The sequence below is a fragment of the Parasteatoda tepidariorum genome, chromosome 2 (assembly GCF_043381705.1).
Source record: "Parasteatoda tepidariorum isolate YZ-2023 chromosome 2, CAS_Ptep_4.0, whole genome shotgun sequence".
Lineage (NCBI taxonomy): Eukaryota > Metazoa > Arthropoda > Arachnida > Araneae > Theridiidae > Parasteatoda > Parasteatoda tepidariorum.
Window position 1 is genome coordinate 62,639,636 of NC_092205.1, and position 72,089 is coordinate 62,711,724.

A 72,089-nucleotide genomic window follows, 5' to 3' on the forward strand; every position below is an offset into this window, starting at 1 on the left:
CTAGGTAAGTTAGATAAAAAGTGTGACGATTTTAAAACTCATCCTCCCACTCTTAGCTCATAATTTATAAATGAAAACATACATATTTTTATAATGTCTTTATTTAATATTAATTAATTAAAATTAATTAAGAGACATTTTATTATATTTTTCCTTTGAAATATGCAAAATGGAGAAAATAAATTATTGCCGTTTTTGAAAGTGTGATTTTTTTATATAGTGTTTAAAACTATCAATAATCGATTGTGTATTAATCGACTATTTAAATATCTAGGGTCAACTATACTATACCTAAACTTATTAATAGTTACTGCGAAGCTAGTAAGAAAATTATTTTCACTCTGTAGTTATAGCTGTTTTTAGTGAATCAAATGTTGAAAAATAACGCAGACAACATGATATTTTTGATATCATTTTGTACATATTTCTGTAATAATGTTGCATTTATTATTTATTTATAATCTGTAATACGGTTTGTGAATGAATTCCTTTCACAATCGTTATTCTGAATGTTTTATTGTATTTGTTTGCATGCTTTTAAATTAGTTAATTCAATTAGTTTTTCTTGCAAACAAAAGAGTTAATGTTTTTCACAAAATAAAAAAAAATCTTCCTTTTTGTGGAAAATTTTAAAAAACTATGCTTGAACTAGTGATTAAAGAACACCATGCAAGATTAAAATCAGGTTGTTAAAATTGATCCGGTAACATTCTTTAAAGAAGTGATATTTGTGAGATATGGAGTTGAACAGTTGGTCCTCAGAAACGGTTTGTTATCTTCTACCGAAAATAAGGTTCTGAAATTGTGCTTGGCGATAATTTATTTGTGGCATTTATACAAATACTTGATATTGCTTTATTCGGATTAAGTAGAGATTTCAAATTTGAGATTGGTTTTGCTCCTAAAGCTACAGACTTGTTTTTAAAATGGAAGTTTTAGTCTATTTTTTGTTGAACTATACAAGTTTAAAAATGTTATATTTAGCAATAATGTCGTGTAAATGTTGCAACAAACATTGAGGGAAGTTAGGCGTCTAGAGGTGCTTCTCTATTATGACCTGTTCAGAAGCGCACGAAGAAACAGCTCATAATAGAGAAGCGGACCTAGTTTATAACGACATTTCCGGGTATAGGTTTTTTTGCAATTTTTATTATAATGATGTGCCCTAACTCCCCTTGAAATTTTTTGCAATATTTATGTCACCCCCTGTCATATATAACGTTTGTAAACTTGCACATTTCGGCAAAAAAAAGACTAAAATGTCATTTAAAACGAAAAAGAAAACAGAAGCTCGAAAAGAGAAACTGATTGCAGATTTGAAATTAGTGTTTCGAAAGTATCTAAGATTTGTTAAAAAAAATCTCATGCAACAAAATAATTAAGCAAAAAGTAAAATATAATAAAAAATAAAATAAATTGTTTTCCAATGTAATTAATTACATTATAAATGAACAATTTTCGCTTCTTCTGTCTTTATTAATCAATAATTTAAATCCTGAATTGACATATTTTAAAGCATGCGAGGATAATAAAAATATTGTATTTTTGTTGTAGTTTTTTAAAGAAGTGTGTTTGGTATATGTCTTTTAAATTAAAGCATTTTTCATCAGTCACTGGTATGTTTTTAATTTGTATATTTACTGAACTCTTTTCCGTATATTTGCTAAACTTGCAAGCAGACAGCTTAATAAAGCTTTTTACAATTTACAAGCTTTCGTATATTTACAGTTAAAATACATTTTACAAAAATTTCATAATTATTACATTAAGTACGGGTTACCAATATGTCTATATACGCGCTCTTAACTTTCAAAACTATAAGTATGATAGGGGTGTCTAGGTGTAGCAAAGAGGCTATGTGCTACAAGATGAGACTGCTTACAACGCCTTGGAAAAAAAAATGCACAGTTACCGGTTTTGTTTTAAAAATTATACAATATGGGAGAAGATAAAAAAAGATTTACAAAGTTGTAATACACCATCGATTTGATACAAGCAGCTATTTTGAGATATTAATAAAAATAAAGTTTAAAATGCACATTTCCTTTATTTAAGATTATGACATGGCGAAATTATTCTCTATGCTTTTGATAAACTTCTAGGGAGCCTTGTACAGTGCGAAAAATGAAAAAGATATCATCCTGAATAACTTTCGTTCTATAGATCGAATTTTCGCGCATTAAGAGTCAATCTTAATGATTCCTGGGGTTAAATTCAAATATGCTATTTAATTAGAGATAACTGATTAACTAAATTACAAAATCAGACTCAAAAACGCCCTTTCTCTGAATAAACATATATATTTCTTCCGCTTATTTGGATTCTCGACCCTCAAATTAAGAGAGGTAGGAAAAGTTCGAAAAGATTGGATCGTAAATTGGGGGGCTAGGAAGCTATATCTCTGATTCAAAACCAAAACGACACTTCTGCACTCACTTCTCATGTTATTTGAATGAGAAGTGAGTGCAGAAGTGTTGTTTTAGTTTTGAACTAATGATATATATTTGGTGATAGTCCCCAAAACAACCAAGCAATGTTGCCACTACAAACGAGTAATTTAACACATCCATAGAGAATAAACTTAATCACGAGAGCAAAACATAATTTTACTCCGTTGCTAGGCAACAAGGTTCAAACAACAAAAAATAATGAAATAACGTATTGTGATTGCACGGAGAGGTTTAGTTATTAATAGTTAATAGAAGAATATCTTGAAGTTTCTAGGTAATAGACTTTTTAGAGCTGATTTCCGATCAAAAAGCAAAGATTACTTTCTTTTTAAAAAATACTTTTTTCTTTGAAAAAATAAATTGTATCAATTTATAAATTAGTTATAGTTTTCCAAGGTTTTAGAATTTGAGCACATGAACTTATAATCTGATTTTGTGTTTTTTTACGTTGTTTTTACTTCATTTATCTGTGGATCTCATACTAAAATCAAATTTACTTAACTTATTATAATAATATACAAAACTTTGAGAATAATAATTTTTACAGCTTTGGTCGAGTCTTCTAGGCAAAAAAAGTTTGTTTAAAAAAGTGTCTAAAAAATGTAAAGGGTATGGTAATTCTAATACGCATTCACAATTTTATATAATTCACAATATTTTTTTTATAACTGAAGAAATAGGCGAAAAATAGGCTGCTTTTAAACAAAGTTCGTAAGGTCCTTAAAATACTGAAATGGTGGCAACAAAACTAAGGATATAAAAAGTTTTTTTTTTTTTTTTTCCCGTTTACATTCATTGTAATGAATGTTTCTAGTAATGAAATTTAGCGATTCACGGATTACCCCCACCCCCAAAAAGAAATACATAAATTTTTTACAATAAATATGTTTTGAAACAATCTTTTTAAATTTTTATTTATTTATTTATTTCAGAAAACTTGTTAAAAGATTCGAAATAAATACTGTGGAATTTTTTAAAAGGAAAATGCTTTAATTACGATATTTACAATAATTTTGGAAGCCTAATGAAAATTCGAACTACAACATATCTAATCAAAATATACAAGTATTGTAGAGTTGAGTTGTAGGCTGCTGATACTTCAACATTAGTAATGAAATTTAGCAATTCACGGATTATATTAACCACACCCCCAGAAAGAAATATATAAAAATTTTACAATAAATATGTTTTGAAACAATCTTTTTAAATTTTTATTTATTTATTTATTTCAAAAAACTCATACCCACACATTGAGATATCTTATCTTTCTTACTCAAAAATGAAAGAAAGCGTTTTAAAATCGAGTAGCTAATTTCTGCCATAATTGTACCAGCCATAGTTTTAGGAAAGAATTAACAGATTGAAGAAGTTGAATCTCCTTAAAGCAACAGCTTCCATGCTGATTTCTGCTTCAATACTTTTCGTTAGGAATATTTTGAACATTGAAACTTTACATAACTTACAATCCATTGATGTAAATAAATTTTTTTGACCAAAAATTTTTTTATAAATTTAATTTTATAAAACAAATGTTTATCTTTTCTCAAAAATAAACAAATAAAAATAAAATGTAGAAAATTAGTAAGTTTTGCTAAGAAGTTCATAAATAAAAATTGATCTTTCAGAACGTCGAATTTTTACTAGGTAGTTGCATTTCAGCGGGCTACAGATTAACCAAACGGCCTGTAGTGCGGAATGTAAGATATTTCTTACGTCAAGTTTAACAGTTAATAATCCTCGAACTAATTGTCGAATGTTAGTTTTTTTTATTACATTGTACTCCTTGTACATTTTCTGCACACCTGCAATAATAATTCTGAAATAATATTTAGTTTCTAACTCTTATTGTTTTTACGCAGCTAGATGTTAAGTTAAGCAGCCAAAACAGTTACAGCGAGAAAAAAAAATAGAATCCTAGAAACCAAGTTAAATTTGTGATACTTTATCTAAGAAAATTGGTAATTGATTTTATTATGACTTCATCGTTTAATATTGATGGCTGAAACTAAGACTCCTATACTATCTATATCCTATACTATACTCTAGCTAAAACCATGTACTGTTTGGTTTTGTTCAATTAAAATATATTTTCTTTCATTTAGGTAACAAAAAAATAAAACTGTTTAAAAAATCCTTTAACACAAAATCAAATTTTTTAACGAAATCAGTCATTTCAGATTATAATCAATTTAAAATAATTAAGCAGAATATCACGAGGTTTTATTTAATTTTATCTAATAAAAAATTCTGAACGAAGTGGGTTTGCAACTTTCTGTGATATTTAATTCATTTGATTGATTTGAGATTAATATACACATTTTTTCTGGGAGGTAGTATTATGATTATCATAGAAAAATCAACTAATTTAAAGAGCAATGACCTTACTATATATCATATTACGATGCCTTTTTTTTCGCGTGAAGCAGTTATATTAATTCTTTATTAGTTCTTAAGTTATATTACAGCCTTAAATGGCAAGTAAATAAGAATATTTACTTGTAATTCAGGTGAAATTTTTGCCAAAATTGATTTGAATGAACACTTGTATATAGGGTTTACTTTCTTTTCTTCCAACTTACATATTAATGTTTTCAAGTTTACAATGAAAAATATCATAATAAAATTTTGAAATCAGTATATCAAAGATATTATCTTCATCAAGTTGAGAAAATTTTTGAGGTTTTTAATTTTTTCCTTTATAAATTTTAGTTAAATAAGCGTTTCTTGAGCGTAATTTAATCTAAGCACCAAAAAACTAAAATGTGTGTTCAATAACTTCTTCTAAATCTATTGCTTTCTAACTTTTTCAATGCACAGTTCCCAGTTTGACACTTCCTCAAAAGGATCACTTAAATCTGTTAAAATCTGAATCTCGCTTTTCAGACTCTGGATACTTATTCCCTGTCTTACTGCATCAGACTCAAATTCATTTTTCTTATTCTCTATCTCCTTGCCATATATGCCATTTAAACTTTTCACAGAATTCTCTTCCATTGAGTTTATGTCCTTGCAAGCACGTCTTTGGCACCCTCTAGTACTGATGACAGGCGATCGATACACTGGTGACTGGAAGATGCTTTTATTAGACTCTTTACTTGTCTGCTCAGAGTCTGAGGAACATGAATTGAATTGGGAGAAACAAGTATAATCAGAAGCTGTGAGATGGTGGCCAAACGCTGATGACCAAAGTCGATCTTCCTTAGAACTTCTGAGAGCCATTTCTTTCTTGCTGAAAGTATGGCTATTATAGAGAACGGACGGCTCAGAAAATTTCTCACTTTCTCTTTTGGCAGTATTTTCTTCAATTACTGGAGACAATCCACGGAAAATAGATGGCATGGTTCTGCTTTCAATTTCCGGACTAGCAAATGGCGTCGAAGAATAAGGATATGTAAAAGAGTCTTCACGTGTATTTGAATCATTAGCCTTACTAATCTTTTGTAAACACTTGTCTTGTGTTTTATTCCCTTTATTTTCTTTACCTTTGGCAACTGTTTTTCGTTTTTTCCCCACTCTTGGTATTTTGAAACTATCCTCTTTTGATTTATTGATGCGTGTCTTGTTAATTGTTTCTCCAGTTTTTGAAAAGTTTTCGGATATGGCACCCAGTGAATCAATTAAGTAGGAACCACTTTTTGACTTTTTGACATTTTCAGTACTTTCATGTTCTTTAGGTAATTCCTTAGAGGCGAAATCTGTAATGATATCTGAGCTTTCCCATGCATTTCTAAAATCATTAATTATATCCAACTTTTCTTCTTTACTTATTGAAGCAGATGCATTTTTCGAATAGCTGTTTTTGGAAAACCGATCACTTTTTTTTACCTTGTCGAATGCTTTATTTTTCACTGCTTTATTTCCATTGTTCCTGTTTCTCTTTTCTTTATCATCAACAGTGACATTGAAATTTTTGGCTATTTTATGATCAGCAACTTTTGTATTGGTCTTTACTTTTTTCGTTTCTAGTCTTTGTAAGCTTTGTCTGCCGTCAATGTATTTGATGCATAAGTCGTCCAAGGCAATTTTAAGAGACTGCATTGCTTCACTGCAAGAATGGCTTTTTGGAATCGAAATGCACACTGGAAAAGCTTGAGAGACATGCGATCGGTTCCGTTCCAAACTTTTATATTTTGAAGAACTATCTAAATTCAAATTACCTCCATACATTCCCGATGATATATCGTCAATTTCACACTCATTCAATTTGTTTCCTATTTTAATAATTTCTTCTTGAAAGGCTTTTTTGCAGCTTTGTCTTCCAACATTTGATTCAAAACCATTTTCTGTGGAACTCTTCCTGATCTCAGATGCCCCGGGACTAACTGCTTCATCTTTATTTGATGGTTCTAATATTGGATCATCAATTTCAAATTCATTCCATTTATTTTCAGTTTCTTCTGCAAAAGCCTTCCTGCCACTCTCTCTTTTGCTGTTTAATTTAAAATCATTTTGTTTATTTCTCTTTCCCATCTCAACGGTATCATACGATGTACCAGAACCATTTTTTTCATCTTCTGTTGATACTCTTGACTCTGTATCATCAATTTTTAATTCATTCAATTTTTTTCCACTTTTATTAGTTAGTTTTTTTGAACCGTTTTCTGTGCAACTCTTTCCTATTTCAGAGGTAGCAAATGATGTCCCAGCACAAATAATACCATCTTCCTTTGACATTTCTGATATTGAATCATCGATTTCAAATTCATTTTCAGTTTCTTTTTCAAATGTGTTCTTGCAGCTTTCTCTGTTTAATTCAAAATCATTTTCTTTGATATTCTTTTTCCTCCCAAAGGTACCATACGATGTACGATCACTATTTTTTCCATCTTCCGCTGATACTCTTGATTCTGTATCATCAATTTTCAATTCATTCAATTTTTTTCCTGTTTTAGATACTTTTCTGAAACAATTTCCTGTGCTACTTTTTTTAATCTCAGAAGTACCACACGATACACCTGCACTGATTATTCGGCCTCCCTTTGATTGTTCTAAAGCTATTTTGTTATATGGTAGTTTTTTGTTCCTTTTCCCAAGCAGTGAAACTCTTTTACTATGCAACTCTTTTACCATACCATGCTCCACGCTACTTGTTAATTCTTCATTTCCGAACGAATTCAATTTAGAAATTACTTTAACTTCATTCAAATCCTTAAAATATGCACTTTTCACTCGAGAATCTTGTTCAGGATTCAAAAAACTTATGCAATTCTTTTGCAAAAAGCTTGAATCATACTTAGAATCAAAGTTGCATCTGTTGAATATCTTTTGGCGCTCATATACCTTCTTTGGCTTAAACAGACGTGGCCTCACAGGAGTTGAGTACGTAACTTTAGGATTCGCATCAATACTAAGACTTGAAAAAGAGATTTCAATATCCTCACAAAATTTATCTTTGACAATAGTGGTTGATTTCTTTTCCATTCGTTTATTTTTCTTTTTAATTCGTTTCAAATGATTCAAAGAATTTTTTGAGGCGAAGTCACTGGTCGGTTGCCTGAGAGAGCTAATACGTTCCAATACTGGGAAAGTCTGGGTAATTGAAGTTTTTGAATTAGGAGTGCTTGTGCGCCAAATCTTAAAATTTTCTTTAGATTTCTTTTCAGGTATATTCATATTGGTAGAAAAACGTTTTCAGATTATTTAAACAAACTCTTTCATGTACAACTATTCTATCAGTATTCAGTAACCAACTTTATTTTTTGAGCTAATAATTTAATCAAAACTCTACAGTCACATAGACGTATTTAAATTATTAACATATACACGTTAATAATATTTATATTAGATGATATTGAGAGGAAATATATCAGGCAAGATGTTATTTTAGTACAAAAACAACAGACCAATTCAAATCACTCATTTTTTAAAATTTGTGAAGCATAAAAAGTTGTTGTCATACAATCAGATATAAAATATTGTCACACAAATAGATATAAAATAAGCAGATATTTATCCTCTAGTTTTAATATCTTTATAAAAAAAAGTCCCTGGCGTGATATTTTTCAGTTAAATTCACATTTCAAAATATGTAAATATGTTTCAATGTATCATCATCATAGCTCACTAACTTTGTTGAACCTGCTTGTAAATGACTTATAATTTTATGGCACGACTTGTTAGAAATTTCGGCATGTAACTGAGGCTAAAATTTATTGAATTGCATATTATTTTTTTATGTCCTACCATATTTTAAACACAAAATAGAAATAAATTAAGTATGAAACATTTTAAACATATGCCTAAGTTTTTGGCTTCAGTTTTCTTAAAAGCCGACAAATGAAATGCTTATCTTTTTTGAGATTTCACTTTCCTGAATGTATCTTTAATTCAATAAATGTAAATGAAAATAATTCTAATAAAATTAGAAGCTGAAATAAAGTCTTTTGTCATAAATATGAGCGAAAATACTTCAGGACGATGATCCACTCTGACGTCATCACGATGCTTTTCTTGAAGTTTCATTTCACCCTCTAATTTCACCTAAAAGCAAAAAGGCTCCTGTACTGTGATTCCTTTCGAATTCAGCGGCTCTAGTTTCACCTGACGGGTCCCCTGCGCCCTCTAACAACAATAAAAGGAAACTTTTCGTTGATACAGTAAATTTGAATAATTAGCACTTAAAGATATATTATGTAGTGTTTCTGTCATATTTCTATTTTCTTCAGTACGATTATATTTGAATGAAGAATTGTGAAATTAAAATACTTAAAATAAATCGTGCGTCATGACAATTTAAGTAAATGTCGTTCCCAAACATCGTATGTCAATTTATTTCTTATAATGTATTTTGGTCTGCTTAAACACAAGTCATACTTAAAGAATTGACACATAAACATTTCTTAAAACTAAATTAAAAAACATAATGGAACTAAAAATTAAAATAGTTATTCATTAGAATAACCCTTAATTTATAATTTTAGAATCTTTGTCGAAAATAAAGCCAAAAAGTAGACACACACATATGGTATCGGAAAATGAGGTTTAAACTTGAAAAAAAGAATGTTAATCATTCTGACAAATTATTATTGAAAAGATCAGCTTAATACATCGAAACCAGTTTAATTGCTGGATGAAGCTTCCAGGCAATTTTCACTAATTGGCTTCAAATTGCCCCCTGTTTCGTCAGTCAAACAAGCTGGTTTTGAAGTGTTTTTTATCCCGTTTCATTCAAAACTGATTGCAATCGCGTTTTAGTGATTTTTACGTCTGCAATATTACTTCACCCACTAATGTGAATATTTTTTGTACTTCAATTTTGGCAAGCACTCTAAAAATACATATTTGGGGTGATCAGTACACATCACTCTGTATATTCGATTACAATTGGAGAAAAATGACACAAATAAAAATTTTTTTTGAATAGAAATAGCAAAAACTAGTGCTAGTACTAAAACACGCTTTTCATTTTAAAGAGTTATTTAAAATGTTTACATTTTTCCTACGCTAACATCTAGTTGTAAAATAGTGCAGAAATTTAATAAAAAGCGACGCCAGATAAATTAGTCTCAGGGAGAAATTAATTTAATTTAATCAGCATTTTCTAAAATAATATCTAGTTTTTATAATTGGTCAGAAGCCAAGAACTACGTGGAATATTTCCAAGATAGGTCATTGGTTGTTATGCGAACGACTGTCCTACTTGAATTGGCTATTCTAAGGACATTAGTGTATGGAAGTTTGCCAAATTTAACAGACGGCAGCGTTGTGTTAGACATAAAAATTCAATCACAAATTCTCAGGTTTTTCCCCCCTCTACTTTAAAAAAAAATCAAATAGAAAATGACCAATGGATTTAAGTTTGTATTAAAGTACTAACAAATATTAGTAGGCTAAATTAATTGTAATTTGACGAAGTAAATTTTTTAAAAAACTTGGAATTTTGACGCAATTTTTTATTTTTTATTTTTGCACATGCTTTAGTCCTACGGTGGACTAATAGTAGGACACTGTTCTTAGTAGATCCCCAAAATCAAAGCTTAACCTCGTCCCTCCCCCGTTAGGGGGTATCCCGGGAATACTGTAGACTCAAAGTTTGCGCACGTGAATACTCAGCAAGAAAAAAGATTATTCACAAAGGTAGGCTTGGTGACGATCCATGGCAACACGTCGGAATAATGGGCAAGAGAGGTAAAATCAACTCCAGGGAAAGCCCTGGTTGATGTAGGCTGGGTAGTAGATCCCCGAAGTCAAGCATCACTGGTTTCAGCTAGTGAGTGACCACTTGCGAAGGGATCGAGGATGTGCGGCATCGGTTCTCATTAAAATGTTCGATTGTGCGCTCAGGCCGTCGAACTGCCAAACCGGAGAAGCCATCCCCTCTGTAGACAATTAAAATTGATGTGACATGTCTTCGAATAATCCTTTGGAATGTTTCTCAGACCGTCGCCAATAGCCCAATATGCACGGCTATAGTTTTACGCAAATATTGTATAACTACTCCTGGAACTCTTATTTTGAGAAGGTTACTTGTTCAATTAAAAAATGTGATATATCAGCCTATATGTTTGAAAATTGAAGGCAAATGCGTCCAAAATTCAACGTTTGACTAATTGGGACAAAATTTAAAAAAATGTATTCTAAACTGCTCAGGCATAAATCTTAGAAATTTAAGGATTTAACTGAATATGTTTTTAATTATTTTTAAATGCCAGATATTTCTGCTATCTTATTTGAAAGCTTCTGCCTCAAGCATTTCAACGATTAACGACCTGCTTTCAAGCATTTCATTTTGAAAGCAAAATAATTTTTAGAATTACAAGTGTGTAGTTTTATTCGATTACAAATTAAAAAGACCAAAACGTTTTTACGATTTTTTTCTAGCTGGAATCCTTTTCATTCTGAAGTTCTGTTCTATCCTAAAAACCACTAGATAGTTTCTTTCCTTCTTTTTTGAAAAAAAAAATTATTATTATTTCTACTTGAAACAGTTAAATCTCAAGTTGAAGTTCTTCATAACGAGAAAAAAAAATTAAATCGAAATTTTTTATTTTTATTTTAGCTTGCCAGCTGTGAGCTTTTCAAGTACCATCGATTGGGAAATTGAGTTTTAATGCATTTCTTTTGTGATTTCAAAATTATATAAGTTTTTTTTTTTGCATCAGCATTGAGAAGAGTGAATTCTAATGAATTTTTACATTAAATATATTGTGTATTTTTATAAATATTAAAAATATTTAAAAAGTAATAAAACTACTTCATGAATTCTTATATTTGTGTAAAGTAATTTTATTGAAATAATCTAAACTTTTTTGTTATAGTCAAATTATAAAAGCCATTTTTTTCATAAAAAAATAAACACGAAAGACCATACGAAATGCAATGATACTAGGCTAATTCTTGAAAATTCAAAACAAGTAAAATATTAAAATGTACAAACATTAATTCCACAGCGAGTATAATTTTTTACCCAATCATTGTTTTCTTTATGAATTACATTTTAGTTTCACAGTTGTAAATGTTTTGTTGTGAAAGAAATTATTGATTTTGCTAAATGGGGAAAAACAGTATTCCCAAAGCAGACCACACCCTTTTTAATTAAAGGAACACTCAACCAAAAGTACTAAAAACAGCTACTTTCAGTAATTTTTTTTTCATTTACTGACTTTTTTTTCCATTACTTTCATTACTTGTGAATATAAGTAATAGCGCCATTTATATGAAATTAGTTATAAATGTTAGATCATTTTTAAAAGTTATCAAAATGTTACCTTATTATTATTATTATTCGTTCATCTCTCATTAATGTGCTATTTGAGCTGTATATTTTCACGATACTGACACTCTTCCTTTTTTAATATTAGAAATAGAATAAAAATTCAAGAACTCGTGTAAATCATGATTTGACGGTTGAATAATCAGTATAGGTTACTCTGCGCCAAACTCAAATAATATTACGCAAATAAAATTAAAAAAAGACAAGAAAGAAAAACAAGAAGATCGTATAGTGTACTTAACTAAGTCTGACACTGTAACAAAATAAATAAGCAAATAAAGTAAAGATGTAAAGATAGAAAAAAAATCACAACGGTTTCTCAGAATAGGGAAACCCACATTTACTTGAAAAAATAAAGGATATATACGGAAAGTAAATAATTCGTTATAGGCAGAATCGAGATTTTTTCCATAACGGACTGAGTTCACTAACATCATAAACCTGCTATATAACGTTTTTAATTATTCTAGTGTTTTCTTTAAAACTAATTTAGGAATTAGAAAATAGTAATTTTCGAATTCCGTATCCGTAATATTTCTAATTCAGTAGTAATCAGTCGTCAAAATAGTAATTTTCAGTAGTCAAAATATTAATTTTCTAATTCAGTAGTTTTTCCCCCACCATGACAGATATTCAGATTTCGAAATAGATTTTAGATTCCACAAATAGATATTCAGTCAAGACATTGCCTTTGTCTCGTTTACTACAGATCGAAAGTTTATTCATTTCTAAACACTAAATAATTCATTTTGGGATATGTTTTTGGTTGGTTGTATAGAGGCTGTATACCAAATCAATTTACAGAATGTTTTCGTCCTGCATGTGGTTTTAGCTTATATTTCCAGGAAAATTTTATTTCAAGCATGAAGAACACCACGAAAACTTCCCACGGTTAGCCCAAATGCAATGGGACTCTCAAATACGATGTATTGTACAATATATACCCAAAAAAATATTCTGCGACGCGTGACACGTGGGGTAGAAACAAGAGTTGAAGTGGATTCCTACAACGAAATGTCTGTAAAACCGTACAAGGGGTAAACGTAAATAATTTAAAAATTCTTTAGAGAGCTTTTGCGTTTGCCCTTACCACCAGTCAAAATTTTCAGTTAAATAATACTTAAATTATTATTGTTATCATCATAATTTAACTATCGAGTACAGATGTTTTTTAAACATATTTTATTTTTCTCCGTCATTATATTTCTATGTGCTATTAAATTTAGCTTTCACATTTAAATTATCCAGCCAGCTATTAAATTTAGCCAGTAATTATTAGAAATAAAAAACTAAGCACTTTACATCGTGATAATTCACATCGAGATAAACATAGCAAACTGAGAAATAAGACAGTTGAGAGATTACCGAGATTTTTTGGTGACGTCACAAACTGTAGTTTCTTAACTAAGTAGCCGCCAATTTTAAATATTTGTCATTGAATAGAGAACAACAGCTTCGTTTGTCGTCTGTTACGCTATTCTTTATATCTGTTATTATATAAATTTTAAACATGCCGTATACATGTACAATACCGAAATGTAAAGATTATAAAAATGGGCCAAAGGTTTTAGTTTACAAATTCACCGAAAATGAATTTATACAAAAATGAATACATTAATTAAACTCGACATTTATCAAGCAGTAGCTGAAACCGAGTGTGTTATTTATCTTTTATTTTTTTAAATATCAGTTTTTCACACTTCATAATAAGCTTCTGAATTAAAAATAAAATAAGACATATGTAAAAATTATCATGTTTTGGGTACGATTTATTTTTTGTTAACTGATATTATAATATAAGATCAACAAAACATTTATGCATTTGTAAAATATTTATTCGTGGAATAAAACAAATTTAAACATCATTTATTTGTACAAATATTTGTGAATTAAGACCTAAGATAAAACTATCGTCGAAAATAAATTTCCGATGTCATTAAAGAGCTGAAATTTTTATTATATAAAAAACTAGCTCTTGTTGTTCATTTACGTCGCACTAGAGCTGCACAATGGGCTGTTGGCGACGGTCTGGGAAACATCCCTGAGGATGATCCGAAGACATGCCATCACAATTTTGATCNCATAATTTTTTTTTATTTTTTTACTCCTTATTTCTTAACAAAGGTGAAGCTTAAAGAATTTATAGATTATGCGCTGTAAATTTATGCTTTATGAAATTAAAACAAACAATAATGAAACTTGTCAAATGGCAGTTGAAGGAAACAGTTGAATGAAACATTAAAGCCTGTCTGATTGCGGAAAAACACTGAATTTGAAAGACGTTTATTAGAAGGACCTTCATATTTCAAACAGAAATCAAACAGGTTTTGATGTAAATGTACGTACACACGCTTTTTTCAAAAATATAATTTGACAGATTTCGATAACGCTTTTAACGATACGCGGTTTTAACACGTTAACGAAAATAATATGTAGAATAATTTTTACGTTTCAAATTATATAATTTTCAACAACAAAAATCGGTAGAATAGCTTTTGAATAATAAGATTTTGAAAAGATATCTTGTTTAATTTTTCCCTTCTGACTAACTATTTGTTCGATGTTACTTAAATTTTGTATGTTATAGATGTTTTATTAGCCTTAAAATTCAAAATTTTAGACTACAAAATAAAAAAATTTGTTTGAAATTATTTTCGGTTAAAGGAGTTCCATAAGTGGTTGAGTCATTTTTGAATTGATCGACCGATCATTAGTTAATTAAAAAAAAAAAAATCAGACCATAAACAAAAATGTATATTTCGTTAGTTCTAACACTAAAAACAAATCATTATTTCACTATAATAAAATACTTTTTAACAGTTAATATTTGTTACTGTAAATTCATAGCATCATTGAAGGCAACTAACATGCAATATATATTAGTTAATATAAGTGTATACACGTTAGTGTTTTCGAAAGCGAAAGTACATATTTAACGTAAAGTTTGAATAAAGGCGAGATTGTTGTAAGCTCTTACCATTATAAAAAATTCAGTTTTATAGACATTGAGATTATTAGATCCTATAAATTTCTTATGAAAGCTCTATTTGGTATTAACGTGAAAAAAAAATTGTTCCTTCACACGATTGTTTGGGCGATAGTATAGTTTTGATAGATAATTTTGAGCGATAGTATAGTTTTTACTGTGTACGCGGATTTCTTTTATAATATTTTGTGTTCTCTACCGAAACAAGTAGGGCGATTCGCGAGGAAATCCTACTTGAAATAACTCAGGATACAGAGGATAAAAGCGAGAAGCATATAATTCCTCTTCATCAACTGAACTGTGTGACCCAACGGACCTTGTAGCCTAGAGATAGCGGGTTCAAGTCTCACCTTCAACTTGGTGTCTCTGTGGTGTCCTAATGTGTGCTATTGTTCTTAAAATTTGACAAATGACTTGTAAGCCATTTCTGTTATGAGCGATATCTTAATAATATTTTATTTGTCATTTTTGAACGTATCAAATACTCAAAATACTTACCAAACAAATGTAGTCGGATTTAAAAACGCCATGTACTCACTATCGAGTATAGTGATACGTTCAAAATTCATACATTATACACTCATCAAAATTAATACATTGTATCATCATTGTATAGTATAAAAGTTTTTATATCATTTCAAACTAAGTAATTTCAGAATGCAAAATTCACAATTTGGAACAAAATTATGCGAACATTTTTCAGAAAATTAAAATTGAAAATTAAGGATCTTTTTAAATTTTCTCTATCTCAATTCGACTATTTGAACATTATTCGAACCCACTATCTTTTGAATACTTTTTTTAAAAACTCCCTTTTTTTTCAATATTTGAATCCATTATCGTAACTCTAACCGGATATCATTTAAAAAGTTTCCAAGCCTATCCTTTTATTGGTACTTGAATTTGCTATCTTTTAATCAGTACTCAAACTCACTTTTTTTTTAATCGGTTCTCGAATCCACAAATTTTTTTTATCGGTTCTGGAACTTGCCATTATTTGTTCAATAATGGATTCTACTATCTTCATATTTGTCCAATACTGGATTATTACTTGTATCCTCTCTCTTTTATCCGTACCTCGGAGGAAGTGACCTTACCTTGGAGGCCAAGGGACGCAACATCAAGAGGATGCTGTTGTTGTTGTAGTTCATTTACGTCGCACTAGAGCTGCACAATGGGCTATTGGTGACGGTCTGGGAAACATCCCTGAGGATGATCCGAAGAGATGCCATCACAATTTTGATCCTCTGCACAGGGGATAGCACCCACGCTTCGGTAGCCCGACGACCTACACGCGAAGTCGAGCACTTTACGGTAGAACAGTTTAACGAGGATCAATACCTCACACCCTCGGTCCCTACGCAGACTGATCCAAGTGGTCACCTACCCGCACACTGGCAGCAACCAGTGATGCTTGACTTCGGTGATCTGCTGGGAACCGTGTCTTAATGATCAGTCAACCGATGGACGGCATCGGTTAGTGAGAGGGTGGGTGACAACTTTGATCAGCCTGTGGAGGGACCGAGGGTGTGCCGTATCGGTCCTCGTTGAACAGCTGTACCGTTCAGTGCTCGACTGCAACAAGTTAAAAAATATTTTTCCAAGCTTGGGGATTATTTAATTATTTTGTTAACAATCCCAGTAGCGTTCTTTCATCAAAATAGAAGCTATAAAAACCTATTTAAGATGTACACAAAAGGGTTCCTTAGTAATAATTTCTATCGAAAATGAAACAGCAGAAACAATTGGCTTTGAAGGATCTATTAGCGTCTGCTAAAGCACAAAAAAAAAATTTTTTTTTAATGCTCATGCTTATATATTTCTATGCCATAAAAGACTACATTCATTAAAAATATTACTTTTAATAGATATTTATATTAGAATACTAGAACTTATGACTTTCTTCTTTTAACCTTGAAATCGTTAATTGTTATTTGTTTTCACCATGTGGTTTCTTAAATCACCGTTCTGGGTTGATTTAGAATTTTATAACTTTTTGGTAGTAATATTGTTTTTTAAAGCATAAAAAGCAATTTTATACATCATTATGACTACACCAGAGAGGTAATTTAAAGGATCTTTTTTAAAGATTACTTTTCCAAAATTATGTTAAGGGAGCCGTTTTTAGTATCGTCCGGGTCTTGGAAAGGTCTTCCACCGGCACTGCTAGTAAGCATAATGCGTTAAAACACTGATACAAAGTGAAGAAATAAATTAATAATAACATAGTTGTGCAACCATTTTTTTAAATTTTATTAATTAGTTTTTTTATTTTTGTTTAGCTTGAAAAATACATGGTATTGAATAAATAATAAAGTTTATTTGTCATGCACGGCAAACAAAAGGAAAAGAAAACTGGTAAAGCTTCTAAAAGAACAATCGAAAAAGCTCATTGCTTTACCTTTTGCTTATAATTTTTTTGAAAAAATAAATTACTTCGGTTAGAGAATCTGCACAAAAGATTTCAGTTCTAAGAAGATTAAATTGGAAAAGGAAAACAGTGAATTTTCGAATATACTTTTGGAAACTTTAGAATCAGTTTTTTGTAAAACTTTTGTGGGTCATTTTAGCTGGATGTCAGTTTAGCTGGATATTAGTTTAGAGATTTTTTCTTCTTTTTTATTTGCAAAATTGTTTGGTATTAAATATAAAAAAAAAAACTAATAATTTGAACAAATGTTGTTCCAAGAGCTGGTAATTTAAAATGATTTGCCAGTCTTGCAATGCTAAAAAATTAAAGAAATATACATTTGATTAATAGTTTATAGATTGGGGAATTTTAATCAAAGAAATATAAAATAGTTGTTTAAAATTTTGAAATTTGTTTTATTCTTCAATAATTTAGCAACATAATATGATATTCATCAATAATTAATTTCGTTTCAATGCACTCTTTTTGTAAAATTATAGTTTATTTTAAAATTAATGGTAAATCATTAATTATCGCTTTCATTATAAACAGATGGTTTATGAGATCATTGATATTTCTCTGTCAGTTACTCATCCGTTTACGTGGGCCTTGAATGCGACGAGTTTATTTTTCTTCCAGTAATAATTTGGTGAGTAGATACCATACATGGTTAAAGGACTTGTGTTCCAATTTCACCATTTTTCTTCAGTTTTTTTTTCACCTACACTGCGTCTCATTTCATGTCATAAAATAGCCAGTGGGCGAGCCAATCATGTTGCCAGGTGAAACCGGTGCTGAATGGTCATTGAATTCTTCCGCAGATTTTCTTCTTGGTTCTCGTTGCGCATGCGCAATTTTGGAAGCCAACTGAAGGAATAACTCGTGAATCGAAAATGATTTAAATTTGCGTGAAAACTGCACAGAAAATATTATTTTTTTAGATACAAAATGTTATTAAAATAATAATAGAACGAGAATTCATGCATTTATAATTGTAAAAAGCCAAAGTTATTAAGAAAATACAGGAACCTAAACCACTCCCTTACTTGAAAATACACTTTTTCTCATTGCAATAAATTATTTTCAAAATATTGGGACTTAAAAACAAAACATATTAATTTTTTGCATTTAAATAACCAAAATATTATTTATAATCTAACTTCTCTCATTATTTAAATATCGCTCAGTATTAAACACTGAGTTGGCTGGCAGATTGATCCAACTCCACCCTTATCTGACGTAATCAAGGCTCTTAAAGGCGCGTCCTGAAAACCCGCGTCAGTTCTCCATTCTGATAATTTCAGTCTGACAAGACGTTTAATTTGAAATTTAAAGAAAACTCTATTTCAAATCAACTATGCGTGAAATAGTACATATTCAAGCTGGCCAATGTGGTAACCAAATCGGTGCCAAGGTATAAATATTATATTTTATTCTGTTGACTTGTCTAAATTTTTTGAAATATAAATGGCAGACATTCTTATTAAATCGATAGCCGCTGGCGTTCTAAGAATTGAAGATTCCCTTTTAGTCTTAGCTAATTTTATTCGATATTTCTATAAAAATACTTATGCTAAGCTTTAAACTTTTAACAATACGCGTTTTTGTTAATGATATTTTATAAATATTACTGTTTTCTACGACCGTTTCGTTCCATGTGGTGAATTAATTGACCGGCACTTAAATTATACGTTTTCGATTTGATGATAATCTCAGTGATTCGCAGTGGCCAAAGGAAAATGTATTCTGAAACTCAAACATAAATTAAAATATCTATTTTATATTTATGTCTTGCAGCATATTTTTAGTCTTGAAAATTAGTCCTCGTAAAATCTTAACTAATAAGCATTGTTTAAAAAATGGCATATCTTAATATGCCATTTTTTAAAGTTTAGAAACAAATTAAGTCTTCATTTCGAAAATCGCGGATTCTTACCCCTTTCCGAATGAAATAAATTCTTTAATCTAGTTTTGAATCAAGTGAATAATTTGAAAATTATTCATTAAATTTAGTTTATTAGTGATTTTTTTTTCTCTTCTGGCAGGTTAATTTTTTTAAAACTTCCAAGTATTGTAAATCAAATCCTTTAGTTACAGAAGTATATGGAATAGAAACTTGCAAATAGCATATCTGAAGGAAATTTATATTTTATAGCAAGCATTATTTCTGAATCGATAGTTTAGTTTATTACTAAAAATTGTGTTCTGGTGAACAAATTTCTTTTTAAAGCAGTGTGTTTAGTTTTAATTCAAAAATGGATTTTAAATTCCATATAAGTTTTAATTGTAGTTGAAAATTAAGTTTTATTTATTTTTTCAGATTTTACTTTTATGCATAATTTAATAACAGTTCAGCTATGTTTCTAATAGGTAAAGTTAACAAGTTCTGCTATGCTCTAATAGGTAATTTTAATAATTAAAAAATTTAAATAAGAATATTTTTTCAAAATTTTTAATTTCTGAATAGAAAAGAGCAATTTATATTACGATTTTGAACTCTTTCATTGTATTATTAATGCCATATTGTGTATTTTATTAATATTTCTAGTTTTGGGAAGTTATTTCTGATGAGCATGGCATTGACCCTACTGGTACATATCATGGAGATTCTGATCTTCAATTAGAAAGGATCAATGTATACTACAATGAAGCATCAGGTATGTCTTTAACTTTATATGTGCAGAAATAATGTGAGCACTTTTTCTCTTATTAGAGAATATCTGAACTGAAGCTCATTTATTTGCTTTGTTTATGGTGTAATAAGAGATAGAACATCAGATAAGCAATTAAAAAAATTCCAAGTTAAATTCCAGATTTTTTTAAATTGCTGTCATAATTTTACTATTTGAATAATTTTAAACTGTTAAAAATATGGTACATCTAAAACTGATAAGAGATCATCTTTCTTTTCAATTGATATAACTTAACTGTCTCACAACATGGTTTAAAATTCTGTTTTTCTTGATTAAGGGTTTAAAGTTCTACTGATTTTTCTTGATTAAGGGTTTAAAGTTCTACTGATTTTTCTTGATTAAAAATATTCTATCTTTATTTGCCTTTATTTTTAGCATACTGTCTTTATATATATATACATTTTTTGTTTGTACATAACCAGGGTTTGCCAAAGGGGCCCCGCCCTAAAACCAGAAAGTTTATTGATAATTCAAGTTTTGTTCCAAACAATTTAAGATTAATTAACTTAATGAATTAGGTTTAATTATTATATAATATAGCTAAATTAACTTGATATATAAATCAAAATGCATTTAACTGGTTTGGAATGTGCCTCTAATTTGAATGGAAAAGTTAAGTATCTGTTCTTATGATTGATGTAGGTATGTGTGTCCAATCATTCTTGAGGTTCAAAAAACCTTAATATTTTTTTAGATTATGAAATCATTACTAAAAAGATTTCATTAAATTTTAATTTTAGAAAAGATAAATTTTGCATGTTTTGAACATATATTCTGTTAGTATTGATTTTTTAAGAATAATTTATATCAAGAACAAATCATCAGATTTTAAGAAAATATTGATTTTTGTTTAGAAAACTGAGTTATATAATATCTAACTTAAGTTTATATATTAAACCATAGCTTGTGCTCCGGAAAAATCCGGAATTTTCACTGTGATCTGGAAGTTTCCGGAAATCCTAGGTCCAGAAGTTTCAAGAAATAGAACTAGAATTTATACTTGGCATTTCTTTCATTTGTAAATATTTTTTCTGGTAGAATAATAAATGTGATTAGAGATAAATATAACTTATACATATTAATTAATTTAAATTATGCTGCATGTAATTTATTTAGAATTTCATGTTTTGAAAATATCAATGACTTAAATTTATAAAGACATAAATTTTTTTTAATGCATCATAAATGATTTTACTCAGGGAATTTTCAGTATTTTTGAGTTAGGCTCACGATCGCCCCTGTTAAATTAAAAAATTCATATTTTAATCAAATCCATAAAATTAATTTGCAAATTCTTGAGTGCATTGATATTGAGCTAGGTTTCAGAAATTTTTTCTAGTTCTACAGTTACTCAAAAAATTAGATTCATATTTTTTTTTTGTATTAAGTTTAAAAGAAATTCTGATAGAAAAATACATTATGAAGTTTATTTCAATATAATAAGTAATTTTTAAAATATTTACATGTAGTAATTTATGTTTTCTTAATATTCTCTACTATTATGGCTTGATTTCTATTCTAAATTAGAAGCATAAAAGTTTTAAACTATTAAATTACATTAAGGTTGAGAAAGTTTTTGACAATTGGCTGATTTTCAATACTCATGTAACATAGATTAACGTTAATTAAAATAATGTGAATAAAATCAACTGGAATATATATATTTTTTTCTTTTAATGCAAAATGTAAGTTTTTTTTTTTTTNTTAGTTAAAATAATGTGAATAAAATCAACTGGAAAATATATATATATATATATATTTCTTTTAATGTAAAATGTAAGTTTTTTTTTGTAAGAATGAATGAAGTTATGTTGTGATCACAAGCTTTTCTGAAAGATTACTGCTATGCTGAAGATAATTCCCTGCATTAAATTTAGGTTAGAATAAATACATAAAATAATGAATAACTTAAGCTTTTATACATTTTTGAAATTTAAAGCTTTTCTTTATAAAAATCAAATGGATTTAAGATTTTTTTCACCTAACATAGAAATAAATTAAAAAAATATAAGATTAACATGGTTAAGAAAAATTAATTAAAATTATTTTCTACTTATGCATAATTTTTAATAAGTTTATATCAGGCATCCATAATTCATGCTACAGTGATTTCATCGCAGAAAAAAAATGGGTGAGAATTTCTCACCCTTTCTCAAAAACAGGGTGAGATTTCAAAAAATTAAAAAAAAGAAGAAAAAAACACAGAGACTTGAAAAAAAATCACTATGAAAAAAAAATCTTTTATTATGATACTTTTTTAACATCTTCTAATTTTTAAAGCATTTAATATTTTTGTTGCATCATCATATGGAAAATGTTCTACATCTACTTTTTCAACAGCTGTTCTCATTAGGTTGATCAAATGCGTGTTTGTTTCGTTCTGATCGTTTCTACCCACATTTGTTTCATTTTCATTTGTCCGTTTCGGAGAAGATCTTGCCTTTTCAAGGTATTTGTCCATCTTACATTAATGCGCAAAAAATTTGAATTTCTTACATGGAGAAACCTTACCTACGGTAAACATGTGGTTGCAGAGAAATGCGTTCTGAAAGAGGTTCCGTGGTTCGGAGGGATGATATTCTGTTGTTCTTAAAGGTTCTGAACAATACTGGTAAATAGGGAAGCTAGATAATGGGGCAGATGTTGAAAATAATGAAAGATCCAGGAAGAAAAGTGAAACGCATTTTATTCTAAATGGCGCAATGAGAAATTTTTTTCAAAATGCGAGAAATTCGCGAATTTTGAAATTGGTTTATAGAATGCACGAATTTCTTGCGATAATAATTTTTTTAATGCGAGAAAAGAAAAAAATATGCGAGATTCTCGCGCTGTAGTGAAAACACTGATGCTAGCACCTTTTTACTGAACTGAAAACTTATACTATTCAGAACTAAAAAAATTTGTCAACTATTTAATGTTTCAATATTAAGCCCACGTTTTCATTAAGATACACTGGGGCACGATTTGTTATACATATCTTTGTTCTTGCATAGTTATTTACCATCTAAAATAATTGAATTCAATTATGCAAATTCAAACGTAATGGCTGTCACAGCAATTGTATACAAAATGGCAGATGTGTGCAGCAGTAACGTCAATTCAATAATGACAATAATGAGATTCGGTGTTTCAGACTACCACAAACGTTTTTTTAAGTTTAAAATAAGTTTTTTTTTGCTTAAAAATAAATAAATTAGAGCTTTTAGAAAAGTAATGAAATATTTTCTGGGAGTTTTGTTTGAGGTATTCTGGATGCATTAAGATTTTAAAATAACCGACTGTAATTGTCCATTATAAATAAAAATGTATAAAATCAAAAATTATCAAATATGTTAATTTGTTATTCTAAATAGGAATACAAAAACAATTACCATTAAAAAAAAAAGCACTCAACAATCATCTTATTAAATATTATATAAAATCAATTTTTATTTGCTTCCATTTGGATGCCCTATGTACTTGAAGTTTATTTTTCAATTTTCTATGAATAAGAATGTAATTGGAAAATATTCTTTAGATTGATGCTGAGCTGGATTTGGATTTCTGACCCTCAAAATAGGAGGTACAGTAGGGAACCGATTATCCGGAACGATCGGGACCATCGATATTCCGGATAACTGATTTTTCCGGTTTTCTGAATCGCTACAAAAAGCAGTTTTTTTTATAGTTAAACCCAACTTTAAAAAAAAAAAAAAGGAAATAATCTTAAAAAGAAAAAAAATGAAGTAATACACTAATGATTATTTCCAAAATGATGGTAAGGTAAACATCTTTCAAAAAAGAGCGAAAAATCCTGAAATCTTTAGAGGAAAAATTTTTTTAAAAAAATGACAGGAAAACTAATCGAATTTCGTTCCGGTTTTTTGGTTTTCCGGTTTTCTGATTTCCGGATAACGGTTTCTGTACTGTATATAAATATGAGTCCTAAAATAAAATTTTGAAATCTCATCATTTTGAATTTTTGTAAACAATGTGCTTTTATGAATCTTGAATACTTTAGCAATTAGTTTTATTATTCTATCCCTGCTTTAAATTATTTCCACTATGAGCATATAACATTCACTGGCTAGGAGCAGCAGCCATTCTTTCTAAATAACAGCTAGAGAGAGAGCTAAAAACTAAATGCAAATAGAGCCATGTTATTTAACCTAAAACTTCTTCTTCCTTATCCCCAAAGTTAGCAGGGCTAAACAATATCCATGAAACTCATGACCCGGAGGAAGTCTACCACTAAACCGCCTTAAAACTACCAAAAAAAAATTTGAATGCTATTTTCAAAATCAAATGGGATTGAATATTTTTAACCTTATGAAAAGGAATTTTGAAGTTACAATTTTAAAAGAACTCGGATTTCTAAATGACTTAAAATTTTCACAATTCAGGTTTTGAATTGGTGGCCCTGTCACTTTCATTATTCATAGAGAATTAAGTTTATTGGTGAAATAGTGCTTTGAATAGTCCTTGACTTTAGTTGTGGATTGACTTGTTGTCAATGGGTAAATGTTAATTTTGAAAGCTCCTAAATATCTGACACGTTTTAGGAGTGATTTTTCGCTCAATTAAAAAATGAAACAAAATTTTGACTTCTATGTCTGTAAGAACTGTTAAGTTAGAACTGGGGTTTCCAACTTACATGAGGCCTGGGGCAGCAATTAAAAACACAAATCAAATGGCGGGCCGCAACTTTATCAAAATTTTATGTAGGAATCTATGTTTGAAGGAACATTAAATATTACGATCATATTTTACCAAGTTGTACAAAACAAAACCAAAAGTTTTAAATTACAAATTAAAATAAGAAATAGATTTTTTAAAAATATATAATTATTTATTAAAAAATTTGGGCTACAATAACTTTAATGTACACCCGTGTATTAAACAATTAATGTGCAACAGATAATTAATTTTTAAGATATAAAACTTTAAAAAGGTTGGTAATAAAACATACATAGTAGCACACAAAATGTTCAATGTCAAAATTGAGGTTAGTCTGCTGCAACCACCAGAGAATAGATATTTACATTTTAAATTTAAAATTTTCAGTGTAAATATTTTCGCAAAATGAGTAGCTTTAAAAAGTTAAATCAGAGAATTTCTTCGAGAAAATTTCTGATACACACATGCTAAATTATATTCACAAAATACAAAAAAAAACAAAATAATTTTCTTGGATGTAAAACCTGAGAATTTTTTTTGCGCCGTTGGTATGATCAATTTCCCAGAAACGAAGAAATTGAGTTTTTATTAATGAGAAAAGTATTTTAAACCCATCTAGATTTTTTACGGAAATTGTCCGCAAAAAAATGACAACTAATATATTTTGGTTCGCGGACCACAAAAAAAGACTTCGTAGGCCAGATGCGGCCCCCGGGCCGCTAGTTGGAAACCACTGAGTTAAAACTTCAGAACTTTATATGGGCCTTAAAATAACATTGTCTATGGAACAATGGGAACAAAAGGGTAATGGTTATATTAGAAATGTAAGTGCTATAAAAGGGTCAGACTAAAAAGCATAGTCTAATCTAGCAATCTAAAACTTCAACAAAAAATGGTTACATTACATTGACCCACTGACGGTTCTGCACCTAAAAAGTCGTAATTTAACCTGCAGTCTTCTCCACATAGCGAAACCGGTTTTCCCATCTTATTAGATAGGGAAATAGTGTATAGGGGAGAAACATTCTCCTAATTTTGCCCATTTGCTAAACCATCAGTGGGTTAAACCAAATCAGTAAATAGTTACCGAACATTTAATTTTAATGTTAAGTGTCAAAAGCAAATTCAGGAATCTTAATCATTTAAAATTTTTTTTAATTACTTTTAAGCCCAGGTTTTTCATTGAAACTTAATAAATCTCCTGGTTTTGTTGTAAAGCAATGATGGGCTAGGCTTACTTAAAAAAATAAATAAAATAATTTTTTTTAGATCCTGTTCAGATAGACCTTGTTCATTTTTATAAGCTTGCAATTTTTAAAATAGATTTTTTTCCTTTCAATGTAAAAGAAATTAGAACCTGACCTATTGATGCCAAAACCAGTTACAGTAGAACCCCGATTATCCGAGTTAATGTGGACCAAGACTAACTCGGATAACCGAAAAACTCGGTAAAAGCGAAAAATGTAAATTAAGATAAGTCGTGTAGGTTTAAATGTATATGCTAACAAATACAAAGGTTAAACAGATACACCACATGCAGTTTATATTTTAACGATAATTAAAGAGTTCTCACTTAAAAAAGTCCTTAATTGTTTTTTGTATAACTTTACTTTGGCGTTTTTCTGCAGCAATGTTTCGCCATTTTTTTAAAGATAACAGGATTGCTGTTGTTGCTTCTTGTTGTTCTATGTATTCAATAGCACTTGTGATAGCTTTTAATCCATCTGTGTGTGAAATTTTCATACATTGATTTTCATCCTCATTCCTGAGTGTTTGTGAGATCAAGTTCAGAATTTTTTTCGGTANGGGGACATACCAGATATTAGAGTGCCAGTGCAAAAAAAAAAAAAAAAAAAATCATAGATATTTGACAGCTCGGTTAAAGCGGAGACTCAGATAACCGGGGTTTTACTGTATTTTTAATTTTATTCAAAAAAGGAAATTGAGAACTTTTTATTTATTAAGTGTAAAAAGCTAAACCTCTTCGTCTTCCCCCTTTTTTTTCTAATGCTAGATCTATTTTGGAACAAGAATTTTCTTATAAAATCCACCAATCATACCTTATTTTTTTCATTTTACCTCTTTTCATCACTAGCCAATTAGACAACTGATTTCCAGATTGTTTTGTAAAAGAGTGGCTTAAATGCTTACTTCAGAAGTCTTAAAAAATTTAGTTTAATATTTTTCTCTAAATGGCAAGAAAACTACCAATTTTTGGGAATTTAAGTTCTGTGATCATTATTAAGAATAGTCTAAATGAAATCTTTTTCTTTTAAATGTTTTTAATTCATTAAAAACAATTGAAATTCTGTATTTTATTTTTATTATTTTGAGATTATATTTCTCATGCATTTCAACAATACTGAAATGGTATATGAGTAAAACAGCAGGCAAAGATAAGCAAAACTGATTCTGAATTTAATGTAGTAGATGGTAATAAATTAAAGATAAATGAATGTTCCAATATAGTAAAATATAATTGTGTAGTAATATTTTTTCAACTTGCAGTTTTTAAGAGGTGTATAAAATAACACAAATTTTGATATTAACTTACCACAAAGTTTACTGATAATTGATATATTATGGTAAAATTATCGTAATGTTAAAAAATTCTAAGTTTTCTGTAAAAAACATCAAAATAGTCCTTGTTATATTTAATAAAAATTACTTTTACTGCCTCAAGCAGAACATATTAGTGAGAATTAAATTGTATGATTTTTAGATGTAAATTTAATGAAGTTTTAGACAATTACAGTAGGCAACCGATTATCCGGAACAATCGGGACCATCGCTATTCCGGATAACTGATTTTTCCGGTTTTCTGAATCTACAAAATGCCATTTTTTTTTTAATATTGTTAAACCCAACTAAAAAGAAATATTTGTAAATCTTAAAAAGAAGAAAAAACGATGGAAGTAATACACTAATGATTATTTCCAAAATGATGGTAAGGTAAAAATCTTTCAAAAAAGAAAATCCTAAAATCTTATTAGGAAAAAAAAAATTTTTTTTTTTTAAATGGTGCGAAAATTTATCGCATTTTGTTCTGCTTTTCTGATTTCCGGAAACTGGTTCTGTACTGTACAATTTAAATATCTTTGTATTAAAAAGAGAAAAGGACCTTCAGGGTTCCCACGGTCCTTGAGAGTCCTTGAAAGTCCTTGAATTTTTTGTTGCTAAATTTAGGTCCTTGAAAGTGCTTGAAAAACGTCTTAGGTCCTTGAAAAACTTGATAGGTCCTTGAATTTGTCCAATACTGCCGGCGACCCTTTTTATAAAACACCCACGGATCATTCTCGTTCTTTCTGTTTTGTTCCCGAGCTCTCTCACGTGGTTTTTAATACCACCGTTTCTAACCGGGCTTAGCGTCTTGGTGTCTGCCAAGCGCGCAGAGCACAGCAGACAATCAATGCGTTCGGGGTGAGACTCCACTTCATCTTTCGCATATGCTTAGATCTTTTTTCTTATCGAAACTGGAATACTCTCGAATTTCGTAACAATATGTACCTTTTAGTTTTCAATAAATTTGCCGTTTTACCATCAGCACTTGTCCTTATGTTTGCGTCATTTCAAAACTTTATTGTAAAGCGTATTCGCAAAGGCACGGCTTCGTATTTGTGTTATGTAGTTTAGACTAGTTATGCCTGGGAAGTGCTATTTTAATCCCCAATGGATGGATAATCATGCTTATAAAGAATAGATTTTATCGATGCCGGAAAAGAAGTTCTGAGCCAAGTGCCGATTATGCATGAAGGAGATCGATATCGCGAAAATGGAAGAATCTGCTCTGAAATCACACATGAAAGAAAGGTAAAACAAAAGAGCAGTCTCATGCCCTGAGTTCTCTTTTTCCAAAGACATCAACATCTAATTCAAATGGTGTAAATACTCCTTCAACATTGTGTGCCCCATGTGAAACAGAAACTTTAGTGGCCGAGGTAACATTGTCTTCTTATCTGGTCAAAGGAATGTGCTTGATGCTGAAATTCTCTGGAATCTGAAGTGCATCACTAGTAATTATTCATGTAACTCCTGTGATAGGATTAGTAAATTGTTCTCCAAAATGTTTGCTGATAGCTGTATAGCGAGAAAATTTTTTTGTAGTGCCACAAAGTGAGCCTATTTGGGCTCCTTTGGATAGGCACTATACTTCAAAGGGATTCTTATAAATGAGCTGAAGAATGTTGATTGCTACACTGTACTCTTTGATGAGACGTTAAATCAGTCTCTACAATCTAAGCAGATGGACATTATGGTAAGGAATTGATAATAAAGTTTGCACTAAGTATCTTACCTCCCAATTTATGGGTCATGGAACTGCAGAAAATATTTTGTCCTCTTTTTACAAATGCATGGATGATGGTTAAAAGCTCTCTAAAATACTTCAATTATCCATGGATGGACCCTATGTCAATTGGAAATTCTATTAGAAGCTTCAGTGTGAATTAAAAGAGAAATATTCCCACCAGGTCATATTCATTGGCAGTTGTGGATTACACATAACGAATAATGCTTTTAAACATGGTGAAAATGGGATATGTTCCTTCTAATTTTTATTTTCAGAAAGAATTGTTGCTGCATAACATTTAGAGAAGGTTGTGTAAATTATGGATGAATAATTTCAGAAACGATGTTTAATAGAGGAGAGGAGGGGGTTATGGAATAGTCATGGAATATGGAATACCTAAGATTTAGCTCTGTCTTTCATGCAGCCTTCACATGGAAATACACAGGATTAAAGGATTTCACCATTAACACCTCATTACCATTAGTTATAGATTGTGCTGAAAATGATTTTGTGAATTAATATGTAAAACCAGTAGGGTTGTTTTTAAAAAAATATAAATTTTAGTCCATAATACATATACTCTCTTCTCTCTATATAGGCAAAGCATTTAGGTATTATATTTGAAATTAATTATTGCCACAACAAGCATTGTTGCTTCTAGTAAAATAGAAGAGAATAATTTTTAAAATTGGTCTTAGATTAAGGTCCTTGAAAATTTTGTTGAGGTCCTTGAAAAGTCCTGGAAAGTCCTTGAATTTCAATCTCATTATAGAGTGGGAACCCTGACCTTTATTTTGGAAGTTATAAAAATGTATCTAATGAATTTGTGCATTTGTTAATTCTTCTGTTTTTTGTTTTATGCAAAACTCAACTGAAATTTTATAAATAAGTAACTTGGTATATGCTATTTCAGGGGGAAAATATGTTCCACGAGCCATCCTTTTGGATCTTGAACCTGGAACCATGGATTCTGTTCGTTCAGGACCTTTTGGACAGCTTTTCAGACCAGATAACTTCATCTTTGGTAAGAAATTCTTATTAAATTTTTTATAATAAAATTTTTAACTTTTACTTGGTCATAAAGCAAGCACACTCTGTTATTACAGTAAGTTAATGTTTTATATTAAGAATTTTTGCTTGAAAAAATCTTATGTACCAGGGTTGGCATGATTTATGTAAACAATGATTTTTTATTTAAGAAAATCATTGATTCGAAACCATTTTTTTTTTTTAGTTGAATCATTCAGTCATTTTTTTTAGGAATACATTTAAAGTGTGATTCTTTTTTTTAAAAGTGATTTCATTGGTAGTGGAAGTTTTATCTAAGGAAATAAATTGAGATTAAAAGTGAATAGAGTAACATTAGGCTGTTAAATTACGGATTTTCCATTATAATAATTTGCTGTTAGTAAACATTTCAAATTTACTCATTTAGTTTTGTTGATTTGAATGCTTTATATGCTTTTAAAACATACTAAAATGCATAGCTAGTGTTAACCAATATTGAAGAAAATCTTGTTTTGCACTGAATTTTATTACAATAATTTTTTTTCTTTAATGTTTTCTGATTTAAACTAACTCTTCATTAGATTTCCAACTGATAAATTGGTGATTTCATATTTATTCAATGATAAGTTTTTCATACTTAAATAATTTTGAAACAATCTCACTCAAATCAAAAATCTTTATTTCTTAAAAAAATAAAAATTTTCCAGTTGTAGAATCTACAAATCTCACTAAAATTTTATTTCAATAACTTAAAAATGAGTAATAAAAAAAAAGTTATAAAATGTTGTGATATTTGTATCAAAATTTCCTTTTTATACATTCAATTTTTATAAAAAAAACTTTTATATCATCAAGAATATATAGGGTAATGGGTAATTTCATGCAACAATGTTCTAAAAAAATGATATTGAAGAAATTACCATTTCTAAGATTGTGAATTTTAACATTAGATTTGAACAAAAAATTTTTTATCGCATTCCACATGTTTGTTTTTAAATTTTTGTATTGTGTTAATTAAAACTAATTTATGTAATTTTATTAAGGTCAAAGTGGAGCAGGTAACAATTGGGCAAAAGGTCATTATACTGAAGGCGCTGAATTAGTAGATACAGTTTTGGATGTTGTCCGAAAGGAATCTGAAAGCTGCGATTGCTTGCAAGGATTCCAGTTGGCTCATTCACTTGGTGGTGGAACTGGATCTGGCATGGGTACACTCCTTATATCCAAAATCAGAGAAGAATNGGTTGATTAACAACCTGTTTCGAATATTAGTTTTAATCAAATTAAGGCAGCTAAAGCCCCTTTCACAGTCAACAGTGTGCATTGGTATTGTTGCACAATACTCTATAACAGAAGTTATTAATGGGTACTGTTCAGACACATCATTGGTATATAAAAATAAAAGTAATTCATTAAATGACATGTTTTTACATCGTTGCATTAAGATGTGTTTAGGTAGTCTTGTGGTTAGTTTATTTTTCTTTTCTTCTCAGTGAAACTCATATATTCTAGCCATTTTTGTTGATTGCTATGCTTCATCTCGTTTGATCAAATTTTTTTCGTGAACGCTAGCGTCATGGTTCTCGCGAAAGATAATTAGATTTTTTTCTCCTTCTTGTTTGATCAAGTTTTTTTCATGGATTTAGCGTCATGGTTTTTCGCGGAAGCTTTTTTTTTTTTAATGGAATTTAGCAAAAATGCGAAAATGCTTTTTTGAATTTTAGCATTCTTGAGGGGTCTTTTCGCATTTTGCGAAAAAAGCTACCGTAGCGGAAACCCTGAAGTAGAAGTATTATGTTTGTAGTTCTAACATTCATACCATAATAAGTCTAATTAGATTTTCAAATGACAGAAAGTTACCATGTCTCTATAAAATAGGTTTAAGCTTTTTAATGTGTACTATTATGGCATCCAAGGAAACTGTTAAATATGTTTTTCGATGTATAAGCTACTAAACTTAATAGTTTGCTAATTTATTATAACAACTATAAAACAATTACTATTTTCCACTGTATAACCTGAATAGTAAAACTTTTAAATTTAGCATTTTTATTGTCTGTCCTCTTCTCTGGGATAAAGTTTAAATTGTTCTATGTTGTACATTTGTTTAAACATCTTAATATATTTTCTGCAGTGATCTTTCTGTATTCTGACAAATAATAGTTCCATATCATTTAAGTTGGAACAGTTATTCTAGATAGCAAATTCCTGCTTGCTTGACCTATCTAGTCATAATGCAAAAACCTTCGTTTTATTGAGCTTGATGTGCTACATCATGTAAATAAAAGTAATTTATTTTTATTCAACTGTAAATGGCCAATGAGATTTTAGTTATTAACAAAAGGATGTAAATACATCACAAGAATAGAAATTCTAAAAATTCATTGTTCCTTTAGGACCAATTATAAGATCTTACTAGTCTATGCATATAAAATGGTCAGTTTACTATAATTTTTTTTGTTTTTTTTAAATAGTTATAAAATTATAATTCGGAGAATTTGTTTACAAATAGAATGAAATATCCTATTTTGTAATGGAATACTAACCAACACAAAATCAAATTAACAAAGCATCAACGTTTGCAGCTGTCCTTTCAAAAAAATACTTTCTATGAAAAAGAAACTATTAAACTTTGTTTTAGTGTAGAATTTCAGGATCATATACTTATTTTAAGCAAATGCAGTAACAAATCTTGTAGGATGGACTTATATATATATATATATATTGCAAGTTCACAATTGATTTATCTCTTTCAAATGATTTTAAAAATAAGATTTCATTTAATACTTTTAAATGATGAATTGGGAACATCAACTGAAATTACTCTAGTACAAAAATATTGAGTGGCATTCATTGTGTTACCGTTTCAAGATTATTGGAACCCTATCTTAAAATACTTAGATTTAAAAATTAAAATTTCTTTAATCAATGTTCCTTCATACCAACATATAATTAAATGATATATTTTTATGTAACTATACTATCAAAATTTTTGATGCATTGATTTGATACTGTTGTGAGTTGCCCAATATTTAATAAATTCTACTGGTAACTGTTAAATTTTCTTTTCTAAATAGAATCTGAAATTATAAATAGTATATTTAATTGCTCTTTTGTGTTGAAATTTGCTTTTATTATAAGTGGAGCAAATGATACCTATTTTAAGTTAGTTTAAGTTCAGTTTTGCCTTTTATGTTTGCTTATTTAACTCATTACTGGTTTAGTATAAATCTCTTTTCTTAAAAATACAACTATATCTGAATTCATAATCACATCAACTTTTAAGGATAATTTATTTTTTAAAATTGATTTTGGCTATGCATTTGGCATTTGGATATGATTTTGGCTATTTTTTCTTTCTGGAGAAAAATAAGGCTCACATTTTTTCTTTATCTTTGTTCTGAAAGTACTTTCACTCTCCCAAACTGCAAATATCGAAAGATGCAAGATGCATGTAAATTTAAACTGAAATTTATAATTTATTAGATATTAAGTGATATGCTCAAGAGCAAGAAACAAAGTGAAATTTTGACTTTTTCATAGTTCTGTGTATGTTTTTTTTTTTTTTTTTAATTNTTTTTTTTTTTTTTTTTTTTTTTTTTTTTTTTTTTTTTTTTTTTTTTAAATTGGTGAGTTAAGTTCTATATTGTAATATTTTGGTAAGCCATTAAGATGTAAGTCATTTTGATTTATTTCAAAGTTTTAATTTTGAGTTAAGCGTTAGTGTATAATTAAATTTTTACTGCAGTGATATAGTTTCAGTATAATTTACTTAATAAAATTTAAAATATGATTATTTTTTAAAATTCAGCCAATTCTAAAGTAGAATTCCTTGAATGATTTTTTTAAAAAAATCCAGAGCCCTGTTTGAAACTAAATTACTTAAATATAATTTAACAAATTATTTAATAAAGTAAAAAAAAAAAAAAATTCATTTCAGTTTACTTCAGATTTGTATGAATAAAATAATGAAAGGTATTTAATTTTAAAATTAAGTCTTGTTCTCAATCCTTATTTGTTTGAGTAGTGCTTTTCCATAATTTTAAGAAAATAGATAAAAAAAAAAAAAAAAAGTTGCNAAAAAAAAAAAAAAAAAAAAAAAAAAAAAAAAAAAGTTAGTGTAGCATAAACCCTAGTTAGAATTAAAGCAATCATAATCAGAGATGCCAACTTCGGACAGCAAATATGTATTTTAAAGTGGTAGTTTATCAATTGTGATTCTTGGTTTAAAAAATTCAATTTAGTAGATTTTTATCCACCACTATTTCTAAATAATTCCTAGGCTTATATTAATCACCACTTTATAGTACTTATGTCATAAAAGCAAGCAAAAATTGTCAAATATTTGCAAAATTTACTTTAGTTATTTACAGTTTTTTTAAAAAAAATTATTCTGGCATGTCCGGAGCAGTTGGCATCTCTGCATAATAATGATAACTTGAAAAATAACTTTAAAAAAAATTTCAGAACAATCAACAGGTCAGGGAATTTTATTTTTAACTTAAAGCTAATAATAGATTCTAAAAAAAATTTCAGAACAATCAACAGGTCAGGGAATTTTATTTTTAACTTAAAGCTAATAATAGATTCTGTATTACCTTAAGCAGATTTTATATTAAGTAATTTAGTTTCAAATATTCAAATTTACTTTTTTCAATTCATCAGCAGTTACATAAGTTTGTAAACTTATGGATTTTAGAACTTAATGTGTAAATCAATTCTAATGTATAGTTTAAAATATTTTAAATTATATTGTTGAATTTTCTCAGATCTTAGTCTAAAATATTTTGCTGAACACTAACTAGAGATTTTATTAATTTGTCCTCACTATCTTCATAATTTTTCTTTAAAATTATTGGAAACTCAGACTTGTTTAAAAGTAAAAATTTTGTTTTGCAGGTGTCAGATACCGTTGTAGAACCATATAATGCTACTTTATCAGTTCACCAGCTTGTTGAAAATACAGATGAAACCTTCTGTATTGACAATGAAGCTTTGTATGACATCTGCTTTAGAACCTTGAAACTCACAACCCCCACTTACGGTGATCTCAATCATCTTGTATCTGTAACCATGTCCGGTGTCACAACTTGCCTCAGGTTCCCTGGCCAGCTAAATGCTGATCTGCGGAAACTTGCTGTCAACATGGTCCCATTCCCACGTCTTCATTTCTTCATGCCTGGTTTTGCTCCTCTTACATCAAGAGGCAGTCAACAATACAGAGCCCTGACTGTTCCAGAATTGACTCAACAGATGTTTGATGCCAAGAATATGATGGCTGCCTGCGATCCAAGACACGGACGTTACTTAACTGTTGCCACCATCTTCAGAGGACGAATGAGCATGAAGGAAGTTGATGAGCAGATGTTGAATGTACAGAACAAAAATAGCAGCTACTTCGTTGAATGGATTCCTAACAATGTTAAGACCGCAGTTTGTGACATTCCACCAAGAGGATTGAAAATGTCTGCTACCTTCATTGGAAACAGCACCGCCATCCAAGAAATTTTCAAGAGAATCTCAGAACAATTCACTGGTAATTATTAGCATAATTATTACTGTTATTTAAGTATAGTTTGTCTTTTCATTTGCTTAGAGCTGGTAAACTCGGTTTATAGTATATTAAGTATTAAGTATACAGATATTAAGTATTAGTAATTCAGGACTATCATGGTGTCCTTAGAAACCATACAAGTGTTCTTATCAGATTCTTTAAACAACTGTGATTAATAAAAAATGCTGTTGTAACTGTAAAATTTTCGTTTTTTGCAAATATCAGTTTTTCCACTTTTTGGCAGAATTCAGCTTTTTCAACAGGGTTGCCACTTCACAGGGAGAATAGGAAAGACCTGGAAAATAACAGGAAATTTAGAATTTTTCTTTACAAACTGGGAAAAAACTTGCAATTTTATTTCTTATTTTTGTCTTCAAATGCAGACCTCTCAAGGCATAATTTGTCATATTTAAAGATGATGCTTTATCTACATTATACAGGACTCTTATTGCCCAGTGAAATCCTGAAAAATTCCTATATAATACCTGGGAGATAACAAGAGACTTTTCAGTTACTATGATCAGTTAAATTCAATATAAATAATTCTAACATCTATTAAATTTGTTTTAAAAACTCTCATTGTAATAAAGCTTTTCCACATTTCCATCCTTATTCAATATTTTTGCTCACGAATTCTAATTTACCATTAAAAGTAAGAATCAGTTTTCCAATGAAAAATTGCATGGTGTAGATTAAATATAGTCTAGATTTACTTTGAAATTTTCCTAAAATACCTAGAAATTTTTTTTTTCTTCTGAAGTCAAGTGGGAACCCTGTTATATTTCCTTTATAGCATTTGTTTTATGTTGAACTGTACCTTATTTTTCTAAGCATTTCCAGAAATTAAAACTAGCATTGTTATCCTAATATAGTTCGCAAGAGCCCTGTGATTGTGTTTCCTCTTAATATATTGTATATAATATGTGCAGGGAAAACGGAGAATTTTTCTTTCCAGATATGAGTGACAACCCTGTTCAAATTCCCCAAAAGGATTATTTTTATGCTTTTCCTACCTGTGCAACAAAGATATAAAATTGCATGCTCACAGTTTTTAAGATCTCATGTCACTACTTGTGGTCACAAGATTAAAAATTTGAAATGATTGAAAGATTAATTGTTTTTAACTTATTAATATATTGTTTTGTTCCTGTATTAAGTTTTATTCTCATATTTTAAGACTATATAAATTAACTTGAACTTAAGAGCTTACAATCAGCCTATATAAATTAGCTGCAGAGATTAATAACTTACGTACTATGTCATTTTTGCCTCAGATATTTCTTGAAACTGGATTATCTTGATTATTCTTTATTGATATTGCGATCTTTTAGTTTCATAGTTTTATTAAATTTTAAATTTTATTTCTTTAGCTATGTTCCGTCGTAAGGCTTTCTTGCATTGGTATACTGGTGAGGGAATGGACGAGATGGAATTCACTGAAGCAGAGTCCAACATGAATGATTTGGTATCTGAATATCAACAATACCAAGAAGCTACTGCTGATGATGAGGGGGACTTTGAAGAGGAAGATGTTGCTAATGAAACTGCTTAATTTTCAAAAAGATGTCTTGTTCATACTGTACACTTTTTTTTCTTAAAGTTCATATCTAAATTTCTGCTTGACAACAAACCACCGATTTTTGTTGCATTTGTGTATAATTAATCCAGCTGTAATAAATTTTTTTTCAATCCTTAAACTTTTGTTAATTTATAGTTTTTTATATTCTATTTTTCACTACCTTATGTTGGAGTTAGACACCAGTTTTTAAAAGTTAAAGCTCTCTAATATTTTTCTCCAGAACTTAACTGTATATTATGGAAATCTGATGTATAAGAATAAAACCATATGGGTGTGAACATGACTAAAATTTATTTTCTAGTCTGTCTTCAATCTTTATGATACAGCAGTCTGCTCTGCTGAATTTACTTCACTGAATTGTGCAGTGTGCGCATTGCATGTCTGATTCTTTTGCATGTTGCCTAAAAATTTAAAAGATTTTGCAAGTATTTTAAAAATGCAATTAAGAGTAATTCGAAATAAGCTTAGTAATTTAAATCAATGTGATAAATTAAAACAACTCTTCAATTTTTGCACTCTTACTTAAAATTTAGTCTTCTGTTTGCTCTACAAACGATGCACTTTCTATTTCAATTCTTTCCCTGTCTATTTATAAATCGATGAAAATGTCTTTATGACGTACAAAACATTAACTTCAATCGAGTGTAATGATCAATTATTTGTAAATGGAATGATAGCCAGTGGCAGATAGGGCGGGCATTTGTTAATAAAATTATAAATTTCCTCCAACATCAAATAAAATATAAATCATCAATATAAAGAAATGTCTAATTGTATTTAGCTTTCCATCACAGTTTCTTTCAGTTACCTTTCGTGGTGCATGAATAGCCCAAAATTCTTAACTCATTTCGGGAAACTTGTGTTTTAATTATTTTTGTCTGTCCTTGTTACCTACCGAACGCTATTTGGATTCTAGTTCTGGAACCGTTGCACGATTCCAGCAATTTTAGTCCCCGAGATCAGGTAAAAATTAAAACAAGTTTTCATTTTTTTAAAAATTTGAATTCGTCTACTCAGGAGAGATGCTTAAATTATGATTTTTTTGCATTAGTTTAACATTAGCCATTGTTATAAATTAAACAAAATTTTAAGAATAAGTGTTCTTTAATGTTAAATTGTTTTTACATGCTCTTCTGTTATCAACGTGAATTGCATGTGTTTCGGTGCTAAATCACTGAATTGATGTTACTAAGTTATCTGAAATTACAATTTTATTTTGAAGTTTTTTTTTAAAAAAAACTTTTTATAAAATAAACTATAATTGAAATGAAGAAAAATAAGTTATGTATTAAAAAGCAAAATCAACAGAGAAAAAGTACTGAGTCACCGAATGTAACCTTAAACAAATCGCCATACATTATTGGAGATACGAGTGATTAATTTTGGTACCCGGCCCTGGAAAAATCTTTGATTTCCAAGATACCCAAGAAATACTTCGAAAATCGTGCTAAGTTCTTAAAAATTTCAAAATGTCCTTTAAAAAAATATTTAAGAAATTCCCCTTGTAAAAGAGGGAACACTGTTTAAAGAGTTGCTTGTTTCGTCGAAAATGCATATTTTGTATTCTGGCAGTTGGTGTGGTTTTAATAGGTACAAAATATATTAATATAGATACAACTGAATTGAGGTAAGGTTTTTCAAGGGATAAATACCAAAGAGTTGATATAGTCAACTCTATGGTAAATACCAACGAAAATTTCTCGAACACCATCGTGCCGAATGATACCGTTTACAGTTAATCTTTATTTTCTTGAAATTAACTTCAAAAAAAAAAAAATTTGCTTAATTTAATGACGTAAGCCATCGGCAAAGACAATAAATATAAAAAATTGAAACATTTTATCTTTATTGTGTCGGTATTAGTCTTTCAAGTTTAGTGCGTGATATCGTAGTTTTGATTAAAGCTGTGGAGTCGGTTGAATTGTTCGATTCAATCTCTTGCTTGGAATTTTCTCGAGAGCTTTACCCAGATTACGATAGATACTCAATTAAAATTTTCCAGATAAGTGTAAATTGTTTCGATATCTTTCTTTTTTGCAACTTAATTAATATTGATAATTAAGCTGATAATTTGATAGCTATTCTAATGCTATAAAATCTCTTTATCTCTTATTTCTATTAACTCTGTTGATAATACAGTAGAAAAGTAGATTTATATAAGCCATTATAAGGGAAATATTTGGACGTGGGAAGTGGCGGCGCATATTTTTTTAGTTGAATAATTTTAACTGTTTAATGCCAAGAAACAGTCATTGCGAAGCAAGCATCGAGGTTTGTTAGAGTTAGTGAACAGGGAGCTTAGCTCCCCAAGTTAGAAAATATTTTTACATCTTAGGATTCGTCAAGTATTTAAAAAATGCGCTTTATTTTTTCTAGTATTTTCTCACCTTTTGTAACACTCGATATGAGGTCAGGCGCGATTGTATCAGTGCCGGATTACCCATTAGGCCCGACTAGGCCATGGTCCCCCTTAAAATGGATATTTTGAAAATAAATTTAAAAAAATTAAGAAAAACAATGATTTTTTTTAAATTGATTTCAAATATACATTAAAATTTTTTCAAAACGTTATTATTTTTTAGTTCTAATTTAACAAAATCAAGAAAAATTTAATTTATTATTTATTTTAAATATGCTTTCTTAAATGAAAAGATATATAAATGCTTTTATATTTGAATAAATAAAAAATATACGAGAATAACAACTTAATCGAAGCGCCCCAAAAATTTTAATGGCCCTGGTTTGTATTACATCTAACCAAAGAGAGCCGCTTATAGTTATAATACTTTTAAGATCTTGCACCAAGAAATAATAATTGTAAAACGGTTAGTAAGACCAGACACCGATTTAAAAAAAAAACTTTATCTTAATAACGTAGGATTCCGTTATTCTAATAATAAAAACAATCCTCTTAATGTAGAAAACAAGCAAAATTTAAAACTAAATAATAACAACACAAGCAAACAGAGCCCCTACATTAGAGGGGCTCTATTTGCTTGACCGGTTATCTGCATATAAATTAGCAAAATAATTGATCATTATTAAATAAAAACTTCGTTACAACAATTTTTCCCTTGAAATATATGAACACAGTATTAGAGTTTCGAGTGTTTGATTTTTGAGTTCTAAGATATGTTGATATTTAAAAAAATCATTAAAGGTTTAAAAAACGAATACATAACTGAAAATGAGATTGGTGATACATAAAAACATCAATACATGGGTGCACGGTGATACACAGATACATGATAAATAACAATGAAAAACAATCTTGCATATTTTGATAAAAAATGTAGTTTCAAAGCAGTTTTTTTTAAATATTAAATTGTTTCATATGTCTTTAAATTCTGGATACAAAAATATTTATAGGAAAACAATACCTTTATGACTTATATCAATTTTATACTGATGACAACCAAATCAATGTGGGAAAACTGGATCCTATCATGTGATTTTCCGGTCAATAAAAATGCACCGACAACAATGGAAAACTGTGTTAGATCATTATGTTTTTGTGTTATATAGAGATATNCCAAACAATTGTTCATTTATATATTTTATCTCAAAATGTTTTGCAACAATTTCTTATAAAGGTTTTAAAAAAAGCAGATGAAAAGACAATGGTTTCAAACATCATGGATTACGAACATCGTGCACAGTTTTGTTTGCTTGTGTCACGATTTTTTGTTTTTAGTTGCAAGGAGGGGGAAAAAACAGCCCTCATGAGATGATAAGGGGACAGTGTGCTGATTATGTGTGACTCAGGAGACTTATTTACAAATAATACGAGCTATTTAAAAGTAATTATTTGAGAGGTTTTCAAAATTTGCCTGAGAAGATGTACGGGAGAAGAAAACTGGAAAAAATAGGCTAATTGTTTCTCTTTTATCATTACAACGTGTTTTGTATCACCTTGCCTCTAATCCTCAACGTTTTAACAAAAGAAAAAAAAATGCACGTTGCTATGCGACTTCTCTTCCTAATCATAAAGATTATTCTAAAATAACCTTAAATGAAAATTCTGAAGGTTTTGGTTTTGACTCCATTCTCAACATTGAGCTGCTCCCGCCCAAACGAATCGTGGACTACTAGCCAAGAAGGGAAATTTAGTTTTGATGTAACTTTATTACTTTATAATAAAATTATCTACTGTGTATTTTTTATCATACCTCGTACACAACGATAACTTTTCTGTAAGTGGAAAATTTCGTAAATAGCTCACAATTTAATTAGTTTTCAAATAAATAAATAAGAGAATTAAATAATAATCAAAGTTTAAAAAATTAATTATAATTTTTTTTAACCACGTTTAATGAAACTAAATTAAAGGAAAAATTTTGATCGCAGAAAGGCGATCGCCGGTTACCCATTGGCAAAATGAACAAAATAAAAATATCGTTCAAATTATGAAATTCTCTTTCATTTACAACTCAAGAAGTATTTATGGGATCTCTGGTCCCATATCTCAAAAATAAACTCACCAACTTAATGCATAACATAATTAAAAGTGAAAAAAAATTTTCAAAAAATTATCAAGGAGCAGCAGTCACCATAGCAGGATGCAAAGAAGACGCATGCGCACTGTTTACTGTTACTCTTGAACACAGTTGAAAAGTGTGATGACGTCCAAATGAGGTGCGCACGCCATCAAACCCAAAACAACACCCATTTTGCCAATGGGTAAAAAAACCCAGGCACAACACACTTTTGGAGACATCAATTGCAACACAATAATTGTGTTGCAGTAGTTGATAAGTTGTGTCAAATTATGGAGCCATTTTTAGATTTATCAGCCATAAATATGAATAGAACTGAATGGAAATGAAATAAAGTAAATAAAAAAATTAATTAATTAATGAAAATTATATAAATTACTAAAAATGAAAAGAAAAAAGACACAACAATACACTTTTTGGAAAAAACTATTGCAACGCAATTGTGTTACAATAGTTTTTAAGATATGTATAATTATAGAGCCATTTTAAACGACTTCCTTATTGAGAAAATGAAGAAAAAATTTTCTTTAAATATTAAAGTAGAAAAATAAGATAATTGTTTCCACACGCAAAAGATTTTTATAGAAAAAGGCTCGGTTGCTCTGTTAGAAAAATGCCACGATACCTGGTATAATTTGGAAAAATAAAATATTTGTTCGATGGCAGATACTTTGAGTGAGAAGAGAAGAAGATAAATTGACGAAGCTAGTGGAGCGTTGCGATGAAATGTCAAACTGGGATCCGCGGTGTGGAAAAAGTGTTAGAAAGACATATATTTTTATTTTGAAGCGTCATGAATATTTATTTCACGTGTATTTGTTTTAAATGCTTGAAACATTATCTTTCAAAGGTTTGCCTCACTAATTTCCGACACCCTGTTTGTTCTTTGCTTACAAGTGAAAAGTCTCATTTGAAATGTTGTTAAGTTTGTAGTTTTTAATGTAATGAATAATTTTCAATCCAGCTCATCAGAAATGAGTAATGCATTTTAAACGGATGAGGTGACATTATATGTACCAGTTTTGCTCATTATTACCGATTTTTAATCGTAATTACTGATACTGATAATTGTTCATAATTACGGAAGTCAGGACTATTCTTACTGATATGTCAGAAATAAGAATAGCTTTAAAGCAAAAAGTAGCCTAAATAAAGTATAGAAATGGACATGGTTTTGTTTCTATAAACCTTCCCAAACAAGAACCTTCTTAAATGTTTTTTCACTGTTTCATTTTAACACTTTTCTAAGCCTTGTGCCGGAAAAAAAATCTGTCTAAATTAAAGATTTTGAACCTTTTTCGTTGAGTGCGCCAGTTTAATTACGGTTTAGTATTATAAGGCATTCATTGTGTCAGATGCACTTTTTTTTTTAAATCAGTAAGCCACTGCTTAGGTTTCAAATTGTAAAATTACATAGTGTTACTATATTTGCAGTTCAGTTATGACTTGCTGTAAATCTGAGACAAGACGTTTTTTTAAAAAAAAATTTCTCTTCACAATCGAATATGTAGAATTCATTGATGAAATTTCACCGGCTCATAAATTTGAGCAATTCAATATATCTTAAATTTTTTCATAATTTGTAATTTCGCTTGGCTTCTCTATCAACTAATTATCACACTCACCTCCCAAAATAAAGTTATTCTTCCCTAAGATATGAACTTCTAGGTGTAGCATTAATCCTTTGCGTCCTGGAAAATCCCTTAGTGGAGCCCAAAATCGTACTTGTTTCTGAATCCCCTATTGATAATCGCTAGTGTTGGAGATTCGAATGTCTCTAGTAAATGTAATCGCTTAAAGGTAATTTAAAGTGAAATTTTGCGTGTACTCGAAATACACGTCCTGTGCCTTAGGTTCGCCATCTGAGGCCTAAACGTTTAGGCACCGAGGAAGATTCTTATTTGTAGAACTGATATTATAGTATGCCCATTCTGTACTATAATCACGTCTTTTTTTTTTTTCTTTTCTAGTTTGCGTATTAAGCATACGCATAAAAGTGGCATAAGGTTATATTTACTTTGGTATACCTTATCCTTCTTTTGGAGAAGAATAGATTATTTACGACTTATTGTTGTTTTTATTTATGTTATTGTCATGTTAGAGGAAGATTAAATATTATTATAAGTTTATTGTTAAATTTATGCCATTCATACGCTTACTCTCTCTTTGTATACATGACATTTATTACGCAATCAGCCTGATTTGACTTTGACCGTTTGCAAGAGTCGAAAGCAATGGAAGCTTATTTTAATAGCCATATTAAAGTCTTAAGCAATAAGTATTATGAAACAGTTTTTAATAACTTTATTCTTCGACAAAGCATTAGTACATGTTTTTTAACCATACCGTGAGGCTTAAAACTGAATTATTTTATTTCCGAATGAAATGAAACTAATAATAAATCTTGGGATCATTGATTTATACTACTCTATTCGAAGCAATGATACAACACAAACCTCATTGCAATTAGCTTAAGCAAATTCTGTCTGATAGTGTAAATATTCGCATATTTTTAATTAGCCTAACAGGTTTTGGGTTGCTTATTCGCCAAAAATATCAAACTGATAAGAAAGTACCATAGATTTTCCCAGAATTAATTAGTTTTGCGCATTATAATCTTATAATCTTTTTTAATTCTATAGTGTTAACTAGTCTTGTGTATTGCAGAATGTAGGTGTCACTTGCAAAAAGCTGGCTTTCTGAATTAGCCTACGGAATATATGCAAAGGAAGAAATTAGTTGTATTACGAAAATCATTAAGTTGATCTTGAGAAGTACTCCCGATACACTGTAAGAAATTTCACAGAAATATGGTTAAATAACAATTTACTTAATGGTTATTTCACCGAATATAACCAAAAGAGTTAAGTAACCATAAAAAAAAATGATTGTATTCAAAGTATTAACTGTAAGAGAAATCGTTTTTTGTCTGTTTTCACCAGATACGGTAAAGCAGCCAGAATTTTATCCGCTCCAACTCGGCCCACAGCCAATGAGAATCTAACTCACGTTCCTCGAATACTGGTAGATAAGTCAAGTTATAAGGATTACAAAATCATGTTTTTGTTTTCCATCATCGGATGCCTAACACAATAGAGTATACCTAATAATCTTATTGTAATAAGTGTATAATGAACTCATTAAGAAACCACTTAGTTCATTGCGATTGGATCCATACTTTAGTCGAGAGGGGTAATTAGTCAATCTCATGGCCAGTATAATGGGGATTCGAATCCCAGCTTTGAGATCGCAATATTTCCTCCATTCCTTCAACACATGAGGAGTTGCCAGTATTCTGAACTCCTCACTTAAAGATCCTGGGTGATTGGAGTATGAAAGTCCCATTCACGAATAGATGGTGGCCATGGCCACACAGAGCTACTAAAAACATATTTCCAATTTCTCTCGAAAGATGGCAGCACTAGATAATCTAATTAAACCACATTCTACGATTCACTTGAGAAAACACAGCTGAACCACAACTTAACTCTAAGGCCTTTACCTAGCAAAATGCCTTACTTAACTTCAATGTCTTGTTAAATTTTTTTAACGTATTTAAAACCGCGTTAATTGCAAATGGGTACAAAACTTTATAGTTTCGTATTCACGGTACAAGTTGTAAACTATTTCAAATCCATGACGGTGAATAAATGATTCTAAACGTAAACGTTACGGTTACTTGGATAGACAGACTGCAGCCGATCATTTCACCATAATTTTAGAATGCGAATTCGAACAGTGTAGAGCTTACATTTGAGTTTATTGTCCTAGAACAATAGAACCCAGAACAGAAACTCATTTAAAAAATGAACGTTTGGCAGTGAGGTAGGTACTTATAATGAAAGTAAGGCTCCGAAAAATTAAAGTTTTTTTTTTATAAAGACAATGTCTTTTGCACAATAGAAAACTCGGTAAATTCGAAAATATTCCATCTGATTAAAAATTTCACTACTTTCTTTTTTTATGCATAGGCATATGAATCAAAAAACATCACATCTTCTTCATTTATGTGAGTTATATTTTGAAAGTGTAAGTAAGCTCTCAAATTGTGTATCATAATAATAATGCAGTGACGTATTCCTTTTTATCTTAAATGTGGAAAAGAGAAAGAATACACAGCTCACTTTTTATTTACTTTCTATACATTCTATCAATTAAGTGGCTATTAAACATGAGAGTAAAAAATTTTCAAAATTAAGAATAGAGATGTTCAAATCAGAGGCTGAACTAGATCAGTGTTTCGCTATCATTCAATCAATTTCCGTTTGCACGATTCTTATCTGATGATTCGTATTCCTATCTCAATCGAAACGTATTTCTGATGATTGCATCAGTAACTGATTCATCATTAATATATTTCTAGTGGACTGGTAAGAGAAATGACGTTAGCTTAGACAACTCTAAAGCAACTTCGTCGACAAACGATTTTTTTTCCAACTTCGTTAAAATTAAAGTAAAATTTAATGATTTTGCAAATCCATACTGAATTCAAATAGATTAGTGCGATATTTAGAATTAATTTGTTTTGAAATTGTCTTAAGAACTGAAGCGAGATCTAAAGCGGGAACGAAAATATCGTCTGCGCAAAATATTTCGTATGGAATATGATAAAGCTGAACTCGCAGGTGAATGAAACGTTAATAAATACGCTAGCTTTTATTCGATAAAAATGCTTTGCTAAGCATGCCCATTTTTCATAAAAATGATTTGGATTTATTCAACAATCTAGCAGCGACAACTATTAGGTCGTATTGAGAAATTTCCTGGCTTCGGTAAGTGATTTTAATTTTACATTAAAAATGTATGAAAATAAAATTAGTCATCAAATAAATATTTTTAAAGTAAAAACAAAATAAGAGAGATTTCTTTAATGCTTTATTTTTTCCCCCTACAAATATAGCACCCAATATTAACCGTTTGAACATGTTTGCGTATAATAAATATTCAGTTATAACTTGTTTGAAACAGGAATAAAGAAAAAATATCTAATATAAACTTTAATGTCTTTTAAGAAGTTATGTGCGGAATTGGAAAAAATTAAATGTACAATGCTTTTTCGGATATAAAATATTTAAATATTTATACATACCTCTGGTTCGTTCAAATAACAATATTTAATGGATTAAACCACATAAATCACTACCGTTTGCAAAATGAATGCTTTGAATTCAGAATTATTAGCATGAAATAAATTTATCTTAAACGCTGTTTTCATAAATTTTTTTTTTGGGGGNTTTTTTGGGGGGGGGGGGGTGCAATGACAACGTAAAATGAAGAAATTTGCATCAATTAAATACAAATATTAATATTAATAACAATTATGTGTCTGAAATATACCTCTGGAAAAGAATGTATTCTTTTGCGCACTGATGTTGTTATTATCCTTCGCGCATAAACTAATAGAACAAGTAGGATAACAATATTAAGCTGTCGTAATAATGAAATTATTACGACAGCTATTAAAAATATCTCTAAATCGATTGAACATTATATATCATTCGAAAACTATAGCCTAAACTTTGCTAAAAATTTCAGCTTTTAAAACATCAGAGAGATGAAAAATAATCTGGTGTGAAAAATCTGGGAGATAAAAGTTTTGCATTTTCTTTAATGCAAAAAAGGAAAAAAAAAAAGGTGCAAAAAAGGAAAATATTTTTGCTTCTTCATTAATGCAAAAAAGGAAAAAAAGTACGAAGCATATGTTTAATAAAAATTCTGCGTCAAAGGGTTAAAATAACTAAAAAAACATATTTATTGTAAAGCAGTTTAGAAACATTGAATAGTGAGAAACCTAAACTATTATATTATTATCATTGCACTAGGGAAATTTTTTAAAAACCACAATTTTTCATTACTATTATAGTTACCATTAAATACCTTTTGAAATGGATGCTTATCAATATAAAATAGGTTAAGTATAATATCATCCTTAAACCCGAGTTTAAAAGAATAAGCAGAAATGCAATTTGTATTTAGACATATGTAGCTTAGAAAAATTGCTCAGAAATGGGTGAAAAAAATTTTTTTTGAAAAAAAAAAAATTCATTAATGTATCTTAACTTTCTTTAGTAGGTATCATTTAGGAGTTTCATAAAATAATGATAGATTTTAATTTTCAGGATTTTCTGAGCTTTAAATTTAAATTTTTAATTTTTTTATGTTTAATATTTAGCATTTACGTTATGGTGCCAATTCTCCCTTACATAAACTGCTAAATATTTCTCAGAAAAATGGTTAAATAATAATTTATTTGTTATTTCACCATATTCAAATAAAACAATTAAAAACCACAAATAAGACGGTATTCAAGGAATAAAATATACCACCATACTATTTGGTAAAGGTTACTGTCATCAAAGTTTTAAAATTACTAAAATACACGATGAAATGAGTGGTATGTTCTAAGGAACAGTTTTTACTCTATAGTCGTAATATTTACGAGTATATAGCATGAGTAAAGCATGATATTCAGAGTAAAGCTGTGAGTAGTTAGACCTAAAGTTTTACAGTTGAGAATATTCGATAAACCACATAACGAACAGGAAAATTATCTAATAAATTATGTAAGTACCATCAATTCTTGTGTTCATTACAAGAGTTCTTAGATTTTTCTTTAAATCAGAAATGCATTAACCCTTACAAATAAAGTTTTTTTGCCAAGATTTTTTCCCTGTGTATACAATTTAGGAATTAAAATTTTAAATAAGTGGTTGAATAATTAAAATAGTTCCTTTAAAAAAAAATTGGTTCTAAAAAATGTCAGTTGAATGCGTTTATATGTTTCGTTAATGTATTAGATAGCTAAATGCTTTATCTCATACTTTCGCAATAACATGGAATAGAACTGTGGTGGCTTAGAGGTTAGAGTACTTGCCACCCAATGAGATGACTTGGGCTCGAATCCCAGCGATGACAGGTAAATACGAATTCCGAACCCGGTTCCCACCGACCACAGTGCTGACTTAAAATATGATCAGTGGTGTACGGATCACGGGTTAGAGTCCCCTTACCATCAGGCTAATCATGGGAGGGTTTCGTTATTTTCCTCTCCTTGGAACGCCATTGCAGCTTAAAAATCTTCTCTTGGAAGCCATTGCAGCATCAAAAAGTCTTCAATGAACTCAAATTTCTCACAATACTTGATCCAGGAGTTCCCTTGTCTTTTAAATTGGGTAAAAACTTTAAGGTTATGGTGTTGAACTTTGGTAGTGGAAAAGATGAAATTGGGTCGGCTGTTCAACGATGGTTATAAATTATAAATATAAATGACATAGAATACAAATTTTGTTTAAGAAGGAGATTAAAATAAATGAATAAAATAAACTAGACCATCTGTTAAATTCCTTTTTCATGCTAAGTTATTTCCTTTCAATTTTCAAAATGATGTAGTTTTTTGAATATATTAAAAAACAAAATAATTATTTATTTATCATTTGCTTAGAAAATTTATCACTAAAAAGTGAAATAAATTTGGCATAAAGTCAACTTTTTCAACTTTTGTGATACTTTTAACTTTTTAAGTACGATAGAGATACCTCTCTTCTGCAGAACTTATTTGCGATTTAAGTATATTACTTAAAACTAATGCTGATTATTTAAATATTCATTACAGCTTAAACTGCAGCAAAATTTTTAATTAAACCGAAATAGGCAAGGCTAGATTATAAACAAATAGTTATGGCTATCTAAAGCTAGAGTATCAAATTATAGCCTCATGCACATTTTTATTTTTAATTTTAAAGAAATAAAATATTTTGATCGGTGCTTTATGTTCTGCGTCATATTTAGCAATATTTGTGTCACAATTAAGTATATTTTACGACAAAAATAATAAAAGTGTAGGAAACCTTAAAATTCCTACTATTAAATTGGAGTCTCTTTGTAGAAAAATGTATTTAATTTAATTTTAAAACAGGTAGAACGCTTAAATTATGACTCTGAAGCTGTTCCGAACTATTGACTCAGATACTTTATTATTCAGGGACCATTTGGCTGATATTCCACTAATATTGTTTACTATTATTTAAAATTACGTTATTTAAATTATTTCTCTTTATTTAAATTAAATATTGTTAGATATTCAAATTATTATTAAATAATTGCATTGTTTTTTTAAATTAAGGCAAAAACACGTATACCTCCCCTTGCAAAGCATTTTCGTTTATTCTGAAACTGAGCAAAATAAAAATATTTAATATTTAAAAAAAATATTTTTCATAAAAATGACTTTGAGTTGGGTACTTGCACTTCAAGAAGATTACGAATACCCACACATGTGACCTATGACGTCAGCACCAGCTGAAAGCTTATAGGCAAAATGGCGTGTTAACTCTGAGCTAAGATTCTCCAAGTAAATTTGAATGTTAATTAACGTGAAGTTAAATAAATACAGCGCTATATCGCACATAAAATTTATTGAATTACAATTCTTCCTCGTTTACGGCTTTTACTTAACTTAGATTTATTATTTGTTTATATATTTTATTGTAATTGTGATATAATTTTGCTTCGTGTACCTGGCAACTTCGATGCACAGTTAGCTTGTTTATGTTATACACGGATTCGCGCCTGTTTTTGTGTCAAGTAAGAAATATATAGGGAGAGAATTGAAATCTTTGTGATAGAATTTTAAGAACAGTTGCTAACGTAAACAAATGTGACATTTTAACAACTAATCAGAATCGAGGTACTCACACTGTGTCACTTTCAGGTATCCCATTAACAAGCTTTCTAATTGTGGACAAAATTCTTTGCATTCACTTAAAATATTCCAAAGTAATGGCTAAATGCGTAAAAAGTGAAGTTTACATTAAAATGTTTAAATTTTTGTCCGTTTTTCTGACTAAATTACTGAGACAATAATTTACAGATAGCGAACTGTTCTTATGTTTTGAGTGTTGCTAATCCAAATCAGTCAAAAATAATAAAAAAATGAAGTAAAATAAAGTTTATTTTTGTGTTTAACTTCACTACTTAAATATATCGTCTGCACAAATTATTAGCATATTTAAGCTAAAGCATTTGAAAATACATTCCCTAGATCAAAAGTTATTTAGGTGTTCTGTTTTTCAATTTTGCAAGCATTGCGTTTATGATACATTTGTACAACCTGTTTCTTATTGCTTATTTTGCTATTGCGATAAATTCTCAGCAAAGCATATTTTAGAAACTGCCAGAACCCCTGTTTTCTAGAATAATTTCTTTTAATAAATAAAATTAATCATGTAATAAATCTATCACTTAAAGCATGGAATAGTGATTTATGAATTCCTTTCAAAATTGATAGAACTCCAAAATTTTCCAGAAACGTTAGTTTAGTAATAGAGAGGATGCTTTGAATCTTCATAAAAAAGAATCTTTAACAAGAAGATTTATCTTCAAAAAATCTTTTGATCGCATCCATGCTCCTTTTATTATTCATTGCAGAATGCATTTTCGTCATTGAAATACCTGGAATAAATCAGGATTATCTTCCAGGAGTATAATGCAATTCAATCTCCACTACTCCAAAGTAAAGTATAAAAAAATTGTTTCTTAAAACATTTTTTCATCGATTTTATAGATTTTGCTTTTTGATTACCTGTGTTAGCGTGCTTAGGTTGGTGACCTTTCTACGCCAATCGATTGAAACATTCATCAAAATGTTCTCTCGTATCTCCAATAAAAGTCGTTTCTAATCTAAATTGACGATCTCCTTAAAATTCCAAATATTGCAGGAATCTAAAACTCTCTGGTTCGAGTTCGATAAATTTATTCTGACAATTCTATCGATTTGTTAAATGTTATGCATTCCTTCGATTGTGTTATGAAACTTGTAACAAATTATTTAATGATAGTTATAGAATTATGTAAATGCGAGTTAGAATTAATTAGTAAAGGAATATTTGATTACAAATAGAAAATCTTAAAATTGATTTTTGTGGGTGGATGTCTGAACAAATTTAAAATTGTATTTCTAATGAAAATTTCATGTAATATTTTATGTAATTTATACTGAGTTAATGCGATTATATTTTAATTATTCTAATTGGTTTAAACAATTTTCAAGGTAAAGAGAACATTTCGATTTTTTTTTGTGTTTATAAATGTTATGCGTTATCATCTGTTTGGTTCTTGGTTTATTTTCCATCGCGTGTGCGCAGAACCTTTGAATTTTTTTTCTGATACTTTTTTAAAATTGTATATATGTAACTATTTAACGCTGGCTCATGTTTAGATTTTGTTACAATGTATCATTTAGTAAATATGTTGTTCGATTTACATACTCATTTTGAAATGAACGCTAGTCACGTGTAGCACATTTACCTTTCTTTCGTGACAAATACAAGTAAAAAAATACGTATTTTAACTTGCAATAATTGACTTTTGAAATTTAGTTACTTTATTTGTTGCTATTTACAAGTAAAATCAATCGTTTAACAAGTATTAGGGAATTCTGAATTGGTAGGAGAGAATTTATTTTTATTTCTATAACTTGCCCTTAGAATGGATTATTTGCCGGTAATTAATCGCTCAACATAATTACTAAATATAAAAGACTAGATATATTTTATAAAAAGAACGAACAAGTAAAAAAGCTTGTTTGTTTTGTTTGATACGGAAGTAAAATCTAAAAAGCGTAGGTCAAACAATAACTATAACAGAGAAATAAGAGAATGGAATGCTAAAATAAATTTTAAGTTAAAACTTTTAAAAATGAAGCATATGTCCAATTTTTATTTAAAATTTGAAATGGAATTAATGAATGTTTCATAACCCCTGCCCTTAATATAAATATTTTAAATTAATGCGAAATGTGAAGCAAAAAAGTATGATTTTGCTTCATAAGGGCGGAGGATTTGCTTCATAAGAGCGTTAAATGTATATAGTTAATTAGTATCGATATCAACCGTCAATCGTTATAGAAATTAAGTAGTAAATCATTATCGCTGTAGGTTTAGCAAAATCAAAGCCAGATTGATTATCAAATGAAACTGAAAAGAGTTGAAAAATATATCATAAATTTCATTGTTAGGCTTTATCTCACAATCAAATTAATTTAGATGTTTTTAAACCTACTTTCACTGCAACTGACCTTGGCAAGGGTTTGCCAGAATTTGAAAAGATTTAATTTTTTAGTTAAATTTTAAGTTGCGATCATGAATATGCGTATTTTTTTCACTTTAATTACGCTGAGAATTTAAAAAAAATGCATCAAGCGAATGGACAGTAAAGGGTTCTGTTTTTGTCATTCCGTTGAGACAGTGATTAAGTATAATGGAGCTCTAATTGAAAAAAAAGTAATGTTCTAAAAAATTTAACAAAAATAATTTTTATTTTTTGAAATCACTTTAAATAAGAGTAAAAGAATTTAATTTGAAATGCATTTTTCGTTTACAGCAATAAACTCTGTTGTAGAAATATAGACAACAGTAAATTTAATTGTGGAGAAACCTACAATTGTCAGTTAAACAATTATGCAGATAGAAATTTTAAGGGTCTTGTCATTCACATTGTAGGCATTTTACCTTATCACCGTCGTTGAACAGCCGACCCAATTTTTTGGATTTACGACTACTAATGTTCAAATCCGTAGCCTTGCAATTTTAAACCCAATCCAGAAAACAAGTGAACTCCTGGATCAAGTATTGGGAGAAATTTAGTCTTCGTGAAGGAATTTTTGATGGAAACTAACCAGCATTTGCGTCACATGGAAGGAAAATCACGAAGACTTCCCACGGTTAGTTTGATGGCAAGGGGACTCTAACCCATGATCCGTCTACCGCTGAGGATATTTTACGTCAGCACTGTGGTCGGTGAAGCCGGATGCGGAATTCGCATCTACCAGTCATTGCTGGGATTCGAACCCGGTTCACCTCATTGGAAAGCAAACGCTCTATCCCCTGGGCCATCATTGAAAAAATGTGGGATGTCTCGTAATGTAATGTCAAACATAGATCTGCAGTTCAAAGAAAGACGTATGAGTTTTCTTCAAAATAGCCTTTTATGAGATTTTTGTATCAAGTGGTTTACAATACATACGCTTAAAACTCACCACAAATCAATTACTGCAAAATATGGCGAAAAAATTGCCTTGTGTACAAAACTTCAATAGAGTCCTGAAAACATCATTTCTCTAACTCTAATAGTTTCAATAGTTAATTCAAATAGTTTCCACTAACTCTAATGTTAACGCTATTTGAGCTTCACAGCGCATGAGTGAAAATTTACCCACTTATCATTATTTCCCTAAGGGATAGAAAATAAAGTTAGCGTTACGGTTGACGTAAGACAAAGCTCTGAAATAACAACGCTGAAAGACGTTGATAAACGACAGAATTACTAGCGTTGATAAGCAAGCAACTATAAAAAATTCGTTTCCTTACAATCATTTTGTTTTCACATTCTGCACGAAAGGTTTTTTTTACACTTATTTTTTCATTTTGTGGAATTTTTTTTTTATTAGGTATTATAATTTTTTTCTCACTTTCTTTCCGTTCAGTGCTTGAAATATGAATTTCAAATAGGTAAGGATAATATCGAAGTGAAAAATACAAAATCCGCTCAATAAAAGCATAAAGAACAAAATAAACAACCCTTCAAAGATTTTTGCTTTACTTTCAAAAGAAGAAAGCTTCTCGTACATTTTGGCTTACCTTGTCGATTTTTTTTCATGCAACGAGAAGAAAAAAAAAGGCAAAATAGAACAAATCTATTGGTAAAAAATAGTTGGAAAGGAGGAACTTATTTCGCGAAAAGCCCCGCCAAGTATTTTTGTTCGATTGGCAGTTTGAACGGGCATAGCATAAAAAGAAGGCTTTTGCTGCTTTTCGAATTGGAAACAACTGATTCTGTTTTTTGTTTATCGAACATTTTTACAAAAAGATAGGGTCCCAGCATTGTTTAATTCAAACCATTTTCCGACTGAGATGTTTTTACGCACAAATAGTTATGTCCATCAAAGGAAAATTGCTCTACATTCAGTTTTTTTCTTACATCCTGCATTTGAATGGTTTAAAGTTTGTTTCTGGAAGTGCTGGAGATAAATAAAATGAGCTATTTAACTATTTAAAATCATCAAACAGTTTAAAATCTACAAGAGAGTTTATTTTTATTACTTAAGTTGTTATTAATTTTATGAAGTATTAGAAAGTGAACTTCATTCTTTGCTAAACCTGTACGCTATTTTCTTTTCCCCAGGAAAAACACATATTATGGGGCTGTAAACTTTTTAATATGTTTATTAAGTATAGGAGAATAAATTTGTTGTATTTATAAAGAATAAATTTGTCAAGAACAAAATTGTAATTAATATTATTTTAAATTAATATTTATTGTTAATATTATTTCGAGAAAAATTATTTAAAAAAAAATTGTTTTACACATTAAAACAAAATATTTAAAAAAATAACATCCTCTCGATCTCATTAGTACTCATAGTTTTTTGCAAGAATGGCTCTAAAAATGCAATATGGTACGGAAATTAATTTTTTTTTGAAACTTTTTTAAGGTATACTTTTATTTTAAATTTTAACATTAGTAGCACGTATCGAACTTATAGTGGATTCTGTAGATTTTTATTTTATTTTCAGGTTAAACTCGAAGCAGGGTTATTTGCGAAGACCAGAAAAGAAATATCATGATTACTTATTTTTTTATAAATGAATAAATTTCTATTAAGAAAGAATCCTAGATACTGTTAGATTAGAAATTTTTAATAGCACTGGGTCTTAAGTAAAGGGTTTGCTTATCGATAATTTTACAATTAAACGGCTAAAGCATATTAAGCCTTAATAAATTTATCACTAGCCAAATCACCCCAACATGCTTATCGAAATATTCAACGCTGTTATGACTAAAGAAGGTTTATAAATATATTTTCTCAGCTAAGTCATCTAAACAATCATTTTTTTTCTAAGAGGCATTAGCAAATACCATTACATCAATCTCAATTAATATTTCTGATGAAAATACGAATTTCAGAAATATTTTTAGATAATAAAGATAAATGGTTTCCCCGACATCCAATTTAAGAGGTTTTAAGTTCGCTTCACATGAAGACTAATTATAATTTAGATAGGATGGATTACTTAGAAAGATTAAAGAAAGTGCATTTTATATGGTCGATAAAGGAAAATAGGATTAACACACAATGACTTTTCATCAAGTTTTTAAATTATGAGCCTGTTTTTATAGTAAAAAGGGAGAACCGATTTGCTCAAAGAGAGTAAATAATTCATAGCGGAAGATGCTAGCAATTGCTAATTTTTATGTTATATCTCTTTCAGTGAAAGCTAATTTGAAGAAAGTGCATGCTTTTTTAAAACTTAATGGATTTTTTCGGAAGCGTTCAAATTTGAAAATCCTTAAAAATGTTTAAAGGTTAGCTTAAATATTTGAATAATTTGAGTAATTTCTGTTGGAATAAATTGGAGAAATCTAATAGTGTTTTTCAATTAAGCGTTTTTTAAAAAAAAGTTTCATAAAAAATTCCCCCTTTTGATAGAAATGGACTAGACCAGATTAAAACATTTTTTGGTGAAAATTTGACTGCTAGATAATGTTTTATTAATTGTAATCTAATCTATCAAATATTTTCTTGCTCATGGTAGAATGCTTGAAGTCATTAAACATAAGCATTTTATACGGTTATTAAGTAGGCTTATTAAACAATGTTCCTCAATAAATTTGAAATCTGTTTTTATGCTAAAAATAAAAAAGTAAATGGAGCTTTGTTGGTTGCAATTATTTGTTGAAAGTGGAGTAAGTACATTTTAAAAATTTTTAGTGCATCTCAACACCAAAAATGGTGGCAACAACTTTATACCAAGCTTCCATTATGTGTTCCATTGCCCAAGGAGTCAAAAATAGTTCTTGCGTAATGAAGCACCAAGAATGTTCTTCTATACTTTTTGGTGTAAAATAGCCTCCACCAATTTTGTTATTGGTTTTATACACTAAAGTTTATTAGTACTGTAAGATACAGGAAATACACAAAATAATGGAAACACATCTATACTAATACAATTTTTCATATTTCTCAAGAAATAATTAGAGAAACATTTTATAGCTTCAAAAGTGTTTACATCATGAGATTTTTCATACTTCTCAATGAAGTTTAAAGCTTTTAGAATTTTGAGGGACTGACAATAAATTACAAACGGAAAATAATGTTTCTGAACACCTTATGCCAAAAATGTAGGAATAAATTTGTATCTTGTAAAATTTATATTTCATAAATATCTAAGATAGGTTTATGAAAATTTGTTCATAGAATTACAAAAATAATTGTTACAAGTTACAAATTTATTCCTAGATTTTTTGGCTTAGGGTGCTCAAAAAACTATTTTCCGTTTGTAATTTATTGTCGGTCCCTCAAACTTCTAAAAGCTTTAAACTTCATTGAGAAAACTGAGAAATGGTATGATATAAAAACTTCTGAAGTTATAAATGATTCCCTAATTATTTCTTGAGGAATATAAAAAAATGTATTAGTATTGAAGTGTTTCCATTATTTTGGATATTTCCTGCATAATACACATAAGAGTAAAGTTATTTTTAAGATGCAATATAAAAAAAGAATAATTTTCTTAGGATGCATATATATAATATTTCTTTAAATAAAACTACTTTAATAGTATACACAGTATATAACATAGCACAGAGAGAATACATAGAATGCATGCATAGAATATGAATTTGAAGTAAGTTTGATAAAACAGAAGTGAATAGAAATTAAATGTTATAAAAGGGTTTAATAGAGGATTAATTGTAATAGGAATATAATCGGAATTGTAATAAGATTAATTGACGAATTTATGTAAATGTTATGAAAACATATATATCTTTACTATACTGTTAAAAACAAGCATGCATTTTATAACAGTTTATAAGAGCAGTTTGTCAAACTGATCTTGCAAAATGATTAAAATTATTTGGCAACTGATCAATTACAATCAATACTCTTGATCAATTATGTAGTAAAGAGGATTGAAACTTACTTGATATTTAATAGCCTATAAACAGTTTACCAATCCAATCCGACAAGAACTCACATTTCGCCAATACACACAACGAACTACCTTCTTGGCCTCCATATTGTCACTTTCTTGAAATTGAGCAATTATTCATCTTTAAACTTCTAGAAATGTTCGAAAAGTATTTGTTATACGTTTAAAACATGCCTTTTACAAGTCCTTTTGCACAAGAATCACGTTAGTTTAAATATACATATAGTTTAAAATATAGTTAGAAATAGCTTAGTACAGTTTAAAATATCGTTAGTTTAAATATAGTTTAAATGTACAATCATTATTCACCAAATTTACAAAGCTCACGAAAGAACCTTAGTTACCAACGAGCTGTTGTCCATAAAGGGAGTAAAAGAAAAATTGGTGTTACGATTTAACAATTATTGGTGTTAATATTTAACTACACCCTTTAAAGTGCGCATGAACACTAGATTTAATATAAACTTGATGTAACGCACAATGTTTAGAATTTTTCAACATCAAATTTGGATAGTCAGTCTGCCTAAAGGAAAATTGAATTCTGTGTATGAAAAGACTTCTTAAAAAAGTCGATAAAGGAACCAACAGTAAATAATGGTAAAAACTGTCCAGAATTTTAGTTGCGCTTTATCTGTATAACTAAAGTACACAGTCGAATTTGAATAGAATGAATATTGACATATTAAGACATATTGTAGGTTTTAAATGTTTAAGCCTTTATAGAACCATTTATACTATTAATACTGCAATTTCTTAAAAATTGAGATTGATTTATAGAAAGAAATCCGTTTAGCTAATTACTTAAAACTACTTTGATTTTTAAAGCCATTTTTTGATAAGAAGGTACGTGAAATTTTTAAAATTTTACTTATATGATAGAATTGGCCGCAAACAGGAAATTTTGTGTTTATAAATAATCAACTACAAATAACTATAACTACAAATAAATTAGATTAGAAATGATAAAATGAACGAAAGCAGAACACCCTAGAAAAAATGGTTCCTTAGTGTTGATCTTTCTATTTGACCGTAACTGTTACCCACATTTATATAAACAAAACCCTTAATAGGCAAATTTTTATTTTCTGAAGTTATTAGCAGATGCTCGCACAAATCTCAGGTGGGGAAATAGTTTCACATCGACATTTAAGCATTTAATGAATTTGGTGGGAAGTGTACTTCCCATAGTCTTATAGACGGTTAAAGTGTGGTTTGAAAAATACCTACTATTTATGATTTTATGTCAATTCATTACTATTGTCTTTAGATCTTCGTAAAAAGCACAACAAGCTGATAAAATATTGAGGAAAAATAGTGTTAAATAGTAAAAATAGTATCTGCAGACATGAAACATATTTGAAAACTACAAATTCAAGTTTGTAGTTATAAACATTTTAAAAGTATAAAAATTGTATTATTTTTTTTATAGATAGTGCAATAAAGCGATGGTTTATCTTAAAAAGTTTCTTTTTAAAATGACTCAAAATTTTCTTGTATTACTATAATTTTTTAATTTTGTAGCATACATGCAAGATATTGCATTTAAGATATTATAGCGCTTTTGAGATATGGTTTCTTATAATCTGTTTGTTTCAGTTTATACAATTTTATCTCTTAAAAACCAATTTTTGACATGGAATTAATAATACAATTGATTTTTATCACGTTTATATCAACTTGCCTTCGTGTATGTCTGTTCGGTTGGAATTTTGTAATCGATTTTAAACTAACTTCCCGACTAGCTGCAGACTTTAAATTTGGCACATAGTTCAGAATTAGATGACAATGCATAAAAATGAAGAGAAAAAAGACATACAAAGTAAAATAAAATTAAAATTAAAGAAAAATTAATATTTTCGCGATTGTCTTTTGTTGTCGATTCGTTTATTTCAAATTAGTGTCACATGTCAGTTGAAAAGTTTTGCGTACAGTGAGTGGAAAAATTGAGATTTTGGAAGTGAGTACAAACAAATAAATAAATAAAAATAATATTTTTAAAAACCACGTTTTTGTAGTGTGTAATAATAATTAAAAAACAAAAATTTGAAAAACGAAAAATGTGGGGCCCGTGAAATACATAACAGTACATATACACGTTTTCTTACTCATACACATGCTCAACCACATGTACATCCACATATACGTCCACATGCACATGCATATATACAAACATACTCCACATACACAGCCACATTCATATACAATACAGATATACATACACATATTCTCATGAGCACACATACTGTTACTGTTATGTATTTCACGCTCCCCACGTTTTTCGTTTTTCAAATTTTTGTTTTTTAATTATTATTCTGCTCTACAAAAACATGGTTTTTAAAAATATTATTTTTATTTTTATTTTTTTTGGAACAATAATATAATAGACTTCGATTGTTTAAGATTAATTTACTGTTCTTTTTATTCTTAGACTATCATACTCCAGTTTTGTTATACATTTAGATGATTTCATAATACTCAGCTAAATTTGTCTTTCTGTTTCATTTGTTGATAAAAATGATAATATAGATGATGTTAAAGCAAAAATTGCTTATTAAGTCAATGAAAGAAATCTGTTCAAGATTATAAACAAAAGTCTATCGTCTTGTCTGGAATAAACAAAATATTTAGAAATAGTATAAGTACAAAACATCAATAAAGCTATTTGCTTGACGAGAAAAGTAATTACCTTTATATTTGATCTGAATTTATTCGTATTTTGTTATTCACTGTGCTTTTCTATTCGCTAGAAACTCTCTTTGAAGGGGAAGAAGAAAATAATATTTTGTGACAAGGTAGCTTTATTTCAGCGAAAGAATGAAACTTCTAAGCAAAACTTTGAATTCAAAATTTTGAAAGAATAATTTATGCTGCGAAGTTCAGATTACGTTTTCCGTAGTAAATATAAACATAGCAATAGGAAACCATTTGCTTCAAACAATTATTTAAAATATACTAAATATAGAGAATAAATAATTATTTATGAAACATACAATTAAAATGATTTGCCTGAAAAGAGCCAATTGCAATTATTCCTTTACTTAACAGTTTTATTTAATAGCGATTCTCATTTTCTTTTTATGAAACGCGTGTCTCTATAGCAACCGTAATTGATGAATAAGTCATGATATAGCGAGTTAATAAAATGGCGAAATGAACGAAGGAAGAAAGATAGTAAATCAATGAATCAGCATATCATTGAATGGTCGAATCAGTGTATTAGTTAACGGAAGAAGATGCTAACCAATGATTTAACAAGTGACTGGCTCATTCAAGGAGCAATTCACCAAATTTTGGATAGTTAATTTGTAATTTAATTTGTAAATAAATAAAGCTTATAAAAATCTAATTAAAAACATTTTTGTAATTTATTCATAATTCATTCATGATCTTTAAAAATGTATTTATATGCTTGAAAACTTAATTCTCTTAATAGTTTCATTCAACTGTTAATAGTATAGGAAAAATTTTGAATTAATAAAATTTGCATAAAATATTTTAGAATTAGCTTTGAAATTTTGTACATTATACAGGGTGTTTATAAATTCCCTGACCCATTTTGATGTTTAATAACTCATAAAATAATGAAGATATAAACTAACTTATGGCATTTATTGATGGAATAACTCATATATTTTGAATAACTCAGGTTTGAATATCTTTACTTTTGTAGATATCGTCTGTGCGTGTGGTTAATTTCAGATAATTTCATTTTCCAGTCTAAACATCTGTACTTTTCTAGATATCATCTGCTTATTAATTGCATTTATCTCTCTTTTGTTTTTGGCAACTATTGCAATGTTCTGTTTACTTTTGATGTGTTTGTTCTATGTAGTACTTTTCTATGTGATGCTTTATTCGAGCGGATATTAAGGAGAATGCATACACTGACATGCTTGCCGCTATCGGCGTGAAACTGACTATTGACTTGATATTCTCCGTGTGACGAAGGGGGCACACGTGGAAGTTCATTGACGAGGGTCATAAAACTTTTTGAGCCTATCTAACCATTTATGTTATTAATTTCAAACTTAGTTATTAATTATCAAACTTAGTAGAAAACTTTTCCACAGTATACCAGAGTTTTGGAAATATTGACCCCAAAACTCTCCTCCATGCATTTTAAATTTTTGATCTCATTTTATTCACAATATTTGTTAATTTCACACCAAATTAGGATTTCCTTTAACTATGAATTTGCTTTTTCCCCTTCTTATTTCGTATCTTTTGTGATATATAAGCGCTGTTTAATACTAGATGATCTTGTATCAAACTAGATGGCATTGTAAGTAAATTCCCTCTGAATATTTATGTTTTAAATTAATGTTATATTTTTGAACATAATTTTGAATATAAAAATTAACTACTGATTTCCGGTTTAGCACTAATCTTTAATTATGTTTAAATAATAAGTTAATCTTAAAGATTGAATGAAGAATATACCTTCAACCGTATGATCTATAAAAAAGCTTAATTGTTAACTAATTAACTGTAGTTTCAGATGGCAAATGTTCGCAGTTATACAGCTTGTATTGAAAAGAAAAATAGTATTGTTGAAAAATTCAAACACAGATAATATTACATAGAAAAAGTCGACTCTTAGATTTTCTCAAAAATTGATTTATGGTGACAAGAAAACTTTTGAATGAAAAATTGGTGAAAAAAATAAGGATTTTTTAAATTTTTATATTTCCGAAATGTATTTCACTAAGCATTTTGAAAGAAAATAAAGAATTGCTTTCTGAATTGAAGCAGTGTTGTTACATTTTTTCACACACTTATATGATTTTATTAGAACTATTTTTTTATAGTACTGAAGGTTTTAGGCGTCAAATTTAATTTGTTTTTTTGCTTTTCCTTAATTTTTAAAATTTTAGAGTATTATTATAAAAATTATTTCATACTAACTGTTTTACAAATTTTAGAGTGTATTATTATTAAAATTACTTTATAAAATCTTATTTTCAGCAATTTAACTTCATGAAAAGCAAAAATACTTGCTCAAAAGTCAAATTTGCAGTACTTTACTAACACAATTATTTTTTTTAAAATATTATTCTTGACTAACTTAAAAAACCTCAACTACTTCAGAGAAATGAATTTTTATTCTTTATGAATTAAAAAATGATACTTTAGAGCATATCACCTCAAAATTTATTATAATATAATTGTTTCATTAATATAATTGTTTTATTAATAACTCTAAAAACTCCTTCATTGTGGAAATTATAAGTGCCAAGTTAAAAAAAAACAATTGTTTTTTACATTTTTGAAATTTTTTCCCTGTGTGAAAAGCAATTGTTCTTTTACATTTTAGAAAAAATCAACAACTGATTTTTAAAAAATGTAATAATTTTAAAACCCTATTTTACTTTATAATTATACTATTTAATTCTTTATAATTAAAAGCATTTTAAGCATTAAATAATTATAATGATTTATTCTTCGTAAAATTATTCATTAATCTATTGCATTTAAATTTTTGAATTTTATTTGATCATCATTAAAACAAATTCAATATGAACCTCACAGTTTCTTGAATAGATAGTTGACACAACGAATTGTCAAAGAGTAGTGGGAAAAGCATTTAATTATACTCAGAGGGACATGTCATCTCGTGAAATATGTTTGTTCAATAATTTAATAGCATGTTTAATGTATGTAATAGAGGAAATCGATGAATGCATTATTTTGAATAATGTGGAAAGGGAAACGCATAGGGAAGTAGAGTAAATTTATTTTGATAGAATAGAAATGATGTTAATGGAAATTATTCGCTATAAATTTATGGAAATGCTCTTAAAATATCTGAAGCTTTTTTTTTAAAATTCTAGATGAGAGATGGGATTAAATATGACATAGGTAACAGTTTCAAATTAGCTTCAAATAATTTAATAATATGATACTTATTCGAAATTATTGCCTGAACATTTCTTTTTTTTTTCATTTGATAGAGCTTTTTGTTGTATTTGCTTTTTGTTTGTTCATTTAAATTTTCGTTGGTTGCATGAGGTGAACATCATCTTGTTATCACTTCTACATGAGATAAGCTTTTTTGATCTAAGTTCAGTTAAAAAAAAAGGAATAGAGTTGCGTATTTTTTGCTTGAAACGTTGGTTATATTTTTAGATAAAAGATAACTATTGATATTTGCTTTAAAGGCTCAAAGAAGGTTTTCGATTTTTAATAAAACATTTAACTCTTTTAGTCTGTGCAATTTGACATGAAAAAAACTCACATAATATTACCAAAACTATTGAAGTTAATTAATCGAAAACAGATAATAGCACTCCCCTTTTCCGTACTGTAATCGTCTTCATGCTCAGGTATTTTGTTTAAAATAATTTATTTAAAATTTTGTCTTTAAATATGTTTGTCTCAACTAAATTTTTTTCACCCAGGGTGCAAGATTATTCGTTTTCTAGGAAACCTATGAAGTTAAAGCTTGGTAATTGGTTTGAGTATAGTATGTTGCTTAAACTCATACTATCATTTGAATCATAGTTTTTTATGGTCAAAATAAATTTAGGTCGTCATGGTTTTTCTGTGGTCAGAATAAAATCTCTTTTTTTTTTTTTTGAATTGGAAAATATTTTTCATTTTTCCATTTCGTCGAGCTAGCACTGTTTTTAAAAGAGCATATTTGTCTGTTTTTATGTCGTGCACAAGACTACACAATAAATTTTAACCTTAAATTTTAGCTTTAAATTGTTTCTCAAAAATATTTGTATTTTTTTATATAATGCAAAGGGAAGGTGTAGTTTAAATAATAGACAGAGAAAAATGCGGTTAAAACTACCAGAATATGGTAATGGTATTTGTTCAGAAGCACTTTGGTAATGAGTTTGGTAAAATTGATTATAAAATATGTTTTTATATGTGATTAAGTTCTATGATTTAATCATGATACTTAACATAACAGAAAAACTCTTTATTCTGTTAAACTTACTTTCGAGTTTAGCATTTTTTGCTAAGCGAGTGATAATCAGAATTAGGATTTTGAAAACCTGAATTTCTGGTAAACCGTTACCATATGAACGGAAAAATTACCAAATGAAAGGTTTAAGTAAGATATATTTTGGTTTTACATTCAAATTGTTTTTTTTTCTCCTGAAATGTCATTACCAAACAGTAGGGTACATTAACTAGAATTTTTTCTCCGTGTGAAAAAATTCCGAATTTTATTTTAAGTCAAATTTTAGATTACTTTAGATTATAGAAATAAGATTACAGAATTATAGATAGGGGAGAAAAAAAATTGTGCGTTGGTGGTTTCTTGATAAAATAAAAACCATCTAGACCCCTTTAAGCTTTCAATTATTGTAGCACTTTTCATGACAGTCTAAGATATATAAGTTTTGAGAAACCCACAGTTTGGTTTATGCATGATAATATTGATTACAAGAGTACTAGACTACTATGTTCTGGTATCTAGTGGAAGAGTGAAGTCAGCAGGTTAGTAAGAAATAGGAAGCAAGGATCGGTAGACATCTTGTATGTAAGAGACATGATAGAAAGTTAAGGAGATTTTTGATAAATGTATTTTTTCGAAAATCAAACTGTTATTCTCAGCAACTAAGAGAATTATATAGTTTCATTTATATATATTATATAGTTTCAAATTCCAAAGAAATATCAGAACAGGCACCAAATCATGATTTCACATTTCAAAATGAGTAAATAAAGTTTTTTAGCGCTGAAACATACTACTAGCGAAATCGGGTTTCATAGAATCTTTTTTAAAGTGATATCACAATAAATTATCCAGAGAATTCGACATAATCACTGCTGTGTGACTAATTGCAATAAAATGATTATATCAAAAAAAATATACTCGCACGAAAGTTCAAATAATCAAATGCGTGATTCCAAATACTTCGGTAGTAATAATATCGTATTTGAAATATTTTATTTATTATGGAATAAAAAGATTTTAAAAACGATGTGGAAAATTTCTTGACCGAATGACTTCGATTTACTACTGCATAGTCGTGAATTGAGCGTGTCAAAAATAAGAGTAATCCAGTTTGAAATTGTGTCGTAATAGCATACTAAGAATAGCATGTTGTTTGCAAAATCAAGTGAAAAAGATAATGAAAATTAAAAATAACTACCAAGAATATATCGTTGATAAACTATAGAATAACTGTGTGTCATATGCATCAAAAAGTGATAACTCAGATTCGAACTTCGAGTATCGCAATATCATCGTACGATTTACGATGGAATTGTCCATAATCGAGAGCGTCAAGAAGTGATAACTCTAATTTAAAATTCGCGTGTCATTATAGTATTGTATTAAAAATATCAGAATTAAAGAAAAAAATTGAAAAATAAGGAAAAACGATGGAAAAGTTAAATCATCAGTATCTACTGGAAATTTTGGCTTCTGCGTCTTCCCGTAAGCAATCGGTTTCTTTAACTAGCAATTCGCTATTTGCTGGTCGACAAAATTGAGCCCTGATTCAGTTTAATAGTTCTTTTTAAATAATTAAAGGATATGCAATTGATATTCACTTTTGCACCCGTGGTACATTAGATTAGATTTAATACTTGCACAAGATATAAGAATTGATATTCGAAGTAATAGCTAAATAGTCAAATGAGCAATAGAAAAAATGCTGCATTTTGAAAAATTCTGCTACTGAAACATACCAGTCACTAAATGTCTAGCTTCTATTATTCCAAGTTTCAATAATTATTATAATAAAAGTTTAATCATCTATTTAATATCTCTTTTTTAACCGTAATTTCATTGAAAAATATTTTATCTGCGCAGTATTCTTCTCAGTCATTGTGAAAGACATCAGATCTATTTTAGAATATCATTATTGTGAATTCTAACAGCTATTGAGTTAGTTTATCAAATTAAACTTATTTAATTAATCTAAATCAGTAATTTATTTTATTAGCTCTTAATTTATTAAAAAAATTTCCCAAACTACATATTTAAAAGCTCGAGTTGCTTATTACTAGGTAGGGTGACCTGAGGTCAAAAAATGCAAACAGCTATTGGGCGAAAAAAATTGTTTAAGGCAGACTTCAAATATTTGATGAAAATTTGATGACTTATGTAACTTTTATTTCTTTAAAAACTGCAGAACAGTTTGAAGCATTTTAAGTTCATAATGATATGGACAGGGAAATCCTTGATCACTTCTGGGAAAATTACTGAGCTCCCATATGATTACGATTTTTTCTAGTGAAGAGGCATTTTTTTAAATGGTTTTTTAGTATTTAACAAATAATACAAATAAAGGATCTATTATATCTAGTACAGGATCAGATAAAATGTTTGGTGGAGAAATCAAAAGAAGTCACCACCTTGTCACACTCTAAGTATTTTCACGTTTTGCAAGAAAATAAGAAACCTTTTACACATGTTGTACTAGTAATGGATTTTTATACAATATAACAACATAAGAAAACAATATAAGAAAGATTAGACAAAATGGAAATGTAAAAAATAAATCAGGTTTTTATAAGATAAAAAATTCATTTGATTAAAAAAAAAACTCATGAAGACGGTAAAAGTTGATATTTTCCACCTTCATAAGTGTTGGAAAAAATGATGTTTTTATATTATCAAGTACACAATTCTACTTCAAATTTTTTGAAGTATTCATTTAAAAACACGAGCTCTTTTTCCTTTTAGTTTAATGCTAAAAAGAGAAAATAAATGATTACTATTAAATATGTTTTTGATTGCAGTGAATAAAGATTAATTGTCACTTAAAGCAATGAAAATTAGATTTTATTGTCAATTTCTGCTCAGAGAGAAAAGTTTTTGCAAAATTTCCGCCTTTGTACGGTAATGAAATTTCCGGTAAGAAAAACCTAATTCTGGTAATAAAACCTAAACAAACGGTATTTTAACTATTCATTTGATATTTATCTGTTCGTTTGGTAGCCGTTTTCCGGGAATTTCGGTTTTCAAGATTATAATTCTTTTTACCACACACTTAGTAAAAAATACAAAACTGAAAAGTAAATTAAACCGAATAAATTATTTTTATGCCATGTCATAAAGTATCATGATAAAATTACCAAATTTTATCTCATTTACTACTAAATAGTATGGTAGTAAAACCATATTTTATTGCTAATTTATCAAAAGTCATTGCCAAAGTACTTCGGTAAAAACTACCGTGCTTTTCGGTGTTCCCATATAGAGCCAAAAACACTGTAAATCTTAAATTATTCTGGTAATTTTGGTTGCACTTTTTTTCTCAACGGGATTACATTCATAACAATAAATTACACAACTCAAGAATTCCCTGCCTACTGGGGGCAACATTCGATATGCTTCACTGTTATTAATTTTAATTTTTTCAGAAAATGTAAAACAGCTATGAAAAGCTTACATGATTGAATACGAAAGTAATTAGCATAAAATATTAATTGTTAAGAGAGAGAAGGGATCTTTGTAAAAATGTGTATATTTAGGAACTCATATTTGAAATGCTAGATATAGCAAACAGTTTAAAAAGGATTTAATATTATTATCTACTAACAAATTACTACTGATTTGATTTTATTGTACTTAAGTAAAAAGTTTTGGAATTCCTGGTAACATCTCATATTTCTCAAAAATTTCCACTTTTCAAAAAAACAAAAAAAGGTGATATTTATTTACTAAAGAAATATGGTGATCAGGATCACCCTTTGTATTAGGTGGAATTTTTAGGTCGATACAGAAAAACTCACCTGTATTTTTCGGGTATCCGGGTTGGTAACAAAACTTGTAAAACAAATAAAGTCATTAAATGTTTACAATTTAAAAATTAACTGACAGATAATAATCACCGTAGATATTTAGTACAATGATATTCATCAATTAAAAATATCAAGTTAAATAATTAAATGCCTATTCCCCTTTAATACTTTTTTATTCATTAGTTTTTTCCATTTCGCGAGTTTTGTTATTTAGCATTCCGTGTCATTGAGTAGACCCGTCTTTGTTCGTTACGGTTGATCAAATTAATAAACTTTAAAATTCATTACTTAATACTTTACACTTTACAACATTTAACACTTTGGAAAACACTTTATGAAGTAATTTAATTCATTAAATTTACCATACATATGTAATTACACTATAATTAAACCACGCAATATTTCCGTTACCTTTCATCATTCATCGAAAACATCTCATTTATAAAACGCAAAACTTCTCATGTGTTTCTTTACAGTGATAATAATGGTAATTTAATCACTTACTTAAAAACCAACGTCAACTAATTCGCGTGACATATTTACGTGAATGGTTAAGTCAAGGAAAAAAAAAAGAAAGAAAGGAAGAAAGGAGTAGCGAGCGAAAAGTGAAGGAGTACAATTCCTCATCATCCTTCTCACCCCCGGTCGAAGAAGTCGGCGGGCCCGCGGCATCCATCGATAATGTATCGCGGCAGCATTGCACTCCAGCCACTACGTCACAAGCTCTGTCGACCACGGGTACAGTTAGGACCTTCATAAATCATTTGCACTAGAAACGTAGTCTGCAAAGACCGGGTGCTCCTCCAAACACAAGAGTACTATAAAGTGTGCATTAAAAACCAAGATACATGCTGGCCTAGCGAGTGCATATCGGATATTTTTCCCTTTTTTATTTTTTATTTATGAAAAAAAGTGCGGCAGTATGAAGAGCGATTAAATTGACCGGACGTACGGGACACAACTCTAGACAATTGGGTCATTCACTATGATACCGTTTCCCCGTGCAAAACCTGCAAGGCATAAAGTGTGTTTAGCAATCGGTAAAGTTTAGTTCACTTATATTACATAATGGGCAATGAAGCAAGCCAAGAAGGTGAAGCAGGGGCTGAGGCCCAGCGCCCTCCCCAGCTGGTATCTCAGCAGTCCATGCCGTTACCGGCACAGGCCTCTGAGCCCCCCAAAATTTCGATGGGCCGCAGAGGTAGTGCGGGTCCTCAACTGATGGGAAGACGACCCTCTGGGTCAGGCCCACCCCCGGTTGGCCCTTCTTTGAATGAAAAAAGGGGATCTATAGTTGAGATTCCGGTTGTAGAAATGCCGGACGTAGACATGACTAATTTAACTGAAGAGGAACAAAGGGTAATAAGGAGTGTTATGGCTAGAGCGAAATCCATAGAAGAAGAGCCAATTGCAATTCCTAAGTAAGTGCTCCTAATAATGTATTTTTTTTTGAAGATTAAAAATAGTATAAATATTTACACTTGAAAATAGAGAAATGTTAAGCTGTTTTCTTAATTAACAATCTTTTATATAGCATGAAATGTGTATTGAATTATGAGATAAATAATAGTGAAGTATATTTGAATAGTTATTCAAGTCCAACTTTGTTTCTTTTGAGATGAAAGGATTTAAGTCTAATGAGTGCTTTGTTTTTCTGTTTCATTTGAGATGAAAGGATTCAAGACTAATGAGTGCATTGTTTTTCTTATCTATTCTAATTTTTGGTGCTCACTGTTTGGCAGAAAAAATTAAAATATGATATATGAATTGCATGAACATGAAATTGAGTGTAACTCATTTTTTAAAACTACACTTGGACCTTCATTTAAATAAGGACTTCTTATTGATGTTGACCTGGAAAGAAGGAAAACAAAATATATGAATTTTAACATGCAATTTTTAAAAAAATAACAGTTATAATTAAAGCATGGTTTTTGATTCGAAAATAATAAAATAAGGTTGATTTCTAATGAAATACAAAATAATTTTAATTACGAATTTTTTTATGCATAACTATATTAAATAATGCATTGCGACTATAAGAATAGGGTTTGGAATTTAGTTTTTCAAGGAGCTTATTTAAAGAAAATATTTATTTTGAAAGTGGTTCCTCTACAAATTTAAAAATAAGTTGTTCTTTGGCTATTAACTATTGAAAATAATGAATATATCAATTGTTAGATTTGCAAACAAAAATAACAAAAATTTCAAACAAGTTGGGGCTTTATTAAAAATAATTGTTTTTAAAAATTATTTTCAGATGTTTCTGGATGTTCTAGAGGTGGTTAGTTTCCACTTTTAGAATGTATATGATATTCTTTTAAACTTTAATCTAGTTTTGCGGAATAATAGTAATGATTATAATATAACAGGGAGGATTTTTGTAAAGTATAAACTAAGAGAAGAAATGATAAAGTTTTAAAAAATAGCTAATTCGAAGTTATCTTGATTTATTGTATATTTTATTAAAAAGAAATGCTTAGTCTGTCACTAAATCACTGTTTTTAGTAATATATAGGATGTAGCAAAAATAAATTTTTTGATTGTTATTACTATTACACATATTTGAAATGAAATATGTATATGAAAAATACTAAACATTTTTCAAAAAATATCATAAGTGTTCAGCTATTATATTCTTTTTATATATTCTTTTATTCATTTATATATTCTTTATTCACTTATATGATCTTTATTCATACATATGTACATATATTCCCTAAAATTAGTATATTTTCTTAAACATACAGCATGTTAATTTAGATATCTTGCTTCTCTTATATATATATAGTTAAAACTCACTCTTTTAATAAATAATCTATTTAAATTGTTTTCGTATACATTAAAGTTTTTATGAAGATTTTATAAATTAGAAAAATACACAAATTTATGTACATCTATAAATTTAAACAGAAGCTAATTCAAAATTATATAAATATTATTGGACTTATATAAATCTATTTAAGATATTATGTTTATTGGATATATAAAAATCTAAATTGGATTTATAAAAATCTATACGTTGCCAGATCTATTTTTCAAAGATTGTTTGAAGTAATTGCTTCATAAAATTTAAGGAACTATTAAATTTATGTTTTATTATTTATGTCTATAAATTTTAAAAAGATATTTCACAATATAGTATTAAATTATTAGATTGGTGAAAATTCAAAAAAAAAGTAAAATTTTTTTTAGTGTTTATAGTTTTATTAGTTGTTCAAAATAAAAAGACGAAAGAAGATCGCTGAATTTGTTTTGTATTTCAAGAAAATGTACTATTTTTGAAATAAATATTAAATTTTTTTGCGAATTAATTTCTTAGAAAGATTTTCGGAGCTATAAACATGCTTTAGATAATATAAACAAGAAAACATTTATGTTTCTTATTAATTATATCTACATCTAAAGGACATGACTCATTCACATTAACTTTATGTTATTGAATAAATAAAAAAAATATATTTTATTATTTTAGTAAATATTATGTATCTATTTATTTACCTAACGTTTATCATAGCTAAAAAAAATTTTCTGAAAATTTAATGAAAACTGGAA

The 72,089-nt window shown here is 28.9% G+C and overlaps 3 protein-coding genes across 3 annotated transcripts in view; 2 read left to right on the forward strand and 1 right to left on the reverse strand.

Moving 5' to 3' along the window:
- Positions 1 to 5,237: 5,237 nt before the first annotated feature.
- LOC139427289 (uncharacterized) lies at positions 5,238 to 8,063 on the reverse strand. Its single transcript, XM_071188420.1, has one exon. The coding sequence runs from the start codon at positions 8,061 to 8,063 to the stop codon at positions 5,238 to 5,240; it is 2,826 nt and encodes a 941-aa protein (XP_071044521.1).
- Positions 8,064 to 18,808: 10,745 nt separating this feature from the next.
- LOC107452384 (tubulin beta chain) lies at positions 18,809 to 37,454 on the forward strand. The gene is given in 6 exon segments (XM_071177667.1): positions 18,809 to 18,972; positions 20,107 to 20,215; positions 30,109 to 30,219; positions 31,247 to 31,491; positions 35,103 to 35,739; positions 37,128 to 37,454. Coding segments are annotated over 6 exon segments (1,341 nt in total). The 5' UTR covers positions 18,809 to 18,915; the 3' UTR covers positions 37,310 to 37,454.
- Positions 37,455 to 69,211: 31,757 nt separating this feature from the next.
- Positions 69,212 to 72,089, forward strand: part of LOC107452377 (uncharacterized) — a 191,934-nt gene continuing 189,056 nt past the window's right edge. Inside the window, exon 1 of the mRNA XM_071177670.1 lies at positions 69,212 to 69,955. Within this exon, the coding sequence (XP_071033771.1) occupies positions 69,603 to 69,955 (353 nt within the window). The 5' untranslated portion in view covers positions 69,212 to 69,602. The remainder of the gene's footprint in view (positions 69,956 to 72,089) is intronic.

Coding starts and splice junctions, on each gene's coding strand:
- LOC139427289 (XM_071188420.1), bottom strand. CDS start 8,063: ATGAATATACCTGAAAAGAAATCTAAAGAAAATTTTAAGATTTGGCGC.